This window comes from Phyllobates terribilis, unplaced genomic scaffold (genome assembly GCF_046119375.1).
Source record: "Phyllobates terribilis strain yellow unplaced genomic scaffold, ASM4611937v1 Scaffold_2__4_contigs__length_985480577, whole genome shotgun sequence".
In the NCBI taxonomy this organism is placed as follows: Eukaryota; Metazoa; Chordata; class Amphibia; order Anura; family Dendrobatidae; genus Phyllobates; species Phyllobates terribilis.
Genome location: NW_027362762.1, coordinates 928,842,424 through 928,914,512, shown reverse-complemented (window position 1 = coordinate 928,914,512; position 72,089 = coordinate 928,842,424).

Genomic DNA, 72,089 nt, shown 5'->3' with positions numbered 1-72,089 from the left:
AATTCTTTTTATAGATCAGGAAAATCTAAACATGGCGATACCAAATATGTGATTTTTTTTATTTTATTTTGGGTGAAAGGGGGGTGATTTAAACTTTTATATATATTTTTTATTTTATTTTTTTTTACTTTTTATTGGCTTCAATAGCCTCCATTGGAGACTAGAAGTTGCGATCATCTGATTGCCTGTGTGTAGAAGAATTGCTCACTCGCCGCCCAGCGATCGGCGCTCATAGCATCCCCGCAATGACAACTGAAGGGGTCTCCTGCCAGCCCATCGGCGACCTGTGGTCATGTGACATGGGCGCCCATGGGCGGGACTAGTGACATTTTTTCGCTGCGGCCATGTTCAAAGCCGCTGTCAGAGATTTAAAATGTTACTAGTCGCTGGTGGATCACGATTCCACCCGTGACTGTTCGAGGCACACGACAAGTGATCAGATCAGCTATTATGTGCCCAGAAAGGAGCGGGCTCAACGCCGGAGCCCGTGCCAAAGGGAGAGACATGCCATGCGCCTTACATGTATGGCGCAGGTCGTGAATGGATTAATGAGGAACCTATCAGTCAGTCCTGCCTACTAATTATTCTAATTTTAAAAATGAGAGGGGTGTACACAGAAATCATAAGTCCCCATAACTCTATGAAGAACTCCAGTGCAGTGTCACCTACGAAATTGGCATATTGGGTGCTGTGTATATATATATATATATAGATAGATAGATAGATAGATAATCTTTCTATTTATCAATATTGTCACACTGCTGGGTGTGGACCCATTGTGCCATGGACCGGGCTTACCCTGGAGGGGCGTAACTAAGCGGCTACCCGGTCTTCACTAGAGCCTATGAGGGTGAGGTTAGGCTTGAGCTGCATGTAGCCGCCAGGTACTACTCTAGGGCAGTCCCCGATACTGCAGCAGCTGACCCCAAGGGTCAGGAATGCAGGTTCGAACTCCGAGTAGAAGGCAGGACAGGACCAGGATCATTGGCAGAAAGGATATCGGTGCGGATTCTGATGGGACGGGTTTAGGATCAGGTTTCAGGTTTGGACAGAATGGCTTTTTCAGACAGGGCGGTTACAGGATCAAAGGACAGACTCTGGTCCAGGGTCGGAGTTGGGTTAAGTAACAGGGACCTAACAACGAACCATTGGGCTAAGACACACTAAACACTAAAGTTGCTTAGGCACCTCCCTACAAGGAAGGGTGCCTTAAATACCTAATGCCTTCCAGCCAGAGGCTAGGGGCATTTCCAGAGTGCGCGCTACCCCTCTAAGAAGCGGGGAGCGTAGCACGACATGCGTGAGCCCTGGAACCTAGAAGCCGCAGTGGGAGCAGGAGAAGCTGCTGAGCATGTTGGCATCCCTGTTGGGAGGAGGGAGAAGAACCATGCTGGGATGCCGTCGTTACAAATATTCTTTCCTAAAAGCAATACTTTGATATAAAATCTGAAGGAACATAACATGACATGCAAATCTACATGGAAGCTGTATACAAACAGTATGAGCTTTTAAATGAAGACATACAGATCTGTGTCTCCATGGATGCTGACTACAACCCTTGTGTAGTCTGACCCCACTATCATATGTTTGATGTGTAGGGGACAGATGTAAGGAAATACAACTTCAGGATCAGACTACACAGGGTTTGTTTGTAGTCTGTAACCATGGAGACACATAGGTCTACAAAGAAGCTGTTGTAGGGTTTGGTACTCACTCAGCTGCTTGAGGTAGGCACAGGAAACGGTTCGTTTAAAAATGTCCACGGCAGGTTTATTATAACTGCATAAATCTCACTTGAAAAGTAAACAAAAAAACACAGCCTTGTCCGGCACAGAGTAACAAAACAGCAAAATAAACAGTCCATGCAGTACTTCGGGTTCGTCCTCTCACAGTCAGTGTCCTTTAGCACAGACATGCTGGAGGTCTCCACACCTCCAGCCACAGACACTGAATGAGACACTTGGTCTCCATTTTATTTACCAAAAACCATGCCCCGGGGTGGGGATATGTGAGCAGCCATTCCCACCCATCTCTTATGACTGTTTGTAAAAACCGGCCCTGATACGCCCTATTAACCCTCTCAGCACTATCCGTGCTGAAGCATGCTTTCCTGGGTTTACATTATTGAAGGTACCAACCTCAATGATACATTCTCCCCTCAGGGACATGTCCGGCGGCCATCTTACACTGTACACACAATAAAAAAAGAGAGATCATTGAGGCTGTTTGAAAATATGCTTAAAAGGTTTGTCCACTTTTAGAAAACTTTTGCCTGCTAGTAAAATTTGTTGATAAAAAAGAAACCACACTTTGCTCACACTCCCTGGGTCCAGTGCTGTTTCTCCATCACTGCTCCGGTCTTTGGCTGCAGCAGTGATGTCACATCAATGGGTTTGCAGTCGATCACTGAGCTCAGCAGTTCGTGCATAGCCGCTGAGCTCAGTGATTGACTGCCACACTGTCAACGTGATGTCACTGGAGGCATAGCGCTGGACAAGTTGGAGGGCAAGTAAAGTACGTTTTGTTTTTTTACAACAAACTAAGTCAGTGGGCAAAAGTTTTCTGAAAGGGGCAACCCTTTTAAATTCTTATTTTAGACACATTGGAGCAAATAAGAAAAACATTATTGCAAACGTGTTGTATATCTGTTAAGGAGAACACCTCTGTGGCTCCTGTCACTCTACTACCTCTATGTATACACAAGTCTGGAGAAGAAAGAAGGGTATAAATCCATCACGTTCAGGTGAGATAAGTTTCCATTTTTATGTTTCCAGCTGCCTCTCCGGACATGCAGATACCTTCTGGGCACATTCCTACACATAAAAGGACGGATTCGTTTTCATTAGGTTGTATAATGAGCACAGAGATGGGAGATTGTCATGTAACAGAAGTCTCTCCCAGGTATTTAAACTCTACATGATTTATGGGAATTTGATAAGTACAAATTTATTGAGTTCTACACAAAAAACGAGTTTACCTCGGCCCTATGTGCTAAATAATTCAGATTTATCATGCTCTCAATAGCATATATTGGTGGCGATAAGAGAAGGGCTTGAATCACTTTAAGGCTACGTTCCCACGATGAGCATTTTGTGAGTTTTTGATACAGAATTTCTGCACTTGCTCGGTTATTGTGTTTTTTTTCCATTGAGTTTTTATCACGTTTTTGATTCTGTGGTTTGTCACTTCCTGGTATTTTGCTTTGACAAAACTTAATCGATCTAGTCATTTACGGATTTCATGTGTATTTTTAGTATGTTTCTACAGCGGAGATGCACTAAAAATCACATATGCGTTTTTTACGTGCAGAATTTCTGCATTCAATGTAATTTTATGTGGAAAACCCGCACATAAAACTCAGCGTAGACAAATTGATATGTTGTGGATTTCAAATACGCGCAGCAGGTGAGTTTACGCTGCGTAAAAAAAAAAGCACCGAGGGCGTGAAATTTCTATGAATCCCATCCACTTTGCTGGAACAACTTAATGTAGAAGGTTGTTCTCATTCTTGTTCTCTAGTAGTGCGCAGCTCCTCAGCCTCCAAGAGTGCGCAGCTCCTCAGCCTCCAAGAGTGCGCAGCTCCTCAGCCTCCAGGACTGTGCAGCTCCTCAGCCTCCAGCAGTGCGCAGCTCCTCAGCCTCCAGGACTGTGCAGCTCCTCAGCCTCCAAGAGTGCGCAGCTCCTCAGCCTCCAGGACTGTGCAGCTCCTCAGCCTCCAGGAGTGCGTAGCTCCTCAGCCTCCAGGACTGTGCAGCTCCTCAGCCTCCCGGAGTGCGCAGCTCCTCAGCCTCCAGGAGTGCGCAGCTCCTCAGCCTCCCGGAGTGCGCAGCTCCTCAGCCTCCCGGAGTGCGCAGCTCCTCAGCCTCCCGGAGTGCGCAGCTCCTCAGCCTCCCGGAGTGCGCAGCTCCTCAGCCTCCCGGAGTGCGCAGCTCCTCAGCCTCCCGGAGTGCGCAGCTCCTCAGCCTCCCGAAGTGCGCAGCTCCTCAGCCTCCCGGAGTGCGCAGCTCCTCAGCCTCCCGGCTTCCTGCTTGTTGGGGAGAGGGTAACAGTATGCTTGGCAATGATTGACAGGTTGGACAAGCGGCAAAGTTGCACTGCTAGTCTGAATTATGCACTTTCCGGTTTTGCCTCTGCAGCATTGGAAGATTGCGCTCCTTACCAAGGAAAACAGCCACCACTGATTGATTTCAGAGGTGGCCGGTAACCTAGGCTGTGAGCAGTAAACTATAGAATTGAAAATCCCTCTGTTCTTTAGAATGGAGAGGATTTTTAATATGGGGTAAATTGCAAAGTTCCTTAGTTTTACAAGCACTTTACAATTTTACACATTTATGATAATATGAAAAGCCTTTTTAAGAAACCTATATTGGATTCCTATTGACTTGCTCCCCGATATGATATCGTGGGCTGAAAAAAAGATTGGACATATTGAATTTCAGTGCCCGATCCTTTGGTTTTCAGGGGAGATTAGTCGTTGCCAGAGGTGTTTGGTCATGGCTTCCACTAAAATTACATGCATGCTAGGCCAAACCAAGCATGCATGTGTATGAGGAATGGGAAGATATAACTATTCAGCCAACAGCTATTCAGACAATAGATTTGCACACAGATTTTGATGCAGATTGTGTATTCACATATAGTTGGCCTCCGATTAATTTTAATAATCTGCCCTATAGTGCATATAAGGTATTTTTAACCACATATGGATTTGGACTCATCGCTTCTGGACATAGATAACGGAGCGGGATAGCCATACACAGATGCGCCCAATAACGGCTATTCTGCTTGCAGATCTGTAGCGTGCACAAGAAAAATCTAAGGCTCAGCTTCAGATTACTGCCACAAATTCAGTTAGAGTTTTGCAGTCGAAATATCCATTGTGTGAACATTGCCCATAGTCAACCCTCTCTTAAATCCACCATAACAAATGTAATGTCCACTGGAACTCTTTATAAGTGGCTCTCTGTTACGGGTCCGGGTGATGGAACCTCTGTGCAAGGAGGGACCAGAGGGGCATGACTAAGTGCCTACTCGGCCCGACCAGGGTCACACGACTCCGTGAACCAGGGAGGGACCGGGCAGGTGGACCAGGTGCCACTCTAGGACCGACCTTGTGTGAGAGCAAGTGACTCCCACGGGTCAGATGGCAAGAACTGACCGGTACATCGGATGAGCACGGCAGGAAGGCTGATGGGTGGCCCGGGTGGATAAGCAGGCTGGTTCGGCAGATAGCCAGACGGGTGCTCCAGGTAGGCAAGCAGACGGGCACAACAGGTAACAGACAGGTGCTCCAGGTAAACAGGCTGGCGGACACAACTGTAGACAGACTGGAGGATAGAACTGTTAGACAGGCTGGCGGGCTGGACTGATAGATAGACAGACTGGCAGGCAGGACTGACAGGCAGCGGGACCTGAGGGCTGGAGCAAGTGTTAGCACACGGAACAACAACCTTGCACAGGCACCTCCATATTGGAGGAGGTGCCTTATATAGGGGAAGTCCTTCGGCCATTGGCCGGGGACTCTATAGGACGGCGCGTGCGGCCCCTTTAAGAGGGAGGGAGAGCACTCCCTAAGCACAGTGCCCGGGAAGCTGCGTGCTGTGCGCGCCACAGCGGCAGGTGAGCGGGAGGTTGCCGGACCTGGACCGCGGCAGTGAGGTGACCGGCGTCTCTGCCCGGCAGGAGGCAGGATGCTACAGTACCCCCCCCCCTTTACGCCCCCTCTTCTTTAGGCCCACAGGAAATTTTTTTAAGGAGATGAGGGGCATGAATGTTCTCCCTGGGTTCCCAAGACCTCTCCTCAGGGCCAAACCCCTTCCAATCCACAAGAAAGTCCTCTTACCCTCTTGGTGGCCAAAATGATTTCTACCTTAAAGACTTCCTCAGCAGAGACAGGAGCTGGAGCGGTACCTGGATCGTCAGAGAAAGAATTAAGGACAACAGGTTTGAGGAGGGATACATGAAAGGAGTTGGGAATCCGTAAAGTGACCGGGAGTTTCAGCTTGTAAGCCACGGGATTGATTTGGTCCAGAACCTCCAACGGACCGATGAACCGCGGACCCAACTTATAGGAAGGTATCTGGAGATGAACATATTTGGAGGAAAGTCAGACCTTGTCTCCCGGATGGAATTGAGGCGGATCCAGATGTCTCTTATCAGCATGTCTCTTCATCCGCTCGGAGGACTGAAGAAGTGCAGATCTAGTGTCTTCCTAAATAGCTGAAAATTTGCTGACCAGAGACTCTGCGGCAGGATTGTCCACTGAAGAGGAGACGGGAAACTGAATCCGGGGGTGTTGACCATAGACCACAAAGAACGGGGATTTAGAAGAAGACTCGCTCTCATGGTGGTTATAGGAGAACTCGGCCCAGGGCAGGAGCTCAACCCAATCATTATGGTGAGCATTGACAAAGTGCCGAAAAAAGCTGGTAAGGACCTGGTTGATACGTTCCACTTGACCATTGTACTGAGGATGATAAGTAGAGGAGAAATCCAAGGAGACATCCAGCAGCTTTCACATAGCTCTCCAGAAGAGCAAAGTAAACTGAACCCCGCAATCAGACACAATGTGGAGGGGTAGGCCGTGAAGTCTAAAGATATGGTGGATGAAGTCCTTAGCCAGCACAGATGCAGAGGGATGAAGTGGGCCATTTTAGAAAAGCGGTCAGCGACCACCCAAATGACAGTACAACCGGCAGAAACAGGGAGATCCGTAATGAAGTCCATAACAATGTGTTGCCATGGAGCGGAAGGCACGGGAAGAGGAAGGAGACGGCCGGATGGAAGGTGCATGGGAACCTTGTTACGGGCACAGGAGGAACAAGCCGCGACGAAGTTTGCAACATCCTTGCGCAGGGAAGGCCACCAGTAATGTCAGGCGATGAGCAGAAAGGTCTTCCTCTGGCCAGCATGACCGGCTAATTTGGATGAATGGTCCCAGAGTAGAAACTTCTTCCGATCCGGAACCGCTACAAATGTCTTACCGGGTGGAAGATGAGACAGGTCAAACGGACCCACAATCATTACTTTGGAAGGGTCAATGATATGTAGAGGCTCCTCCTCTTGGTCGGAAGACAGGAAAGAGCGGGATAGAGCGGCAGCCTTAATGTTCTTGTCCGCTGGGCGGTAATGCAGAGTGAAGCAGAATCGGGCAGAGAATAGAGACCACCTGGCCTGGCACGGATTTAGTCTTTGGGCGTTCTGTAAATAAGCGAGGTTCTTATGGTCAGTGTAGATGACCACCGGGTGCAGAACCCCCTAAAGCAAATAGCGCCACTCCTCCAGCGCTAACTTGATGGCCAGCAGCTCAGGATCTCCTATGGAGTAGTTGCGCTCGGACAAAGAGAAGAGCTTGGAGAAGAAGCCGCAGGTTACCATTCTCCAGGACGAGGATTTCTGGGCGAGCACAGCTCCGGCTCCGGAGGAGGATGCATCAACCTCCAGGAAGAACTGCTTGTTGCAGTCCGGACGGTGTAGCACAGGAGCAGAGGAGAAGGCTAGTTTTAGGGAGACGAAGGCCTCCTCCGCTTCGGAAGTCCATTCCCTGGGATTTGCTCCTTTACGGGTGAGCGCGGAGATGGGAGCAGTCCGGGAGGAGAAATGAGGAATGAAGAGGCGGTAATTTGCGAAGCCCAGAAAACACTGAATCACCTTCAACCCCTCCGGTCGGGGCCACTTTAAGGCGGCAGAGACCTTTTCGGGATCCATCCGCAGACCAGTCTGGGAGATAATATAGCCCAGGAACGGTAGAGAGGTCTGCTCAAAGAGGCATTTCTCGAATTTAGCGTATAGGCGATTCTGCCGGAGGCTAAGCAGAACCTGACGAACATCCCTCCGGTGTGAGGGCAGATCCAGAGAGAAGACCAAGATATCGTCCAGGTACAACACCACGCAAGAATACAGAAGATCACGGAAGATGTCGTTAAACAGCTCCTGGAAGACGGCTAGAGCATTACAGAGACCAAAGGGCATTACGCGGTATTCGTAGTGACCGTCCCGGGTGTTGAATGCCGTCTTCCACTCGTCTCCCTGGCAGATCTGGACCAAATTGTACGCCCCACAAAGATCGAGCTTAGTGAAGATCTTCGTGCCTTTAAGGCGGTCGAACAGCTCTGAGATGAGAGGCAGGGGGTACTTATTTTTGATGGTAATCTGGTTAAGACCCCTGTAATCGATACAGGAACATAGAGAGCTGTCTTTCTTCTTGACGAAGAAGAATCCTGCTCTAGCCGGAGAGGTGGATTTCTGGATAAATTCCCTAGAAAGATTCTCCTCTATGTACTCGGACATGGCCCGGGTCTCAGCCAGCGACAAGGGGTAGATACTTCTGTGGGGAGGAGAAGCACCAGGTCGATGGGGCAATCATACGGCCTATGAGGTAGTAGTGTCTCTGCTTCCTTTTTGTCGAAGACGTCTGCATAGGACCAGTAGGGTGTCGGAAGACCAGGTAGATTAGCCGGAGTAGACGGGGGTCGAGCTGGACGAACCGGAACCAGACAGGACTCATGGCATTCCTGACCCCAACGGAGCACTTCACCAGATCTCCAATTCAGGACGGGCTCATGTCTTTGTAATCGGGGTAGACCAAGGCCAATTTTTACAATTCTGACCACTGTCACTTTATGAGGTAATTAATCTGGAACGCTTCAGCGGATCCCCCTGATTCTGAGATTGTTTTTTCGTGACATACTGTATTTCATGATAGTTGTCAAATTTCTTCAATATCACTTGGGTTTATATGTGAAAAAAAACAGAAATTTGGCGAAAATGTTGTAATTTTCAAACTTTGAATTTCCATACTCTTAAATCAGAGAGATATGTCACACAAAATAGTTAATAAATAACATTTCCCACATGTCTACTTTACATCAGCATAATTTTGGAATCAATTTTTTTTTTGTTAGGAAGTTATAGGGGTTAAACGTTGACCAGCGATTTCTCATTTTTCATCGACTTCAGTCGCAGCATTCCAGGGGTTAATGTACCGGGAGCGGTGCGGGACCACTCCCTGCACATAGCACCGGGTGTCAGCTGTGACAATCAGCTGACACCCGGCGGTGATCGCACCCGCACAGCTTGTGTGCGGGCGCAATCGCCAGGGCGTATTAATACGTACCTGGCTCTTAAAGCCAAGGGCGCAGGTATGTATTAGTATGCCCTGGGCTTTAAAGGGGTTAATATATAAATCAAAAATTGCTAAAGTCCAATGCATCTATTGTGGGCTACAATTAGTCAAGTGTATAAGGCCAGGTCGCACCACTAGTCTGAACTGTGCGGTCTCCAGTGCTGCTAGTAGTGGCAGCTTTGCCTCTCTGGCATCGGAGGAGCGCAGGGGCTCTGAAACTGTCCGGATCTAGTGCTTGCAGGCGGTATAGCAAACAATTTGCAAGCGTACACTCCCTGCCTAGGAGTTCAGCAACCTGGAAAACGAGCTCAACACTGTAGAATTATAAATCGTTCTGTTCTTGAGAGCGAAGATGATTATTTTAATAAGAGATAAATTGAAAAGCTGTTTTTTTTCACAAGTACTTTGCAATTTTAATCAGCCGCCATATGCCTATAAAGTTAAAATAAGGGGCATGCATGTAAAACCTAGTTTATATAACTTTGGTAGATGTATCCTCAGTTCAGTGTAAAACCCCCTGTTGACTCGTGCCATATTACAAACCCAGCTCTGCTGCATCCGTCAGCACAGGCCGATAAATTAGACCATTGTCCTGATGTAAATCAAAGACGATCTGAGCTGTCGGCCTCCATAAACGCGGCTGAGGAAGACCCTGCTCTATTGAGTTTATTAAGGTATGTGAATCAGGCTCCGGCTGTCTGATTAAATTAAGCGTGTCCGAGTAGGACGCAGGTGTAGAGAGGCTAATCTAATCTCCTCCTGCAGGACGCCTGTTATCCCCCCATATCTGTAAAATATACAATAATATCACGGTTTATTATAGACTCAGTGGATGAGGGTAATAACCGCATTTTTTTTTTATGGGGCACCGTGGACGTGTGACGATACATTAGACCGGTCGTACAGTGTCAGTGATGGAGTCTAATTAATACCGCAAGTGATTGATATGCGATAGATCATTTCGGTCGGGATCATTTCTCCCAGGCTGCTCATTACAGTAATGACATTAAACTGCTGATTATATTTCATCAGTGGCCGCCATTGTAGGTGACAACAGCTGCCGGTCGGCACATTCATCATATTGGGTTTTATCTTCACCATCCGTAGAAAAAAAATTAAATTATTATTGTAAACGTGAATCTGTAATGACATCCGAATTTTCTGAAAGTGATGGACGAGGCTTCCTTCTTTGTTTAGCTCTTTTAAGGCCGTGTTCATACGTAGCGGTTCACATGTTAAGCGCCATGGAATAAATGGCGCTATAATAATAGAAAAATAATAATATTGCGGTGTTTGGGGTTTTCTGTGGGCAGAAAATGTGCTGCCTTTAACTGTCCGAACAGTGCAAATGTGATTTCGCAAAAAGTCCTGCCCACTGTGCGCTAAAAGTGTTTTTTTGTGGTGCAATTTTTCTTAAATAAAACACGTTAAACAAAAAAAAACACAGTTACGTTTTAGGCCATGTTCAGTATTTTACATCAGTATTTATAAGCCAAAACCAGGAGTGGAACAATCAGAGGAAAAGTATAATAGAAACACGTCACCACTTCTGTATTTATCACCCACTCCTGGTTTTGGCTTACAAATACTGATGTAAAATACTGACCAGATGGAGCGTGTGAATGTGGCCTAGAAGTTCAGAATAAAAGTTTTTTTTTGTATAAAAAAATGCACTAAAAACGCTGCTTCAAATCTGCATCAAGACGCACCATATAAAGGGTAAAAATGCACAAATAAAGCACCAAAACTAATCAGAGAAGATTGATATTGTGATTTTTCTTTGGTGCAGACACCTGCAGAAAACGTGGATAGAAAGCATAAAAAAATGCAGAATTTTGCTATGTGTGAACATGGACTGTAACTGCATTTTGTACTGCTTGCATGGCCTCCTCCAGATATCGGGGGGTGTTTACAGACGAAGAAAATGGACCAGGTTTCATCAGACTTTTACTGATGGAAAAAAACAAAAAGTTTCTCCACCTTCTCCCACCTCCGTAAAAAACGGACACTGCCAGCGTTTTCCTGAAGCGTCTTTTGCTTGAAAAAAAAAAAACCCTGGGTACACTAGCGTCTGAAAGATGCCTTGTGCACATGTCTTTAGGGTGTGTTCACACTGTTTTTTTTCAGGAGTTTTTAGAGCAGAAACTATCCAAAAAAACAGGAGGCATTAAAAAACATGAGTTTTGATTGAAGAGTTTCTCCAAAAGAAAAAACTCAGTGTGGACACATTCTCATACTTCACATCGCAGTCAGACGACCGTATAAATCGGAGCCAGATCGGAATGCAGTGCACGGACTGGCCAGCGGCTCTCCGTACCCAAGCTTAATAGCTTCATGTATTTATATGCAGCTGTCACGCATGAGTGGGGAGAACTGCCGACCAATCTACGCACTGCGTTCCAATCTTGCTCCAATTTAGGCGGCCGTGTGACTGCGCCCTTAGCCAGAAATCATGGACAAATTGGAAACTTGTCAATAAATGATATAGTCGATACATGACATATGTCCAAAGCCAGAACTCCAGTGTGAATAAAACTTTTAAAAGACGAGTCTTTAAACATATAAAAGGTATGTGCATATGACATCCTGAGTGGTCAAGGTTTTATTAGGCGTAACTGCTTCAGGAAAAAACTGGCGATCTTTTTTTTGCAGCGGCTTTGTTGGCATTTTTTCCATCGCTTTTTGCATCTTTTTTTCTATAATTTAAACTATAACTAGCAGAACCCACTGGACAGCGCCGGCTCCAGGTTTTCATGGGCCTCGGCATGGCCGGCTCCAGGTTTTTGTGGGCCCCGGGCGAAAGAGTCTCGGTGGGCCCCTTTAATACATACAACGCTTCATGATGCACAGATACGGCAGAGAAATATATGTATATAGTACAATGCCGAAGATTTCACTTCTTACATTACATGACCGATATCTATTGTAAATTCCACAACAGCTCAGAAACCGGTGAATCGCTCCATACAGAATAATGGCCCCCATAAAATGCTCCATATAGGATACTAGCCCCCATATTACGCTCTGTACAGGATACTGGCCCCCATTATAATGCTCCATACAGAATACTGGCCCCCAAATAATGCTCCATGCAGGATACTGACCCCCATATTACGCTCTGTACAGAACACTGGCCCCCTTATAATGCTCCATACAGAATACTGACACCCAAATAATTCTCCATGCAGGATACTGGCCCCCATATTACGCTCAGTACAGGATACTGGCCCTCTTATAATGCTCCATACAGAATACTGGCCCCCAAATAATGCGCCATGCAGGATACTGACCCCCAAATAATTCTCCATGCAGGATACTGGCCGCCATATTACGCTCAGTACAGGATACTGGCCCCCTTATAATGCTCCATACAGAATACTGGCCCCAAAATAATGCCCCATGCAGGATACTGGCTCCCTTATTACGCTCTGTGCAGGATACTGGCCCCCTTATAATGCTCCATACAGAATACTGGTCCCAAAATAATGCTCCATGCAGGATACTGGGCCCCATATTATGCTCTGTACAGGATACTGGCCCCTTATAATGCTCCATACAGAACACTGGCCCCCAAATAATGCTCCATGCAGGATACTGACCCCCATATTACGCTCTGTACAAAATACTGGCCCCCTTATAATGCTCCATACAGAATACAGGCCCCCAAATAATTCTCCATGCAGGATACTGGCCCCCATATTACGCTCTGCACAGAATACTGGCCCCCTTATAATGCTCCATACAGAATACTGGCCCCAAAATAATGCCCCATGCAGGCTGTTTCCCCCACATAATGCCCCATGCAGGCTGTCACCTCTCCCCTCCCTTATAATGCCCCATGCAGGATGTCACCCCCTTATAATGCCCCATGCAGGATTTCACCCCCCTTATAATGTCCCATGCAGGATGTCACCCCCCCTTATAATGCCCCATGCAGGCTGTTCCCCCCCACATAATGCCCCATGTAGGATGTCACCCCCTCTTATAATGCCCATTGCAGGATGCCACCCCCCTTATAATGCCCCATGCAGGATGTCACCCCCTCCCCTTATAATGCCCCATGCAGGATGTCACCCCCTCTTATAATTCCCCATTCAGGATGTCTTCCCTCATTTAATGCCCCATGCAGGATGTCACCTCTCATATAATGCCCCTTGCAGGATGTCACCTCTCCCCCTATATAATGCCCCATGCAGGATGTCACCCCCTCTTATAATGCCCCATGCAGGATGTCACCCCCTCTTATAATGCCCGATGCAGGATGTCACCCCCTCTTATAATGCCCGATGCAGGATGTCACCCCCTCTTATAATGCCCCATGCAGGATGTCACCTCGCCCCCCCCCATATAATGCCCCAGGCAGGATGTCACCTCCCCCCCCATATAATGCCCCATGCAGGATGTCACCCCCTCTTATAATACCCCATGCAGGATGTCACATCCCCCCCCTTATAATGCCCCATGCAGGATGTCACATCCCCCCCCTTATAATGCCCCATGCAGGATGTTACACCCCCCTCCTTATAATGCCCCATGCAGGATGTTACACCCCCCCATATAATGCCCCATGCAGGATGTCACCTCTCCCCCCCATATAATGCCCCATGCAGGATGTCACCCTCTCTTATAATACCCCATGCAGGATGTCACCCCCCCTTATAATGCCCCATGCAGGAAGTCACCCCCCCCTTATAATGCCCCATGCAGGATGTCATCTCTCCCCCCCCTTATAATGCCCCATGCCTCCATATATTAAAAAACAAAAAAACAAATACTCACCTCACTTCTCACCTGCTGCCGCTGCTCCGGACTCCATCGTCGCCGGCGTCTTCCCGCTCTGCACTGTGACGGCTCAGGAGAGAGCGCGGTGTAAAGACGTCACCACGCCCTCTGACCTGAGACGTCACTGTGCAGCAGCCGCGGAAGAGACAGGACCTGCTGCGGAGGCACAGGGAGAGGTAAGTATTGTGCTGCCGGGGCCCTGAGCCAGCGGGGGGGAGCGGGCGCTGGCACTGCACCGCTCACGGGTCTCATAGCACGCAGGGGTCCCCGACTGTGAGTGGGCCCCTCCGCCTGCTCAGGGTCCCGGCACTTACCCCGGTACGCCGGGTGCTGACGCCGGCCCTGGGCCTCGGGCAAAAGAGTCTCAGTGGGCACCTTTAACACATACCACGATTCATGATGCACAGATGAAAAATATAGTTATAGTACAAGGCCAAAGATTTCACTTACTTCTTACATTACGTGAGTGATATCTATTATAAATTCTACAATAGCTCAGAAACCGGCGAATCCTCGCAGCGTACAGTGCAGACCGGACAGTATAGTCCTCCATACAGTATTATGGGTACCACATAGTCCTCCATAAAATATTATGGGCCCTATATAATGCTCCATACAGTATAATGCACCCATATAATGCTCCATACAGTATATTGGCCCCATATAATGCACCATACAGAATAATGAGCACCATATATTGCTCCATACAGCATAATGGACCCGATATAATGCTTAAAACATACAAAAAAAAAAAAAAAATAATAATCAAATACTCACCTCTCCTCGTTTCCCGCTCACCTCTACTCTGGTCTCCTTAGCGACTTCTGGCTCTCTGCACTGATCAGCGCAGAGGACACGCTGTAGTGACGTTATTGAGCCCTCTGCCCTAAGACATGACAGAAAGACAGAAGATGCTGAAAAGAATTGACCGGAGCAGCGGGGAACGAGGAGAAGTGAGTATTTGAGGGGGGAACCCTGGTGCCAGCGCTGGTACCGGGCTCCCCCGACTCACGGGCCCATAGCGTGCCGGTGTCCCAGACGGTGAGTGGGCCCCCCGTTCGTTCAGGGCCCCAGCACTTGCGCTTGACCTGTCGCTGGAGAATAAACATGCTGCTTCTTTTAACCGCTTCAAGGTTTCCAAACTTTGAAATGGTTATAAAAAGTAGCAAAAAAACTAAACATGTGCACAGCAGTGTCGTTTTGTTATTGCTGTGCATTACGTTTATTTTTTGTGGTGCTTTTTCATGCAGATTCCAGGCTAAATCCTCCTGGAAAAGACGTCTGGTGCACATATCCAAAGACAGAATTTCCAAGCACTGATAAATCTCACAAGAATGGTCTTGAAAGAAAGGGAACAATTTATGAACAGAACCTTCAGTTTTTTTGAGAAAAGAGGAACCTGTAAGCGTTAATTCACTTTTGCACAGCAGATGATCAGTAGTTCGGGTTTTAATTGTTCCTGTCACATTGGTCCAACTGTTTCATAAAAAAAGCAAGCATGAATCCTGTGTGGCCCCGACGGAAGAGCAATTACTCGTTAAATGAAAAATTCAAACTTGTTAATTGCTTCAGACTTCTCACCGACATAGTAAATGACCCCTCCCATCTGGAATCATATTAGCATGTGCCAGCACTGAAATAATGCAATTACCACTTACATATGTCACCACCGGAGAGCTGCAATGTGGATTTTATGGCTGATGAGGATATACACAGAACTGCATTATATACATGTAGTGGATGCAATTGCTTCCATCGGTTGTGAAGCTAATCCTCCCAGCGTGTCCTGTATAGGTGCTGGCTGTCTGGCTATGTTAGAAGTTGTAGTTTCACATCTATAGAGCCGCCTTACGGTATGTGCACAGTGCAAACGGCATCTTTTTCAAGCAGATCCTTTTGCAATCTGCCGAAAAAAAAAGTGCTAAAAAAACATAAAAGAGAATGAATATGTGTAATGTCAAAATTACTTGCTGTGCACATGTTTCTTCTTTTGTAAATCGTTTTAACCACTTCAGGCTTCCAAAGCCTTGAGTAAGTGACCTGACCGTTCTTCAGGCGGCTTCCACTGCAAAATTTAAAAATAAAAGCCGCTGGGGGCAAAAACTCCGCTAAAACAACTTATCAGATGGCAAAGAAGTTGCATCAGGAAAAACAGATGTTGTGTGCACATGTTCTTAGAAGAAAGGAATTTAAGGCTATGCGCCCACGATGCAGAAATGCTCCGGATTTTTTCCTGAGCGTTTCTGCATCTCCCTGGTAGAAAAAAACGCATGCGGATTGTACCTGCGGATTGTACCTGCGTTTTTTCTGCCAGGTAGAAGCGTAAGTGAAGCGTTCTTCACATGCATTTCCGCATGCGGGTTGACAAGCGCTTTTAGCATCACTTGGAAAGTGCTTGACAACTTGGTCACACTATATAAATCCATGCAAACGGCATGGATTTATATAGTGTGACCTTTAAAAAATGTTAAAAAATAAAAAAATAAATCTATACTTACCTTCTGATGGCCCCCGGAGTCTTGCTTCGCTCCGTCCTGGCTGCCGGCAGCTCGTGGTACACTACACTGAAGGACCTGCCGTCACATGACTATGACATCAGCGCAGGTCCTTCAGTCCACCGCGATCTGCCGGCAAGTGAAGACGAGTGCAGCGGGGGCCATCAGAAGGTAAATATAATATTTCTTTTTTATTTTATTCTTTTTTCACAGGTTCTATGGTACCCGGGTCCGGAGGAGAGTCTCCTGTCCTCCAAACCCGGGTACCATCCGCACATTGGAACGCATGGAATGCGCATCTACATATACAGTGATGCGGATTCGATGAGTTCCAATGCAAGTCAATGGCGGCGAAAACGCAGCGCTTCCGCAAAATAATTGGTAGTGCTGGGTTTCCTTCCGCAATGATAATCTGCAGAGGAAATTTCCGCAGCATGTGCACAGCACATGTGGATTATCAATGGGGAACATGGCAGACCTTCTACCATGCGTTTTTTAAGCGTTTCTGCAGCTGCTGCGGAAACGCTTAAAAAACGCATCGTGGGCACACAGCCTAAAAAACGGATTTAAAAATAACAACAAAAAACCAGATTCAGCCCCAAACAAAAACTCCTCCAAAGCATGTGGACGTGATTTTGTTAAAATCTGTCCATTGTGCTAATACTGTAAGGTGTCGTGGACATGACGGTATGAATGGTCCGAGTGTGATCCGACAAAACATCAGAGCACACTCGGACCAATGTTAGTCTATGTGGCCGTGCACATGTCTGATTTTTTTTTCCTTGGACAGAGCTGATCTGGGGAAAAAAATACCAGCATAGATGATTTGCATTTGATATTTGGATTGCACTCAGCCCTGCAAGTCCATGAGTCTGTGGAAAACATTGGACTGCACTTGGATGACATCTGAGTGCAGTTTGATTTTCACGGACTGACAGAATGGAAAAGATGGAGAAATTTTTTTCTCCATCTTCTCCTCATCTGAGAGAATCAGATCACACTATGAACAGAATGTGATTTGCATAATTGACCCGATTCTCTTGGATGAGAGAATATACGCTCGCTTTAGCTTAAGGCCTCTTTAAAACGTCCGTGTTTTAAGCACACATGTGAAAAAATGGTACTGTATCATCAGTGTTGTGCATCAGTGTGTCATACATGTGTCCATTTTTACCATCAGTGTTTTTCATGGATTGATAAAAAAAATAAATGAATTACAAAGCTTCTCCTATACCTTGCAATGTTAAACACGTACAGCATCCATGGGGATGATGCACGGTTGCCATCCGTGTGCTGTACGTGTTTTTCATATACTCATAGACTTTTATTGGTGTTTGTCATCCGTGCTGCGAGAAAAAAAACAGAAATGTCTGTGTATTTTTCACAGACACCCGGTCTGTGAAAAAGCACGGACATGTTAATTGCACTACAGATTATAATGGGTACGTGCTGTATCCGTAAACAAAACGGATGCAACACAGACATGTGAATGAGGCCTTACCAAGTTATTATTTACCAAATAAAAATAGGGCCAAAGATGGTGATTGGGTCACTTACTGGTCACTTTGTTTTGATAAAATCTGTGTTTTATCTGCTGCAGCTCTGCTAGTCTTCTCAGTGATGAGCTCAGTCTAAGCCCTTCCTTACTATTGATTGCAAGATTTCTATCTACACTGGGGGCTGTAGGGGCATTATACCATGTGTGGGCATTATATTGTGTGGTGGGCACTGGGGGAATTAGACTGTGTTTGTGGGGGAATGAAGTATCTGGCATCCTAATGTATGAGAGGGCACTGTGGGGACATCATACTGTATAAAGGAGTCACTACGGGGCTTCTTACTATGTGCGGTGGGCACTGTTGGGCTAATGAAAGGGCTACCATATTGTGTTGGAACACTAAGTGGCTTAACTAGGAGTAATATTTCACATATAAAGGACTGGTTGAGGATAGGGTATTGATTTATCGTAAAATAAAAATTGTAGCGGCACGTGTAGCATGTGTCCCTCCTATTTACTTTTCAAAGTTGGGAGCTATGTGTAAGGTACATTGTGTATAAGCCATCCACCAATGGCAGCAGCAAGGGGGCTCAGTGGTTAACACTGTCGCTTTCCAGCGCTGGGGTCCTGGGTTAAATTTGCACCAAGGACAACATCTGCAAGGAGTTTGTATGTTCTCCCCGTGTTTGTGTGGGTTTCCTCCGGGTTCTCCAGCTTCCTCCCACACTCCAAAGACATACTGATAGGGAATGTAGATTGTGAGCCCCAATGGGGACAGAGGATATGTATGTAGAGTGCTGTGGAATTAATGGTGCTGTATATGTAAAATATGTAAATAAAACTCCAAAAAGTATACCATATGGGATGGACCTTATCTCTCTTGACTCACCTGTCTCTGTGCCAGAAAGGATCCAGCCTAGTTCTAATTAAAAGGTGGGTGGGTAAGACTACATGCTCCATGGGGGCCACATCCCCCAATGCACAATGCAAAACATATATGGACAAGGTCAGCACTTCTATAGTGTTAAATTAATGCACAGGTATACTAACAAAATGCATCAGCACACTCCTTATATTACTATTATATGTAACACATGAGAACCATTCAGTGTTACGACCTCATGCAGTCAGTACTACCACAATACAGAGCTTTAACACCTCAGAGTTATATAGAACCATAATACAGAACCTATAATCCTCTATGGAGTCAGTATCACCTCCACAGGCCTCCAATTCCATACATGCCATATTACAAAAATAAGATATCTTGGGGTGAGTCCTAAAAAGGCATCACACATCGGTACATATGGTGCTTATAGCATTGGTCGGATCGACATTGTGCACCTCCAAATGCCAAACAGATCCCCAATCTGGATTCTTGTAAAAAAAAATCTAAGGAAATAAATAATATTTTTTCAATCAAAACCCATCTCCAGTGTGAGTCCCATTGGAACCATTACTAAAATGTAATTCAGGAACATAGAACACGAATGTTTGGTGTTACCGCCCGAACTGACACATACCAGTGCGTTATTATGTCATAGTCAGGGGAATACAGCTGTTTGGCTGGCGGAGGAGCGGAAGTTTTCCTTACGCTCCCATTGTTTCACTGGCAGTATGCCTGGACTCGCTCTCACCACACATCCACTGATAGAAACCATTCATACACAGAAACTTTTACTTTCACACTATATCAACTACTGCAGCATGTGATTGACTTTTCCTCCTTTTTTTATATCCAACCTTATACATTAAATCTGGTCATTTTTGTACTTTAGTAAATTAAAGGATTCTTCCTAAAATAATTGGTTATTCCTAGTGATGAGCGCAAGTGCTTGTTACTGTCACGCACAGTGTAGGAAAGACAAAGTGAAGGGGTGATGGGAAGGGAGCCCAGACACTAGGGAAAGGGGGAGTGGAGACCCCTAGGCTGATCTAAAATCACCCTGTCTCCCCTACCGTCCTTAGGTTTCCTGTCCGGCAATTGGTGAGGAACCAATATAAGTCCTGTATATCCCTAGAGCTAGGCCCTGGATAGGAAGGGAGGATGAGCTCTGGTCAGTCCCCACTATAAACTAAAAACAACAAGGGAGACAAACACAGGGGGAGAAACTTAGCTTGAGCAGACTTCAGAGAGATTACACCAAACGTCCACCAGAGCACCAGAGAGGAAGTAATCCGATTGCAATAGCTCCAAGCCGTCACAAGGGAACATGTGAATATCACCAGCGCCTCCCTGTAGCAAACTGAAAGTATTTAAACACCCAGGCCAGGGTGTCAATCAGAGCAGGAGGGAGGTAGTCGCTGGGTCCTAAAGTACAACAGATTTAAGAAGGAGTGTGTAGTGCCAAACAAAGTGACCTTCTGCAACTAGCTGCAGAACGACTGTCTGCTACATCTGACACACTCGTGACAGTTACTCAAGTTTGCCTAGGGTGCTTCGGTATGCACCGAGTATCGCGGGTGCTCAAGTGATCTAACATGCAAGACCGCCATCTTACCTATCAATCCTGGCTGCACACTTTGCTCCAGTACCTGCTGTGTCTCTTGTCTGATTGCTTAGGGCAGCGACGCGGCTACTGCCTGATTCTTATAGTTACTGTGTGCGCACTCCTAATGCCTCCCCAGCCTATTGCTGTGAGTCACTGGATACTTAAACCCCCTCCACCCAGTAGGGGGTGCCTGAGCAACACTTTCATTCAGCGTGTTCTGTGCAACTGAGTTGCCAGGTCCTGTCCTGTATCTTGTCTGTTCCGCCACCCTGGGGGCTGTATACCCAGGCCTGTTGCCTGTATCTGTGACTTCTAGTCTGTTTCCGCCACCCTGGGAGCTGAGTTCCCAGGCTCGTTCCTGTATCTTGTTCCTGTCTGAACAGTGTCCTAGCACGTTACCTGTTTGTCTCTATGTCCGAACCTTCCCTTTTCCCTCATTGTCTGAACCTGCCCCTAACTCCAACTCGTTGTCTCTGTACTTATGTTTGTGAGTTTTGTGTCCACTCGCTACTTCATTGTAAGTACCTTGTGTGTATCTGGTTCTGCTTGTCCCGTTTCCCTGCCTCCGTATCTACCTCCTGTGTTCTAACTATCTTCCTGTATTTTCCAGTCTGTTCCATGTGAACAGAGCCCTGTCCTGTCTGCCTGCACCTTCTGCTGTGTTCTGCTCTGCTTGTTCACTGCACCTGCGGGTTTTGTTCTGCTCTGCTCTGCTTGTTCACCGCACCTGCGGTTCCGCTCTGCTCTGCTTGTTCACCGCACCTGCGGTTCCGCTCTGCTCTGCTTGTTCACCGCACCTGCGGTTCCGCTCTGCTCTGCTTGCTCACCGCACCTGCGGTTCCGCTCTGCTCTGCTTGCTCACCGCACCTGTGGTTCCGCTCTGCTCTGCTTGTTCACCGCACCTGCGGTTCCGCTCTGCTCTGCTTGTTCACCGCACCTGTGGTTCTGCTCTGCTTGTCCACCGCACCTGCGGTTCCGCTCTGCTTGTCCACCGCACCTGCGGTTCCGCTCTGCTTGTTCACCGCACCTGCGGTTCCGCTCTGCTTGTTCCACCTGCGGTTCTGCTCTGCTTGTTCACCGCACCTGCGGATTTGCTCCGCTCTGCTCTGCTTGTTCACCACATCTGTGGTTTTGCTCCGCTCTGCTTGTTCCACCTGCGGTTCTGCTCTGCTCTGCTTGTTCACCGCACCTGCGGATTTGCTCCGCTCTGCTTGTTCACCGCACCTGCGGTTTCGCTCTGCTCTGCTTGTTCACCGCACCTGCGGTTCCGCTCTGCTCTGCTTGTTCACCACATCTGTGGTTTTGCTCCGCTCTGCTTGTTCACCGCACCTGCGGATTTGCTCCGCTCTGCTTGTTCCACCTGCGGTTCTGCTCTGCTCTGCTTGTTCACCGCACCTGCGGATTTGCTCCGCTCTGCTTGTTCACCGCACCTGCGGTTTCGCTCTGCTCTGCTTGTTCACCGCACCTGCGGTTCCGCTCTGCTCTGCTTGTTCACCACATCTGTGGTTTTGCTCCGCTCTGCTTGTTCACCGCACCTGCGGTTTCGCTCCGCTCTGCTTGTTCACCGCACCTGCGGTTTCGCTCTGCTCTGCTTGTTCACCGCACCTGCGGTTCCGCTCTGCTCTGCTTGTTCACCACATCTGTGGTTTTGCTCCGGTCTGCTTGTTCACCGCACCTGCGGTTTCGCTCCGCTCTGCTTGTTCACCGCACCTGCGGTTTCGCTCTGCTCTGTTTGTTCACCGCATCGGCGGATTCGCTCTGCTCTGCTTGTTCACCGCACAGTCGTTTCGCTCTGCTTGTTCACTGCATTGGCGGTTTCGCTCTGCTCTGCTTGTTCACCGCATCTGCGATTTCGCTCTGCTGTCCACCACACCTGCGGCTCCGTTCCTGTGTCCCAGTCTGTACTGGTCCCTATCCTGCCTGCGTTCCTACCTGCCGTCTGCATGCCAGCCGTGCCTGCCAGTGCCCACCTGTCTGCATATCAGCCGTGCCTGCCAATACCCACCTGTCTTCATACCAGCCGTGCCTGCCAGTACCCACCTGTCTGTATGCCAGCCTAACCTGCCTGTTCCTGCATTCCCCGGTGTGGGTCAACAGCTGTGACCGGGGTCTGACCTGGAGTAGCACCTGGTCCCTCTGCTCGGTTCCTCCCTGGTTCACGGAGTCAACTGAGCCGCCGTGTGACCTTGGTCGGACCGAGTTGATACTTAGTTACGCCCCTCCAGGCACTCCTCGGTTCATGGTCCAGTGGGATCACTAACCACGCTCACGCCAGTTAGTCCGGGCATGAGCGTAACAAGTGAGATGTCCGAGTCCCCGTGGCCGCATGTTTCGTGGCTGTTAGACAGCCACATGCGGGGATTGCCCGTATTTATCAGGTTTAGTGGCTGTCTAATAGCCGCGAAAAATGTGACCGTGGGGACTTGAACATGTCATTTGAGCAGCCATGATACCTGAGCACCCTCGGCAAACTCGAGTAATGAGCACTTACTATTCCCGATCTACTGGATAAGGAATCATTTGCCGATGGAACCCCCCAGTGATCCCCAGATTGGGTCTCTGGAATCCCAAGATCATAGCTCGATGAATGGAGTGGATGTTGCATGCTCGACCTTTTTTAGGACTGCTGGAAATAGCCGGAGCCTGTACTTGGTTTTCTGCAGTCTCATAGCCAATAAATGGAGCAAACAATGAGCATGCATACCTCTACTCTATTGAAGATGCGGCTCTAGAGCCCCCTTTTCAGGGTTCTAGGCTCCCATTGATAGGAACCCTAGCAATCAGCAAGTTAACCCCCTATTTGTTCTTTTGGTAATAGGACTAAAAAAAATAGCTCAATATTGGATGTAACGAGGGCTAGACCGAAGGACCGGAGTATCTTTAGATGGGCTCAGGTTCTGACACAGTGGTTCCACAGAAAGTAACCCCATTCGGAGGTGATCAGAGTCAATCACTGGTCACTATTGTCTTTTTCTGATACTTACATATAACTCCTTAGATCTTATTGATAGGCGTGTGTCATAGAAAATATTAAAATCCCCCCCTCCTCCCCTCTCACACAGAGTTCAAGTAAGGAAATTAAGAGTTGGCAGTCTGAGTCCCCTAGAAATTAGACTGGTACAATGGAAATAAAGGAGTAGGAAATTAGTTATAGAAGACTAGTGACAATCCTACTTAAAATGCGGACAGCTCCCTTTGGAAATGAAAGACCCCTGCAGTACCAATGAGGATTTCTTTCTTGCATAGACAAAGAGTTATGGATTGGACAGGTAATTGAGACAGGAGAAGTCTTTTCAGAGGGTTGGACAACAATAGGGTACATGTGTTTACACATAACTAGCAAAGGGGAAGCCTCCTTGGCCTCAGGAAATAAATTTTAAATTCAAGTGACATTGTGATCTCTTGCTACAGAAATGTTATACATTGGCCAAAGATGTATGCCTCTGAAAAAAAATAATGAATATTAGAGTTTGTATTAATCCGATATTGATGGGACATACAGTACAGACCAAAAGTTTGGACACACCTTCTCATTTAAAGATTTTTCTGTATTTTCATGACTATGAAAATTGTACATTCACACTGAAGGCATCAAAACTATGAATTAACACATGTGGAATTATATACTTAACAAAAACGTGTGAAACAACTGAAAATATGTCTTATATTCTAGGTTCTTCAAAGTAGCCACCTTTTGCTTTGATGACTGCTTTGCACACTCTTGGCATTCTCTTGATGAGCTTCAAGAGGTAGTCATCAAAAATGGTTTTCACTTCACAGGTGTGCCCTGTCAAGTTTAATAAGTGGGATTTCTTGCCTTATAAATGGGGTTGGGACCATCAGTTGTGTTATGCAGAAGTCTGGTGGATACACAGCTGATAGTCCTACTGAATAGACTGTTAGAATTTGTATTATGGCAAGAAAAAAGCAGCTAAGTAAAGAAAACCGAGTGGCCATCATTACTTTAAGAAATGAAGGTGAGTCAGTCTGAAAAATTGGGCAAACTTTGAAAGTGTCCCCAAGTGCAGTTGCAAAAACCATCAAGCGCTACAAAGAAACTGGCTCACATGAGGACCGCCCCAGGAAAGGAAGACCAAGAGTCACCTCTGCTTCTGAGGATAAGTTTATCCGAGTCGCCAGCCTCAGAAATCGCAGGTTAACAGCAGCTCAGATTAGAGACCAGGTCAATGCCACACAGAGTTCTAGCAGCAGACACATCTCTTCAACAACTGTTAAGAGGAGACTTTGTGCAGCAGGCCTTCATGGTAAAATAGCTGCTAGGAAACCACTGCTAAGGGCAGGCAACAAGTAGAAGAGACTTGTTTGGGCTAAAGAACACAAGGAATGGACATTAGACCAGTGGAAATCTGTGCTTTGGTCTGATGAGTCCAAATTTGAGATCTTTGGTTCCAACCACCGTGTCTTTGTGCGACGCAGAAAAGGTGAACGGATGGACTCTACATACCTGGCTTCCACCGTGAAGCATGGAGGAGGAGGTGTGATGGCGTGGGGGTGCTTTGCTGGTGACACTGTTGGGGATTTATTCAAAATTGAAGGCATACTGAACCAGCATGGCTACCACAGCATCTTGCAGCGGCATGCTATTCCATCCGGTTTGCGTTTAGTTGGACCATCATTTATTTTTCAACAGGACAATGACCCCAAACACACCTCCAGGCTGTGTAAGGGCTATTTGACCAAGAAGGAGAGTGATGGGGTGCTACGCCAGATGACCTGGCCTCCACAGTCACCAGACCTGAACCCAATCGAGATGGTTTGGGGTGAGCTGGACCGCAGAGTGAAGGCAAAAGGGCCAACAAGTGCTAAGCATCTCTGGGAACTCCTTCAAGATTGTTGGAAGACCATTTCTGGTGACTACCTCTTGAAGCTCATCAAGAGAATGCCAAGAGTGTGCAAAGCAGTCATCAAAGCAAAAGGTGGCTACTTTGAAGAACCTAGAATATAAGACATATTTTCAGTTGTTTCACACTTTTTTGTTAAATATATAATTCCACGTGTTAATTCATAGTTTTGATGCCTTCAGTGTGAATGTACAATTTTCATAGTCATGAAAATACAGAAAAATCTTTAAATGAGAAGGTGTGTCCAAACTTTTGGTCTGTACTGTACATCTTCAGCTTCAGGGTAAATAGGGGAAGAATATGCATATTTCATCATAACTGTGACACCTGCCTATAAGCCCCAAATCAATAGTGCCCAGATAACTGACAACAGCCATGTCATGTTTGGTCTCTGGGGAAAGGTAAAATCCAGATGAAAAATATGGCGGCATTCTCGTACTTCTGAGATCATATGGAGTGAAGTTATCACATAAATTGGGAATTACATAAAATTCTGAAGTGCTCTCCTTCGGCTTTGACTCATCTCTGTGAGCGGTGTAGTAAGTTTCTTTTGTTAGTCTTTTTTATTTTATGTAACTGTATATGCTGTATTGTTTTGTCTTCTTTGTAAAATATTTTGTATATTTTTTTATAACCACTGCCTATCGTTCTGGATTAAATATAAAATGTAATAGTTCTGTTCCTTTTGTTCTGCAAACTGCGCCTCAAAGCCTTACGCTAGCTACCAGGCATCCAGTCGGCCTGAATATAAAAAACAACTAGTGGGGGGAGCTAATATTCTTTCTTGGGTTATTGTGGAATTTGCAGTGACCGTATGGGAGGTACATACATATATTCCATGCGTTGGAATCGGAAGAGTATGTACCATACACTTACTGTTAGTTTCCCAATAACTGGATTATTAGTGGAAACAGCCTGCGGCGTCCTCTGTTAATCGTCAGCCAATCGAGTATTTGTCCGGACTATAGGGGGCAGCAGAGAGCAGTTCGCTCCAAAGATAACAGCGGGTGGGTTAAGTGACGAACCCCCCTGGCTGCGAATTCTTGACAGCATGCACATGTTCTGTATAAATGAAGGATGGATCCTCATAATCATGTCCTTGTTGGAGGGCCCCTGTATGAGATTTATCGTCGGTGTCATTGCTGCATTCCTCTTTCCGTCCCTGCACATTACATGTGGTTGTAATCGACATCATGACCTTAGACGACCTTGGAGCAGTGTGTGCTCGTATGTAATCTGACCTCATACACCTGCACCAGGACATATAGGATAACAACAAATGACCTGACGCCACACCAGATTAGGTAACAACTGTGGAATTTCTGGAGATCATTTATTATGTTCTTCAAACATTGTAACTGTCTTCTGAGTCTCCCTGCGTATATCTTACTGATTTGTGACATTGTGACAAATATAATAAATAATTCCAATAGAATCTTTTTCTTCACTTATTCTTTTCACTACAGGAAGGCAGATGAATTTTAAGACCCTCATCGATTAGCCTGCAAGCAGACTGGGTTTAAAAAATCATCTAGTATATTAAAAGCCCATTATTTTCAATGGATAGTATATGTAATTTTGTCTTGTGGCGGTGATTCAGGAAATAAAAAAAAAAACTTGCTCCTGAGTTGCCCCAAAATTTCAGATGATTGCTGAAGGTAGCAGGAGCGGGATATAATGTGATCCGCTTATAGCTGGAGTTGTCCAAAGTGAAAAATCCACAGGTAAAAAGCGCACTTGTGTTTTTACTGCGTTTACGCAGCAGAAATGCATCAGAAATGCATGTAATCCGCACATGACTGTATCAATAACATTTTGTCAAAGCCAAATAACAGGAAGCATCAAAAACAAAGCATCTTTGTTTAAAGAGGTTGTCCACTAATTTTACATTGATGACCAATCCTTAGGATAGGTCATCAATGTCTGATGGGCCGGGGTCCGACTTCCGGCACCTCCGCCGATCGGCTGTTATCGGTGTCTGCGGCCACAGGCCGGAAGTACTCACGTGCCGAGCTGCTCCGTCGGGGCAATTGACTTGCATTATTGGCGAATTTGATCCATAACATAGATCAAAGCAGAAAAAGTTTCTATGTCTCTTGTTTTTTTCTTCTTATTGGCCCACAAAAAAAAAAACATGAGAAAAATGTACATTCATTGTAATAGGTGTGTGATCTACCCCCCCAAAAAAATAATGGTGGATAGCGTACACACCAAGAAACCTGATGTATGAAACCGGAGTAAACCCAATAGAGTGATAGACGCAGTCAATGGAGAAGAGCGTCGCTGTTATTGTGGGGGAAAAAAAGCCAGATGAATTTACTCCTAATCACATACAGAAATGATAAATTTGAGGTTGGTTAATAAAGTAGTTGTTCGCCCCGGGGAGTGTGGTCTGACCTCCACTTCTCTCACTGGAGATTCGGGCTGCTGTTCTTCCATTGCAGCTCTGTCTGTCCAGATTGGCTCCGGTCTATAACCACAAGCTCTCCGGGGAGTCAGTGCTTGAAAAGATCATTTTAAATGCATCACATCTTGAATGATTCTAAATAAAAATCAACTAAAATTAAGTGACTAAAGCGGAAGCTAGAGAAACAGACTCATCAGATGAAGCAAAACATGAACTGAGACAAAGTATATGGCCGTGTCCCCTCTGAGCTGAGCGATCCGAAGAGGAAAGTTTTAAAACGGCCTAATAATGAGGTTAACATGCAGAATTAAGGCTTGTATAGCACAAGGGATCAGATAAATGCATCTTCAAGTCCCCTTAAAGGGACTAACAAATACAGTAAAAAGTGAGAAAAAATGATTTTCAAAATATGAAAAAAATAAATAAATATAAAAGTTCAAATCACTCCCCCCTTTTGCCCCATTGAAAATAAAACAATTAAAAAAAATACACATACTTGGTATCGCGAGTTCAGAAAAGTCAGATCTATCAAAATATAAAATAAGTTAATCCAATCTGTAAATGGTGTAACGAGAAAAGAAATCAAAACAACAGAACTAATTTTTTTTGGCCGCCGCAACAAAACATTGTATCTACCCCCAAAAAGGTATCAATAAAACGTCAGCTCAGGCCGCAAAACAAAAAAGCCATCACCCAGCCCCTTATCATTGAAAATTGAAAGCGATACAGGTCTCAGAAAATGGCAACAAAAGCAACATTATGTATATATTTTTGCAATTTCAACACACTTGGAATTTTTTTCCAGCTTTCCAGTGCATAACATGATAAAATGAATGTTGTCATTCAAAAGTAAAAGTTTTCCTGCAAAAAAAAACCAAAACCAATCATATGGCTATGTGGATGGAAAAAATATAGAAGTTATGATTCTTGGGAGAAGGGGAGGAAAAAATTAAAAACGGAAAATGGCTCGGTCATGAAAAGGTTAAACAAAAAATTCAGAAGTTGCAACCCAAAATGAATTTGGACTTTTGTGCAATGCAATATTCTAAAGGACTCCAAGATCGATTCAGAATATGAATTATTCATTAATTTTATATATTAAACTCAGTAAACATCTCACTTTGCCATCACTTTATTAATTTACTTTATTATACTTCTATTTAGCTTTGTGCACGCTGACCCCTAGTGGTTGAATATGATAACTGCAATATGTGCAAAACGAAGTATCATGAAATTCAGAATAATTGGAGGCAAATTACTGGGACTTTTTTTATTTATAGGTGACATATTATAAACTGTCATTTCATTTCATAAGCATATGTTTTGCATTTAATACAAAAACATAATGAATTCGATAAAGAGCAACCCTTAGGCCACGTGCACACGGTCAGTGTTTTCCATCAGTATTTGTAGGTCAAAATCAGTCAGAGGAAAAGTATAATAGAAACTCATCACCACTTCTGTATTTTTCACCCACTCCTGGTTTTGGCTTACAAATACTGATGGAAAATACTGACCGAATACTGAGCATGTGAATGTGGCTTTATAAGGGCCATCTAGTTTACAAAACCTATTTTAATACAACCTATTAGTTAATTTTGGTTTACATAAAGGATCTCATGTTCAGCCAAAGTGGTTACAAAAAGCGTATCACTTTTGCTCTGCAGGACTAATGATAAAGAAAAATTTCGAACTTTGTAAAAAATAAAAAGTTTTTTTTTTGTGCCGCCAGTGTCTATTTGTAATTGTTTCATTTTTCCATCAATAGCGCTATGTGAGGGCTTGTTTCTCTTCTGCAAGCTGAGCTAGATAGATATGACTTTTACAGATGCGATGATTCTAAATATGTTTACTTTATTTTTTTCTCTACTTTTTAAATGGAAAAAGGGGGAGGAGATGATTTAGAGTTTTTTACTTTTTTTTAGATTTTTTTTTTTTTAAATCTTTTTGTTTATTTTTTAATCTTAAGAGACTTGAAGTTACGATATACTTTATGGGTTTGGAGATGAAACCTGACCATTTCATTTTCTGTAACAACTAAAAATAAAAAAAACAAACTAAAAAACCCAGACCCTTAACCTCTAACAGATCAGGCGATTTTTCATTTTTGCTTTTTTTTTCCCCTTCTTCTATAACTTTTTTTTGTTTTTCCATAAACATACACATATGAGGGCTTTGTTTTTTTTTGCAAGATGAGTTGCAGTTTTGAATGACATCACTCACTTTACCATATAATGTACTGGAAAATAGGGAAAATTTCAGGTGGAATGAAATGGTTAAAAAAAAAAAATGTAATTTCTCCATTTTTTTTTTTCTGGTTTTTTTCTTTTCGTCACTTATTGTATGGTAAAAATGACCTGGACGGTTGATTCTCCAAGTCTGTAAAATTACAATGATAACAAACTTGCATTGTTTTTTTTTTTTATTTAAATGGAAAAAAAATGTATACCTTTTTTTTTTTATATTATTGTTTGTGTCATAACATCAGTTCAAGCCGAATATCAGTGATGATTTCACAGAAACAGTAAAAAATTAAATTTTTGTGCACATAAAATATGGAATATTATTTCATAATAAAAGGATAGGACAGACCAGAATTTTGTTCTACATCAGAATTTGCATTTTATAATTGATTCATTGTGATTTCTAGAGTTGGGGAATGAGGCTGTCAAGCACGGACTGTGCTCAATGATAAGGTGGCATATGAAAAGAATTGAAATAATAGATGAATTACAACAATGGAAAACCTCAATTTATCGCTTGGTTTACAGGTGAAATCTGTTACGCCAGTAATGTTAAAGAATTAAATTTAAAAAATATTAAAAATGTTACATTTTGAACTTGCACCAAGTAACTTATCAGACCATCTTCAAAAAAATAAGTTTTGCTCACTAGGAGGTGCCGAATTTTGACTTGTTTTTTTTTTATGTTTACACAAATGTGTTGCACCCAAATGTTTGAACTTCTAAGCAGCTTAGTTTGGGTGGGACTTCATGCGTTTTTGATGCATTTCCGCTGCAGAAATGCACTAAAAACTCATCTGCGTTGTTTTACCTGCAGATGTTCCACATGTAATGCACGTCTTTGGGAAAAATCTGCACATAAAACTCGTATTCCGCAAGAGAAAGTGACATGTTGCGGATTTGAAACACACATTGCAGGTCAGTTTACTCTGAGTAAAAAAAAAAAAAACACAGTGGGCACGAGATTTCTATATATCTCATTCACTTTGATGGAGCTGTAAGACGCTGCATTTCTGACGCAGCGAAAATACAGTGTCAAAAACTCATCATGTGGATTTACAGTCTCTCACTTTGCCTCAAAAATCCCGGCTTTCCTGCCTATTTGGATAGATGACGGCTGAGCTCAGCGTGCCCCTGTCAAATGAGGACAAGCATAAATCTTGCATGTTAGCACAAGCTCTATCTACTTCATGTAGATCCAAAAGCAGACCACAAACCGCATAGAGCTGACTGTACGTCTGGCAGAGATCTGGGACTGAAGCCCAGCTAAGTAGCTGTGCAATCACCTGTGTGACAGGGAACACCTGAAGGGAGCCCAGAATCTCCCAGTCTCAGATTGGTTGGCCGAGCCGTCAATCAAAACACCGACAGTTCAGCACGCCCCTGCATTAGACTGGACGACTGAGCTGTCAAAGTACTGACAGCTTCAGCACGCCCCAGCACCAGATCGGACAACTGAGCTGTCAGTAACTGTATCTCAGACAGATTGAGGGGTGGAATCGTGACAGACGTGCAGCGCATGGCAGTGACAACATGTGCTGCTCGTGCCAGCACCTGAAAGTCAGCTGCCAGCTCCTGCGCCGGTTACAGAAGAGAACGCTGTGCGGCGTTGCATTGGAGGAAAGTGAAAATAATCGTTTGTTTCTTTTTAGGAGAAGAATGGAAAGGGCCCAGGATGGGGGACGTTAAACCAGAATTGGGGATATTATACCAGGACGGGGGCATTATACCAGGATGGGAGACATTATACCAGGATAGGGGGGGCATTATACCAGGAAGGGGGGCATTATACCAGAATGGGGGGCATTATACCAGAATGTGGGACATTATACCAGGATGAGGAACAATATACCTGAACAGGGACAATATACCAGAATTTGGGATATTATATCAGGACTGGGGGAATTTTACCAGAATGGGGGATGTTATACCAGAATTGGGGACATTATACCAGGATGGGGGACATTATACCAGGATGGGGGGGCGTTATACCAGGATGGGGAACAATATACCAGAATAGGGACAATATACCAGAATGTGGGACATGATACCAGAATTGGGAATATTATACCAGGATAGGGGGACATTATCCCAGGACAGGGGACATTTTTCCACAAGGGGGAACGTTATAACAGGATGGGGGGCGTTATACCAGGATGGGGAACAATATACCAGAATAGGGACAATATACCAAAATGGGGGACATTATATCAGAATTGGGGATATATCAGGACAGGAAGACATTATCCCAGGACGGGGGGGAGTTTTTCCACAATGGGGGACATTATACCAGGATGGGGGACATTATACCAGGATGGGGAACAATATACCAGAATAGGGACAATATACCAAAATGGGGGACATTATATCAGAATTGGGGATATATCAGGACAGGAAGACATTATCCCAGGACGGGGGGAGTTTTTCCACAATGGGGGACATTATACCAGGATGGGGGACATTATACCAGGAGGGGGACATTGTGTCAGGATGGGGGAAAATGTTATAGCATGGGGTCCAGGATAATGGGCATTATTACTGAAAGGGGTCGGGATGGGGGAGATTATTACAAGAAGGAGACCGGACAAGGGACATTATTACATGGGGCGAGCACGTATAACTTTGTAGCGTTATTAGAGGCGCTCCTGCATGGTGTCCCCTTTTCCCTCCAAGCAGGGATGTTGGCTTACTCACCGCCTGTCATGCAAGGTGTGGGAAAGACTAAGTGCAACAGGAAGGGAAGAGGGGGAGGAAGCCCAAACACTAGGGAAAGGGGGAGTGGAGACCCCTAGGCAGATCTAATATCACCCTGCATACCCTACCGTCCCTATATTGGTTCCACACCATTCGCCAAGCAGGACCCTAAACCCTGTATATCCCTAGAGCTTGGCCCTAGATAGGGAGGGGGAGGGGTGAGCACTGGTCAGGCCCCACTACAAGCTAAAAACAACAAGGTAGACAAACAAAGGGCATTAACTTGGCGTTACTCCTCTGGTGTCTGCTCAAGCTAACTGTCCTCCAAGGGCACCACAGAAGAAGTGTAGCATCGGCGTCTCTGCCCCGTACTAGGCAGAGACGCCGTCCCTCTCACCTCCCCGCTCCTGGCGCGGCGTCCTCCAGCGCTTCTCTCCCCGCTGCTTCCGGCACGCGCTCCTTCCCCGGCAGTGTGCTTAGGGCGCGCGCGCGCGTGCTCCCCCTCTCTTAAAGGGACCGCGCGCGCCGTCCTAAGGAGTCCCCGGCCAATTGCCGGAGGACCTCCCATATTTAAGGCACCTCTTCCAAAATAGAGGTGCCCGAGCAATGTTGTTGCAAAGCCTTCACTCTGCTTCAGCCCTCAGGTCCCGTTACCAGTTACCTGCCAGTCACCTGCCAGATTCCTGCTTGTTACCTGCCAGTCACCTGCCAGATTCCTGCTTGATACCTGCCTGATATCCGCTACCCGCTTGCAAGCCTGCGGTCCGACGGTCTGCCCTCCGACTCCTGTCAGTCTGTCTATGGACCAGCCTGCCCGCTCACCTGGGAGCGCTCACCTGTTACCTGCCTGCTAGCCTACCTGGAGGCTCTGCCGTCACTTGCCGTGACCACCTGCCTGTCCAGAGACTCTTGCCCGCTCACCTGGGAGCGCTCACCTGTTACCTGCCTGCTAGCCTACCTGGAGGCTCTGCCGTCACTTGCCGTGACCACCTGCCTGTCCAGAGACTCTTGCCCGCTCACCTGGGAGCGTCCATCCGTTACCTGCCTGCTAGCCTACCTGGAGGCTCTGCCGTCACTTGCCATGACCACTTGCCTGTCCAGAGACTCTTGCCCGCTCACCTGGGAGCATCCATCCGCTACCTGTCTGCTAGTCTACCTGGAGGTTCTGCCGTCACTTGCCGTGACCACCTGCCTGTCCAGAGACTCTCGCCCGCTCACCTGGGAGCGCTCACCAGCCACCAGCCCGCTGCCCTTCTACCCAGAGACTGTCCCTGTCACTTGCCGTGACTACCTGCCCCTCTACCCAGAGACTGTCCCTGTCACTTGCCGTGACTACCTGCCCGTCTTCCCTGGGAGCCACCCGCTTCCTTACAAGGACTGCCCCCTTGTATAGTTGCTCAGAGGTTCCACCTCCCAGACCCGTTACAAGAAGCCAGCCAACAGCTAGTGCTCCAAGCATGAACAAAAGAACATAGAAGTGTCACCAGCGATTGCCTGAAGCAAACTGAGGGTTTTTAACTCCCATGCAAGGGTGTGTCAATCAGCAGCAGGAGGTAGGTCGCCATCGGGTCTTAAAGGAAGAAGGATTAAGAAGGTGTCTGCAATGCCAAGCGCAGTGACCTTCTACAGCTAGATCCAGAGCGACAGTCTATTTCACCCGACATACCCGTGACAGTACCCCCACCCCCTTCTACGAGTGGCCTCCGGACAATAAGGGCCATGTTTCTAAGGATAAGAGGTGTGAAATGCACGAACCAACCTGGGGGCATTCACCTCTGATGCTGAAGCTCACATCCTTTCCTCTGGACCATAACCCTTCCATTGCACCAAGTACTGTAGGGAACGACGCTGGAGATGAAAATCTACAATCCTCGAAATCTGAAACTCCAAATTACCATCAACCATGATTGGGGGCAGCGGTAGGGGAGAGGACTCAAGAGGTTCTACATATTTCTTGAGCAGAGACCTGTGAAAGACATTGTGGACCTTAAGGGCCTGAGATAGCTCAGAACAGAAAATGCTGCTGAGTTAATGACGGTGGTTATTTTATAGGGACCAATAAATCTAGGTCCCAGCTTCCAGGAAGGAACCTTCAACTTGATATTCCTGGTAGACAACCACACAAAGTCATTCACTTTCAGGTCCGGCCCTGGCGAGCGTTTCCTGTCAGCCATACGTTTGTACCTGTCTCCCATGATCTTCAAATTGCTCAGAACTCCCCCGCCCCGCCACACAGAGGAGAGCAGCAAAGCAAAGCGTACCTCCTCAGGAACTCCAGAAGCCCCTCCCACACTAAAAGTACCAAATTGTGGATGGAAACCGTATGCACCAAATAACGGTGACCTGCCGGTTGATTCTTGGTGATGATTATTAATAGCAAATTCTGCCAGTGGTAAGATGCTCAATCCTCCTGGTTTTCGAAGGCAAAACACCTGAGGTACTGTAAGTCTCCAGATTCTAGTTAATGCGTTCGTTCTGCCTATTCGACTGATGATGGAAGGCAGAGGAAAAGGACAATTGCACCCCCAGTCGAGAACAGAAAGCTTTCCAGAACTTGGAAACAAACTGGGCCCTCCCATCTGACACCACATCGGAGGGAACCCCGTGAAGCTTCACAATCTCATTTATAAACAGCTGAGAAAGAGTTTTGGCATTCGAAAGTGCCGGTAATGCGACAAAGTGAACCAGTTTACTGAACCTATCTCCAACCACCAAAACCACAGTTTTGCCTGCAGATACCAGTAGGTCTGTAATAAAATCCATGGACAAGCGTGTCCATGGCCTGCTAGGAATAAGTGGTGGAAGAAGAGTGTATGCGATAATTTAGAACTCGCGCAAATACTACAAGCAGACACATGTTCAATCACATCCCGATGCAACCCTCGCCACCAAAAACGATGAGAAAGGAGGTCCACAGTTACCTTACCAGCTGGATGACCAGCAAGCACAGAATTGTGATGTTCCCTAATTACTTTGCGGCGGAGATTAGATGGTACAAATAACCTTCCTGAAGAGCAGGACGCAGGGGCGTCCCCAAGCCTCCAACACCTCACCCTCCAGTTCAGGGTACAATGCCGAAAGGACTATCCCCTCCTGCAAAATCGGTGCAGGGTTCTCATGGTCACCACCACCAGGGAAGCTCTGGGACAAAGCATCAGCCTTGACGTTTTTGACCCCTGGACGGAAAGTAACAACAAAATTGAACCTAGTAAAAAACAGGGACCATCTAGCTTGCCTAGGGTTGAGACTTTTAGCCGATTGAAGATATGACAGGCTCTTATAGTCTGTCATAACAGTAATAGGATGGACAGCCCCTTCCAACAAATGTCTCCATTCTTTGAACACTAATTTAATTGCCAAAAGTTCCCTATTACCCACGTTATAATTTCTCTCAGCCGAAGATAATTTCTTAGAAAAGAAAGCGCATGGATGCCATTTACCAAGGGACGGACCCTGAGACAACACAGCCCCAGCCCCCACCTCCGACGCATCAACTTCCACAATAAAGGATTGGAGAAAATTGGGTTGACGGAGTATAGGTGCAGTGGCAACACAGCTCTCTAGGGAGGAAAAAGCCTGCAGGGTGGCATCCGACCATTTAGAAACATCAGACCCCTTCCTTGTCATGTCAGTGAGGGGTTTCAGAATTACCGAATCGTGTTGGATAAATTTCCGGTAAAAATTAGTAAAGCCCAGAAAACGCTGTAGAGCCTTCAGGTTCTCGGGACAGTCCCAATCAAGGACAGCACAGATCTTCTCCGGCTCTATCTGAAAACCCAAAGATGACAAAAGTGCACCTCCTGGATGGCGAAAACACACTTTTCTAGTTTGGCATATAGTTTGTTATCCCTTAATATTTGAAGCACCTGTTTAACATGCCCCCGATGTGTCTCAAAATCAGGTGAGTAAACTAAAATATCATCCAGATAGACCACCACAAACCTGCCCACCAAATGATAGAAAATATCATTAATGAAATATTGGAATAAAGCAGGTGCATTGGTCAAACCGAAAGGCATAACCAGACTCTTGAAATGCCCTTCAGGGGTATTGAACACTGTTTTCCATTAATCCCCCTCTCTGACTCTAACCAGATTGTAGGCTCCCCTTAAATCCAACTTGGAGAACACCTTAGCTCCCACAACCTGGCTGAACAAATCTGGAATCAGAGGAAGAGGGTATGGATCTCAGATGGTAATTTGATTTAATTCCAGACTTTCCGCAATGAAATCCTTCATGGCTTGTCTCTCAGGGCCAGAAAGATTATACAGTCTAGACTTTGGTAGTTTAGCTGCGGGGTCAGGTTAATAGGACAGTCATATGCACGATGAGGAGGCAAATCCTGACACCCCCTCTCGGAAAAAAACATTGTCAAAACCAGACAAAAATGTAGGTAAGGTCTCTGTAGAGACTGTAGAAAGGGAAATGTTTAAACAGTTCTCATGGCAGTAATCTCCCCACTCAATGATCTCTCTGGATTGCCAATCCACCAATGGATTATGTTTCATCGACCAGGGTAGAGCCAAGTACAATTGGAGTGGAAAGACAGTCCAGGACATAGCAAGGGATTAATTTTACAATGAACTGACCCCACCCTCAGTCTTACAATATGTACAATCTGAGTTAGAGTTTTCTGTGCAAGTGGCGCTGAGTCGATGGCGAAGATGGGAATGGGCTTAGCTAAAGTACAGCAAGCAAGACCATGAGTTCTCACAAACTCAGCATCAAACAGAGAAATTTTCTCAGTCTTGATCTATAGCACCACCTCTGCTGTCAGGACAAACCGAGAACTGCAGGTTGATGATAAACGCATTCCTTGATTATCCAACTCCAGACTACCAAGGGTTAATCGGGTTTACTTTTGCTTAGGAATCAAGGGGCAGGCCCCAATAAAATGTCCCTTTCTCACAAAAAAATACAGACCCTTTTTGCGGATCTCAGGGGAAATGTACGATGCAGAGGCACGCCCCTAACCCCTAACTGTATGGGTTCTTCCACCTGCCCCAGTACTGGTTCACCCCCAGACCGCTCCCCCGGCAAAGGGGCATTACCCCGAAAAGAGGGCTCTGGAGAAGGTGGTCTCACCCACCTATCCCGGAGGCCTCTATCAACACTTTTGGTCAAAGACATGGCAGCCTCCAAGGACTCTTGGGTTTCATACACTGCCAAAGCATCTTTCAACCTTTCAGTAAGGCACTGACAAAATTGGCTTCTGAGAGCCAGGTCATTCCATTTTGTATCCGTTGCCCATTTGCAGAATTCGGAGCTATATGTCACTACTGACTGATTCCCCTGCTGAAGGCGACTCAGGCTGGACTCCAAGGCAAGGAGATTAGGTAAGGGTCATCATAAATGAGGGTTAGAGCCCTGAAAAATCCCTCCACAGACTGGAGACAATCCGAACCCTGCGGCAAAGCGAAAGCCCAGGATTGAGGATCTTCTTGCAGTAGTGAGATCACAATCCCCACTCGCTGCTCCTCACCTCAAGAGGAGTAAGGACGAAGTTTAAAATACAGTTTGCAAGCTTCCTTGAACACAAAAAACTTGTCCCTACCTCTTGAAAACCTGTCTGGGAAGGCAACCTTGGGTTCAAGCTGGACCGGCCTACCTGCAGAGACCCCAACATTAAGGACCTGCAGCCTCTGTTGCTGAACCTCATAGTGGAGGTCAGTCACCTCCAGAGACAGCCTGCGCAGCTGCTCTGCCAGCTCTGCAACACAGTCCATGAACCAAGGGAGAAAGAAAAAACAAACCACACCTGAAAAAAACACACAAATAAAACCACTTGTCGTTTTTTTTTTCTAATTATGCATGGCCGGTGATGTCACGCAATGTGTGGGAAAGACTAAGTGCAACATGAAGGGAAGAGGGGGAGGAAGTCCAAAGGAAAAGGCAGATCTAATATCACCTTGCCTACCCTACCACCCCTATATTGGTTCCACACCAATCGCCCAGCAGGATCCTAAACCCTGTATATCCCTAGAGCTTGGCCCTAGATAGGGAGGGGTGAGAACTGCAGGCCCCACTACAAACTAAAGACAACAAGGTAGACAAACAAAGGGGATTAGCTTAGTTTGAGCAGACACCAGAGGAGTAATGCCAACTGTCCTCCAAGGGCACCAGAGAAGAAGCCAACCAACAGCTAGTGCTCCAAGCATGCACAAAAGAACATAGAAGTATCACCAGCGAGTGCCTGAAGCAAACTGAGTGTTTTTAACTCCCATGCAAGGGTGTGTCAATCAGCAGGAGGGAGGTCGCCACTGGGTCTAAAAAGAAGAAGGTGTCTGCAATGCCAAGAGCAGTGACATTCTACAGCTAGATCCAGATCTACTGTCTATTACACCTGACACACCCGTGACACCGACCTGTTCCTCGGTGTGCTCCCCGGTGTGCTTCATTCCCTCTGCTGTGTACACCACACTGTGTGCTGATGGGTACTCCCCTGCTCTTACAGGGGCAGCGTGCCCATTTGGTAAATGCCTCCAGCTAAAAGCAAAAAGTTTTTTAGTTAAAGCGCTCACCTGCAAGGTGTCTCCCAGCCAGTAGCTGGGACCCATCTTGTATAAAAGGAACCCTCCCCATTAGGGAGGTGTCTGAGCAACCGTATAGTTACTGTTAGGTGGTTTGGTTTGTGCAACTGTATGTTGCCAGGTTCCCTATCCCTATTGCTTTAAAGCTTTCCCATATCCTGTGTCCCTTTAGTCCAGTATAGTTTGTTCGTGTTCCTGTGACTGCTTCGGTGGAGTCCATATTCTGAAACTGCATCGGCGGTACCTGTCTGCTATCCTGAGAATTGTAAACCTGAACCTGTCCCAGTGGCCGACCTGTCTGCACAGTCTGAACCTGTGCCAGTGGCCGTCCTCTCTGCACAGTCTGAACCTGTACCAGTGGCCGTCCTCTCTGCACAGTCTGAACCTGTACCAGTGGCCGTCCTCTCTGCACAGTCTGAACCTGTCCCAGTGGCCGTCCCTGTCTAGGAATTTGAATTAAGTTGACCCTTGGGGTCAGATACTACTGCCGGATACCGCCCTGGAATGGCAACTGGCAGCTACCTGCCGCACAAGCATGACCTCCCCACTAGAGGCTCCAGTGAACACCAAGGTAGCTGCTTAGTTACGCCCCTCCAGAGTAAGTCCGGACCATGGCTCAGTGAGTTCACGAACCACGTGTGCCGCCTTCTGGCTTAACAGTTTGCTCAAGCCATGGATCCCGCTGATCCGAAGATTTCCTCAGGCCGCAAACCTATACGAAGAAATCTCCCGTCAGCGTGATCTGCAAGAAAAAAATTTGTCATATTTAAGGACTGTGAATACCAAGTTGGATGCTTTGACCAGATCAAGTTGCTCCAGATCAAGTTGCCGCAGCCACGGGCAACTCTACCCTGCCGGCGACCTATGCTTCAGGAGTTAAAGTTCGCTTATCGTCTCCACCACGATTCAGCGGAGATCCTAAGCAGTGCAGTGGATTCCTGAACCAGTGCACACTGCACTATGAACTTTTGGCCCATAAGTTCTCGACTTATCAGGTTAAGGTGGGATTCCTGATGTCCCACCCAGCTGGAGAAGCTCTAGCATGGATGAACCCTTTGTGAGAGAGAGGGGATCCTGTGAACATGGCCCTACAGGCCTTCCTGGTGGCCTTCCGGAGGGTCTTCAACAAACCTGGTCATGATTCCTCGTCTGCATCTTCCCTGCTCAGACTGCATTCGGGAGAATTGTTCGTCAGCCAGTATACTAGCACCTTGTCTGCCGAACTTGGATGCAACAACGAAGCTTTGGATGCCGCCTTCTGGGAAGGATTATCCGGAAGGATCAAGGACGAGTTGGCTGGACACGACATCCCAGCCTCTCTGGACGAATTAATCTCCCTGGCGATCTGAATCGACCTCAGGTTTCAAGAGCAGATCAAAAAGGTGACACGTGAAAGGAAACTAGCTTGTCTGGCTCTGTCTTTCCAAAGCCTGCTCCTTCCTCAGCCTCCAGAAACCGCCGTCCTCACAGAACCCATGCAGGTCGATTAGGTGAGGCTGGCTGAGCGTAAGCCAGAGAGTGGTCGTGCCAAAGGAGTGTGCTTTGGCTGCGGTAGCGCAGAGCACTTTATTCATGATTGTCCTAATAGGTCTAAACTCCTAAACCCAGGGCCTGTGGGTGCAGCTTCCCAAGGTGAGAGAGGAGACTCTTCATCACTGACTTTGAACCTTTCAGTGTCCTGTGGAGAAATCCGGTCGAATGAAACAGCCTTTCTTGACTCTGGTTCGGTGGGAAATTTCTTACATAAAGCCGTGGTGGATCGGTATCATATTCCCGTTCTACACCTCCAGAATCCACTGAGAGTGGAAGGGAAGGACCTCCCTGAAGTTGTTCAAGTTGTCACTGAACAAGTTGAGCTCCAGATTGTTGCACTCCATTCGGAGAAGATTGCTTTCTTTGTGCTGACTGATGTTTTTCACCTCCTTCTCTTATGTCTTCCATAGCAGAGAGCTCATGAGCCTGTGCAAGATTAGAAGTCCGGTTAGGTGCTTCAAAGAGGAAAGTCGTGTCATAAGAAGTGTCTTGTTCCTGTGCTTCCAGGTGGGTTGCCAGTCTTGCCATCCTCTATGGCAGGCGATGATTCCAATGGACAGTTTCCTAAAGACCTTCCTCCTGAAGGACGCATCCTGGGTGAGACCAATGTGAAGATCGACCTCTGAAGGTATCTTCTAGTTCCAGGTGGTTGCAGGATGACAACGTCAAGGCGGAGGCATGCTCCGAGTCTCTACTGTCTACCAACCAAGAGGAGGAGTTCCAGTACATCTTCGTGTCTTACAAGGGGACAGCTATTCCTGCTGGACTAAGAGAAACTCTGCAAATTAAGGTCCCAGTTTCCAAATCCGCTCCATTCTGCTCTGATGATGTTCAGCCAGTGAAAGGCAGTCTGGTCAAGTAGAAGGTGGGAGATGAGACTTTCTTCCCAGTGGCTCGGAGAGAATGTGGTCCTGATGAAAGGTCATGGGAGTTCAGGAGGAAGAATCTGGCTCCATCTTCTCTGCAAGGAGTCCTCACAAGCTTGAAGAAGAGGGGGCATAAAGAAGGGGTACTCTAGTGATATTACCGGCGCCCCTGCATGGTGTCCCCTTCTCCCTCCATGCAGTGATGCCGGCTTACTCACCGCCTGGCCCTCGGCGTGCTCCCCGGTGAGCTTCCTTCTCTTTACTGTGCACGCCGCTCCTAGTGCGCGTGCGCTCCCTTGCTCTCAAAGTGGCAGCACGTGCATTTGGTAAATCTTAGAGCTAACTGCTGTGAGGCATTTACTTAAAGCGCTCACCTGCAAGGTGTCTCCCAGCCAATAGCTGGGAAGCATCTTGTATAAAAGAAACCCTTCCCATTAGGCAGGTGCCGAGCAACCCCTATAGTTACTGTTAGGTGGTTTGGTGTATGCAACTGTATGTTGCCAGGTCCCCGGTCCCTAGTCCTTTAAAGCTTTTCCCCTATCCTGTGTCCCGTTAGTCCAGAATAGTTTGTCCGTGTGTCACGCAAGGTGTGGAAAACACAAAGGGAAGAGGGAAAGGGAGCCAAGACTCTAGAGAAAGGGGGGAGTGGAGACATCCTAGTCTGGTCTAGTGTCACCCTGTCTCAATTATCGACCCTATATTGGCTCTTAACCAATCGCCGCACACGCTCCTCGCCCTGTCTTTCCCTGTTGTTAGACTCAGGCTAGGGAATGGAGTTGATGAGCACTAGTCGATCTCCACTGAACTCTAAAGACAAAAAGGAAGGACAAACAGGGGAAATCGCATAGCTTTTAGACGACTCCAGACAAATGCGCACACGTTGTCAAACCCCAGAGAGGAGGAAGTACTGCTCTTGCTAAAGTCTCACAAGGAGTAATGAAAATCACCGGTACCTCCCTCTGTACACAGAACTCATTTATACATCCAGACCAGGGAATTAATTTGCCAGAGGAAGGTAGCCACTAGGTCCTAGATACAGCCTCTAAGAAGATGTCTGTAATGCCAAACGTAGAGATCTCCTGCAACAAATAGCAGGGCGACTGTCTGTCACTTCTGACACACCCATGACACCGTGTTCCTGTGACTATTTCGGCAGTGTCCATATCCTGAAACCGCATCGGCGGTACCTGTCTGCTATCCCGAGACTTGTGAGTCTGAAACTGTCCCAGTGGCCATCCTGTCTGCACAGCCTGAACCTGTCCCAGTGGCCATCCTGCCTGCATGGTCTGAACCTGTCCCAGCGGCCATTCTGTCTGCACAGTCTGAACTTGTCCCTGTGGCCGTTCTGTCCTTACCATCTAAATCTGTCCCAAGTGGCCATCCTGCCTTGTCTAGGAATCTGAATTAACGTAGATGACTCTTGGGGTCAGCTGCTACAGCTGGACGCCGCCCTGGAGTGGCACCTGGCAGCTACCTGCCGCACAAGCCTGACCTCACCACTAGAGACTCCAGCGAACACCAAGATAGCTGCTAAGTTATGCCCCTTCAGGGTAATTCCGGTCCAAGGCACAGTGGGTCCAGAAACCCCGTGCGCCACCTTCAGACGTATTTTAGTCAGTCTTTATTTGATCTAGAACGCTACAAGGGTCCATGCATCTGACCAACATGCAGGTGGGGGCTCAAGTCTAAATTTTGCACCGGGGCCCATTGGACTATACTTGCGCCATTGCCCGCCCACATCACTGGCCACTTTCTGTGTACACCTAGGCATAGGCAGAAAGCTGCTAATCTGTCACTCCCACAAGTGGAACACGTGGTTCATGAGGGTCGGGCTTACCTAGCAAGAGGCATAGTGTCATGCAAGGTGTGTGAAAGACTAAGTGCAACACAAAGGGAAGGGGGAAAGGGAGCCCAGACTCTAGGGAAAGGGGGGAGTGGAGACCTACTAGGCTGATCTGATATCACTCTGTCTCCACTAACGTCCCTATATTGGTTCCACACCAATCGCCACACGAGAACCTAAACTCTGTATTTCCCTAGTGCTTGACCCTGGATAGGGAAGGGGATGAACACTAGTCGATCCCCACTAACGACTAAAGACAACAAGGGAGACAAACACGGGGGAAAGTAGCTTAGCTTTAGCCAACTTCAGAGAGATAACTCCAAGCGTCATCCTAGCACCACAGAGGAAGATAGCAGTCTGAGAGCGCCAAGCATTCACAAGGAAACATGTGAGTATCATAGGCACCTTCCTGCTACAAAGTGAAACTATTTAAACACCCAGGCCAGGGTGTCAATTAGCAGAAAGGAGGTATCCGCTGGGTCCTAGAGTGAAACAGCTAAGAAGGTGTCTGTAATGCCAAACGAAGAGATCTTCTGCAACCAACTGCAGGGCGACTGTCTGTCACATCTGACACATCCATTACAGGATCCCCCCCTGTACGAGTGGCCTCCGGGCACTCAGGACCAGGTTTCTCAGGATAAGAGGTGTGAAATGAACGAACCAACCTAGGCGCGTTCACCTCTGATGCTGAAACCCACATCCTCTCCTCTTGAGGAGTAAGAGAGGATGTTGAGAAGGCCGAACTTTTTAATTCCTATTTTGCATCTGTTTTCTCTCAGAAAGAAAATGTAACATCAACTGATCTTCACTGTCCTTTCAAAGGAATAGAAGAATCCAAGTTATCTGTAAACAGAAAGATTGTGAGGGAATATTTAGCTAACATAAATGAGTTCAAGTCTCCAGGTCCAGATGAATTACACCCCAGAGTACTGAAGGAGATCGTAGAAGAAATTTTAGAACCACTCTCCATAATCTTTGAAAATTCTTGGAGAACAGGAGAAGTCCCAGAAGACTGGAGAAGAGCAAATGTTGTTCCTATCTTCAAAAAGGGGAAGAAGGTGGACCCAGGGAACTATAGGCCGGTGAGTCTGACTTCTATACCAGGAAAGATCTTTGAACAAATTATTAAACAACATGTATGTAAGTACATGGATAAGAATGAAGTGATTAACCAGAGTCAGCATGGGTTTGTAACTAACAAGTCATGTCAGACTAACTTAATTTCCTTCTATGACAGAATCACTGACTGGGTGGATCAGGGAAATGCTGTAGATATAGTATATCTTGACTTCAGCAAAGCATTTGACAAAGTATCTCACACCATCCTTATTGAAAAAATGACCAAGTATGCAATGGACAAGGCAACTGTTAGGTGGATTCATAACTGGCTTAGTGATCGGACTCAAAGGGTGGTTGTAAATGGCTTCACATCCAGCTGGATGAATGTCTCAAGTGGGGTACCACAAGGCTCCGTCCTGGGACCTGTATTGTTCAACATCTTTATCAATGATTTAGATGAAGGAATTGAGGGTAAACTGATTAAATTTGCTGATGACACAAAGCTAGGAGGGATAGCTAATACTAGAAAAGAGAGAGAGAGGATTCAAAAAGACCTAAATAAACTGGAGCAGTGGGCAGCAAACAACAGAATGGTTTTTAACAGGGAAAAATGCAAAGTACTACATCTGGGCAATAAAAATGAAAAAAGCATATACAGAATGGGAGGAATAGAGCTAAGCAACAGTACATGTGAAAAAGACTTAGGTATACTAATAGATCATAGACTGAACATGAGTCAACAGTGTGATGCAGCAGCAAAAAAGGCAAATACAATTCTGGGATGTATTAACAGAAGCATACAGTCTAGATCACGTGAAGTCATTATCGGTCTTTACTCCTCTTTGGTCAGACCTCATCTGGAATACTGTGTACAGTTTTGGGCACCACATTTTAAAAAAGACATAGACAAACTGGAGCAAGTTCAGAGAACAGCGACCAGAATGGTGACTGGTCTGCAAACTATGTCCTATGAGGAACGGTTGCAGGATTTGGGAATGTTTAGCTTGCAAAAAAGAAGACTGAGAGGAGACTTAATAGCTGTCTACAAATATGTCAAGGGCTGTCACATTGTAGAAGGATCATCTTTATTCTCATTTGCACAAGGAAAGACTAGAAGCAATGGGATGAAACTAAATGGGAGGAGACACAGATTACATATTAGAAAAAACTTTTTGACAGTTAGGGTGATTAATGAGTGGAACAGGCTGCCACGAGAGGTGGTGAGTTCCCCTTCAATGGACGTCTTCAAACAGAGGCTGGACAGACATCTGTCTGAGATGATTTAGTGAATCCTGCTTTGAGCAGGGGGTTGGACCAGATGACCCAGGAGGTCCATTCCAACTCTACCATTCTATGATTCTATGATTCTATGACCATAACCCTTCCAGTGCACCAAGTATTGTAGAGAAGACGTTGGAGACGAGAATCTACAATCCTCGAAATCTGAAACTTCAGATTACCATCAACCATTACTGGGGGTGGCGGTAGAGGTGAGGGCTCAAGAGGTTCCACATACTTCTTGAGTAAGGACCTGTGGAAAACATTGTGGACCTTAAGGGCCTGAGGAAGCTCAAGACGAAACACTGCTGGGTTAATGACGGCAGTTATTTTATATGGACCAATAAACCTAGGTCCCAACTTCCAAGAAGGAACTTTCAATCTTATATTCCTGGTAGACAACCACACAAAGTCGTTCACATTTAGGTCCGGACCTGGCAAGTGTTTTCTGTCAGCCATACATTTATACCTGTCTCCCATGATCTTTAAATTACTCAGAACCCCCTGCCACACCGAGGAGAGCGACAAAGCAAACCGTTCCTCCTCAGGAACTCCCGAAGCCCCTCCCCCACTAAAGGTACCAAACTGTGGATGCTAACCGCATGCACAAAAGAATGGTGACCTGCCAGTGGATTCTTGACGATAATTATTAATGGCAAATTCTGCCAGTGGTAAGTAGGATGCCCAATCCTCCTGATTTTCGGAGACGAAACACCTGAGGTAGGTCTCCAAATTCTGATTGACACGCTTGGTCTGTTCATTCGACTGAGAGTGGAAGGCACAGGGAAAGGACAGCTGCATCCCCAGTCGAGAACAAAATGCCTTACAGAACTTGGAAACAAACTGGTTCCCCCCGATTTGACACCACCTCGGAGGGAACCCCTTGAAGCTTTACGATCTCATTTATGAACACCTGAGCAAGTGTTTTGGCATTTGGAAGTGCAGGTAATGCAACAAAGTGAACTATTTTACTGAACCTATCTACAACCACCATTTTACCTGCAGAAACCGGTAGGTCAGTAATAAAATCCATGGACAAGTGTGTCCATGGCCTACTAGGTAGCGGAAGAAGAGTACCAGACGGACGGTATGCAAAACCTTAGAATGCGCGCAAATACTACAAGCAGATACTGTTATGTTCTGCTACCAAAGCTAAGGAAAGAGAGGAGATCTGTCCCTACTATAAGACTCAGCTGAATCCCTACGATGTAACAGGGAACCTGATCCTGCGATCAGACCTGCTAAAGTCCTAATCTAGTCTGTACGGAGACCTATAGATTTGGGGAGGGAATCCCTACAAGTACTAAGGACTGGGAGGAATATGGGACACCTCCTAACAGAAATAGTAGCAGACAGACGAACAAACAAAATAGATAGAACATAGAGGTCCGTAGACCAAGCAAACTAACAGAGTTAGATACAGAGCACAGGCTAGCTAGAAAGTAGATATACAATGAAGTCCAGCAAAGCCAGAAGGGCGGAGCAGGATTAAATAGGCCAACAAGGTCATGTGACCAGCAAAGGAAAAAAAACCTAACAGCAAGGTTCTAACAGTACCCCCCCTTCTAAGAGGATCCTCCGGATCCCCTAGGACCAGGCTTATCAGGAAATCTCCTGTGAAACGCTCTGATAAGTCTGGACGCGGAAACATCATCTGACCTCACCCAAGAGTTATCCTCGGGTCCGAAACCTTTCCAGGCCACAAGATACTGCAAACTACCTCTATACCGTCTAGAGTCAAGGATGCGAGAAATTTCATATTCCCCGTCCTCCACCACCGGAGGAACAGAGGCAGAGGCGTCACCATCCGACACAACAGCTTTTTTTAACAGAGAGACATGAAAGACCGGATTAATTCTCCAGGAGGTAGGAACCTCCAACCTAACAGCAGATTGGTTGACAACCTGAAGCACCTTAAAGGGCCCTACAAACTTGGGACCCAATTTCTTAGAAGGAATCCTCAACCGCAGATTCCTAGAGGACAACCAAACCATGTCACCAACAGCGAACAAAACCTCCTGTCGTTTCCTATCAAAGTAGTCTTTAGATTTTCTGTTGGCCTCCTGAAGATTACCACGCACATCCGTCCAAACTCTTTCCAAATCACCGGAAAAATTCTCCTCCTCAGGCACGGCAGATCCCAACTTGGAGAACGACCCAAACGACGGATGTCTCCCAGAACAACAAAAAAAAGGCGAACAACCAGCAGAAGAAGATGTATGATTGTTCAGAGCAAATTCGGCAAGTGGCAGAAACTCAGACCACCCCTCTTGATTGTCTGCCACAAAACAACGCAAGAACTGCTCAACATCCTGGTTTTTCCTTTCTGTCTGGCCATTAGATTCAGGATGATATCCGGACGAAAACGACAAATGAATTCCCAACCTGTCACAAAAGGCACGCCAAAAACGAGCCACGAACTGAGGACCCCTATCAGAAACAATGTCAGTAGGAACGCCATGAAGTCTGACAATTTCCTTGACAAAGGCCTTAGCGAGAGTTTTAGCGCAGGGCAGTTTGACGAAGGGAACCAAGTGACACATCTTGCTAAAACGGTCCACGACCACCCAGATGACAGTAAAACCCTCAGAGGGGGGAAGGTCAGTTATAAAGTCCATAGCCAAATGTGTCCAAGGAGCACTGGGGACCTCCAAAGGACAAAGCAACCCCGCAGCAGGAGTATGTGAGGACTTAGATCTAGCACATATAGTACATTGGCGCACCCACTTAATGACTTCCTTCTGCCATCCAGGCCACCAAAAACTGCGACCCACCAGTCTCTTGGTCTCAGAGATTCCGGGATGACCTGCCAACCGAGATTCGTGACACTCAACAAACAAATCTCTCCTAAAGGTCCCAGGCACAAACAACCTCCCATGAGGAGTGTTAGATGGGGCATTCTCCTGAGCTTTAAGAATCTCATCTTCCAAAACGGAGTCTAAAGCAGCTATCACAACACCTTCTTGTAAAATGTTTTCCTCTTTCTCAGCACCGACTATGGGAGAAAAACTGCGAGACAAGGCATCCGCCTTAACATTCTTAGTACCAGGGATGTAAGTAACGGAGAAATTAAACCGCGAGAAAAACAGTGCCCACCTAGCCTGACGGGCATTCAGGCGCTTGGCAGCGTCAAGATATATCAGATTTTTATGATCCGTAAGAACCTGAACGGGAAATTCCGCACCTTCCAAGAAGTGGCGCCAGTGTTCAAATGCGAGTTTAATAGCCAATAATTCCCGATTACCAATATCGTAATTCAATTCAGTCTCCGAAAATTTTTTTGAAAAAAATGCACAGGGATGTAATCCATCCCCGTTATCCTGAGACAATACTGCGCCAACCCCCACAGAGGAAGCATCAACCTCAACCAAAAACGGCCTAGTAACATCAGGCTGCATAAGGATGGGAGCAGAGGTGAACCTCTCCTTGAGATACACAAAAGCTTCAATGGCCTCAGAAGACCACTGAACCGCATCAGCACCTTTCCTGGTGAGATCAGTCAGAGGTTTGACAATACTAGAAAAATTTTTTATGAATTTTCTATAGTAATTGGCGAAACCCAAAAACCTCTGTATCGATTTCAAACCAATAGGCCTAGGCCATTCCTGCACAGCCTGAACCTTAACCGGATCCATCTCAAAACCTTTGCTGGAGATAATGTAGCCCAAAAAACTAATTCTCTGTACAGCGAACTCACATTTCTCCAGCTTAGCAAAAAGCGAATTGTCCATTAATAACTGTAATACCTCACGCACGCTCCGCCAATGAGACTCCAGATCTGGCGAATAAATCAAAATGTCATCCAAATACACAACCACATTTTTACCGATCAAAGGTCTAAGGATGTCATTAATCAGATTCTGAAAAAATGCAGGAGCATTAGTAAGACCAAAAGGCATAACCAGATTCTCAAAATGACCCACAGGAGTGTTAAAAGCAGTCTTCCATTCATCACCCTCCTTCATGCGCAACAGATTGTATGCCCCCTTAAGGTCAATTTTAGAGAACCACTTGGCCCCCAATAACTGGTTAAACAGATCAGGAATCAATGGCAGTGGGTAAGGATTGCGTACCGTAATTTTGTTAATCTCACGAAAATCCAGACAAGGACGTAAACCGCCGTCCTTTTTTTTTACAAAAAAAAATCCAACCGCCACAGGAGACTTAGAGGGCCTAATGTGACCGGCGGCCAAACTTGTCTGTATGTATTCCTCCAAAGCCTTCCTCTCAGGAATAGTAAGGTTAAATAAACGACTTTTAGGAAGAGTCGCTCCAGGGACAAATTCAATAGAACAATCATAGTCTCTATGGGGAGGCAAAACCTGCGATTCTTTCTCAGAAAAAACTCTCCAAAAATCCTGAATAGGAACAGGCAATTCTCCCCTATCCAAAGCTGCAATACGCCCGTTACAACACTTGTCATAACATTTATGGCTCCAGGATTTAATTTCACTGGTAGACCAATCCAGTACAGGATTGTGAAATTTTAACCAGGGCAAACCCAATATTACTGGAGAAGGCAAGTTATTCAACACTACCAAATCCAATTTCTCATGGTGAACACCATTAATAGTGAGAGGAAATTCACAGACCTTGAGAGTAATATTCTTCAAAGGGGAGCCATCCACAGAAACCACAGCAATGGGGGATGATAAAGGTTCAGGTTTTAAATTGAGTTTTTCCACGAATCCCCCATCAATAACATTCAGTGTAGACCCGCAATCAACAAACACCCGAAATTCCATTAATTTTTCCTGAGCAATCGTGGAAGCAGCTAAAAATACACCCTTGGAATTTAAACAGGCAATACGGGCGTGACTGACCATTTTTTTTTTCTTTCTTCATACGAAGCTCACAGCCTTTAATCAAATGACCAGATTTCCCGCAATAGAAACACAAGCCTTCTGAAAAACGACGGTGTTTTTCTTGAGAGCGAGGTGCCACCGATCCAATCTCCATCGGTTCACCACTGTTAGTACACACATTATCATAACCAGAAACTGACATAGCAGAGGATTTGCTCTCATTAACCCTAGCACGCAGTCTTCTATCCACCCGTATAGCTAATTGCATAGCCTGTTGCAAATCCTCAGGTGTAGGATAAGCAATTAGCAGGTCTTTAACCTTTTCACTGAGCCCAGCAAGAAATAGACTTTTCAGAGCAGAATCGTTCCACCCTGTTTGAGTGGACCAACGACGAAAATGTGTACAATATTTTTCCATATTACCTGATCCTTGTTTTAAACGTCTCAACTCAGTCTCAGCTGATGCCACACGGTCAGGATCATCATATAATAGTCCTAAAGCAGAAAAAAAACTATCCACTGATCTGAAGCATGTATCACTAGGTTGCAAAGAAAAGGCCCACTCCTGAGGCTCTTTGCGCAAAAGTGACATTATGAACCCTACGCGCTGGGATTCATCCCCAGAGGACTTGGGTCTCAAACGAAAATACAATAAGCAAGCATTTTTAAATGAAAAAAATTCTCGATGTTCACCAAAAAATAAATCCGGCAAACATACCTTAGGCTCCAAGAAATATGCTCCAGGACAGTTACTCACGTGCTGACGGAGCTCGGCCACTTCCAGAGAGAGTCCCTGCAGGTGTTTAGCCAAATCCTGAACCGACACCATGATGGAACAAAAAAAAAAAAAAATCTTTCCTTAGAGAATTTACAGGCTGGACTTACTGTTATGTTCTGCTACCAAAGCTAAGGAAAGAGAGGAGATCTGTCCCTACTATAAGACTCAGCTGAATCCCTACGATGTAACAGGGAACCTGATCCTGCGATCAGACCTGCTAAAGTCCTAATCTAGTCTGTACGGAGACCTATAGATTTGGGGAGGGAATCCCTACAAGTACTAAGGACTGGGAGGAATATGGGACACCTCCTAACAGAAATAGTAGCAGACAGACGAACAAACAAAATAGATAGAACATAGAGGTCCGTAGACCAAGCAAACTAACAGAGTTAGATACAGAGCACAGGCTAGCTAGAAAGTAGATATACAATGAAGTCCAGCAAAGCCAGAAGGGCGGAGCAGGATTAAATAGGCCAACAAGGTCATGTGACCAGCAAAGGAAAAAAAACCTAACAGCAAGGTTCTAACAGATACATGTACAATCACATCCCAATGCAACCCCGGCCACCAAAAACGACGAGAGAGGAGGTCCGCGGTTGACTTACCACCTGGATGACCACCAAGCACAGAATTATGATGTTCCTTAATTACTTTGCGGTGCAGATTAGATGGTACAAATAACCTTCCTTGAGGGCAAGAGGCAGGGGCGTCCCCCTGAGCCTCCAACACCTCATCCTCCAGTTCAGGATATAATGCCAAAATGACTTCCCCCTTCTGTAATATCGGGGCAGGGTTCTCGTGGTCACCGCCACCAGGGAAGCTCCAGGAAAAAGCATCAGCCTTGACATTTTTGACCCCTGGACGAAAAGTGACAACAAAAATGAACCTAGTAAAAAACAGGGACCATCTGGCTTGCCTAGGGTTGAGATGTTTAGCTGACTGGAGATATGGCAGGTTCTTATGGTCAGTAATAACAGTAATAGGATGTACAGCCCCCTCCAACCAATGTCGCCATTCTTCGAACACCAATTTAATTGCCAAAAGTTCCCTATTAGCCACGTCATCATTTATCTCAGTCGAAGAAAATATTTTAGAAAAGAAGGCACATGGATGCCATTTACCAGGGGATGGACCCTGAGACAACACAGTCCCAACCCCCACATCCGACACATCAACTTCCACAATAAAGGGTTGGGAAACATCGGGTTGACTGAGTATAGGTGCAGTGGCAAAATAATTATTTAAGGAAGAAAAAGCGTGGAGGGAGGCATCCGACCATTTGGAAAACTCAGACCCCTTCTTAGTCATGTCAGTAAGGGTTTCACAATTACTGAGTAATTTTGGATGAATTTTCGGTACAAATTAGTAAAGCCCAGAAAACATTGTAGAGCCTTCAGGTTCTCGGGACGGTCCCTATCAAGGACTGCTCGGATCTTCTCCGGATCCATCCGAAAACCTGAAGATCACAACAAGTACCCCAAAAACTGCACCTCCTGAACGGCGAAAACACATTTTTCTAGTTTAGCATAAAGTTTGTTATCTCTTAATATCTGGAGCACCTGTTTAACATGCCCCCGATGTGTCTCAAAATCAGGTGAGAAAATCAAAACATCGTCCAGATAAACCACCCCAAACCTCCCCACCAAATGATGGATAATATAATTTATGAAATGCTGGAATACCGCAGGTGCATTGGTCAAACCGAAAGGAATAACCAGACTGTCTAAATGCCCTTCAGGGGTATTGAACGCTATTTTCCATTCGTCCCCTTCTCTGATTCTAACCAGATTGTAGGCTCCCCTTAAATCCAACTTGAAGAATACCTTAGCTCCTACAACCAGGCTGAACAAATCAAGAATCAGATGGAGAAGGTATGGATCTCGGATGGTAATTTTATTTAATTCCCGGAAATCTAAACAGGGACGTAGACTGTCATTGTTTTTCTTCACAAAGAACAACCCTGCAGCTGCAGGTGAAGATAAAGGCCTAATGTGTCCCCTCTCCAGACTTTCCGCAATGAAACTGTTCATGGCTTGCCTCTCAGGGCCAGAAAGATTATACAGTCTAGACTTTGGTAGTTTAGCTCCTCAGGTTAATAGGACAGTCATATGCACAATGAGGAGGTAAATCCTGACACCCCCTCTCAGAAAAAACGTCTTCAAAACCAGACAGAAAACAGGTAATATTTCCGTAGGGACTGTAGCAAGGGAAATATCTAAACAGTTCTCATGGCAGTAATCTCCCCATTCAATAATGTCACCGGTTTGCCAATCTATCAACGGATTATGTTTCACCAGCCAGGGAAGACCCAAAACAATTGGGGTGGGAAGACTGTCCTGGACATAGCAAGGGATTATATCACAATGAACCGACCTCACCCTCAGTTTTACATTATGTACAATCTGAGTAAATGCTTTCTGTGCAAGTGGCACCGAGGCGAAGATGCAAATAGGCTTAGCTAAAGTACAGCAAGCAAGACCATGAGTTTTTACAAACTCAGCATCGATCATGCTGAATCCGGCTCCACTGTCAACAAACAGAAATTTTCTCAGTTTTGCTCTCTAGCACCACCTCTGCTGTCAGGACAAAGTGGGAATTGAAGGTAGGTGACAAATGCACCCCTTGCTTATCCAACTCCAGACTACCAAGAGTTAATTGAGTCTCCTTGTGTTTAGGAATTAAAGGACAGGTCCCAATAAAATGTCCCTTTTTCCTAGAAAAAAAACATACGCCTTTTTCTTGCGAATCTCCTGGGAAATGTATGATGTAAAGACACCCCCTAACTGCATGGGTTCCTCCACCTTCCCCAGTACTTGTTCACCGCCAGACCACTCCCCCAGCAGAGGTACATAACCCCGAGAAGAAGGCCCCTGGAGAAGGTGGTCTCACCCGTCTATCCCGAAGGCATCTATCCCGAAGGCATCTATCAAGACGTATGGCCAATGACATGGCAGCCTCCAAGGACTGAGGGGTTTTGTATACTGACAAGGCATCTTTCAACCTTTCAGAAAGACCCTCACAAAATTGGCTTCTAAGGGCTGAGTCATTCAATTTAGAATCCGTTGTTCATCTACGGAATTCAGAACTGTACGTCTCCACTGACCAATTCCCCTGCTGAAGGCGACGGAGCATAGACTCAGCCAAGTCGACTCGGTCAGGGTCATCATAGATGAGGGCCAGAGCCCAGAAAAAAAACGGACAGACTGGAGATAAACAGAATCCTGCGGTAAAGAAAATGCCCAGGACTGAGGATCACCCTGCAGAGAGATCACAATTCCTACTCGTTGCTCCTCACTTCTGGAGGAGTAAGTACGGAGTTTAAAAATGAGTTTGTAGGCCTCCTTGGATACAAAAGACTTGGCCCTACCTCCTGAAAACCTGCCCAGGAGGGTAACTTTGTGTTCAGGCTGGACAGGCCTACCTGCAGAGACCCCAACATTAGCGACCTGTAGCCACTGATGCTGTTGCTGTACCTCACAGCGGAGGTCATTCACCTCCAGAGACAGACTGCACAGCCACTCTGCGAGTTCTGCAACTGAACCCATACTAAGGAGAAATGAAAAAAAAAACACGCCCGAAGAAAAAAAACAGACAACAACACAATTAAACCCAAGTGTCAGTTTTTTTTCTTTTCTTTTTTTTTCCTAAATATGCACGGCCGGTGATAATGTCATGCAAGGTGAGTGAAAGACTAAGTGAAACAGAAAGGGAAGGGGGAAAGGGAGCCCAGACTCTAGGGAAAGGGGGGGAGTGGAGACCTCCTAGGCTGATCTGATATCACCCTGTCTCCACTAACATCCCTATATTGGTTCCACACCAATCGCCGCACGTGAACCTAAACCCTGTATTTCCCTAGCGCTTGGCCCTGAATAGGGAAGGGGAGATGAACAATAGTCGATCCCCATTAACGACTAAAGACAACAAGGGAGACAAACACGGGGGGAAGTAGCCTAGCTTTAGCCGACTTCAGAGAGATAACTCCAAGCGTCCTCCTAGCACTACAGAGGAAGATAGCAGTCTGAGAGCTCCAAGCATTCACAAGGAAACATGTGAGAATCACCGGCACCTTCCTGCTACAAAGTGAAACTATTTAAACACCGAGTCCAGGGTGTCAATTAGCAGGAAGGAGGTATCCGCTGGGTCCTAGAGTGAAACAGCTAAGAAGTTGTCTGTAATGCCAAACGAAGAGATCTTCTGCAACCAACCTGGCGTTCACTGGAGCTTCAGATGATGGGGTCAGACTTGAACAGAGGTTCGGGTTCAGGACTGGCCACCCAAAGACAAAGGACTATGGGTTCCGGACTGACCACGCAAGGACCAGGGACTACGGGTTCAGGACTGGCCACGCAAGGACCAGGGACTACGGGTTAGGGGCACTGGCCACGCAATGACCCGGGGACCAAACAACTCACTAGTTGCATCACTAACACACTAATGAAACATTTTGCTTAGGCATCTCCTTATTGGGGAGAGTGCCTTTTATACAAGATGCCTCCCAGCTATTACCTGGGGGCATCTTAGCAGGTGTGACCTAAGAGAAAACCAGACCACACATGGAAGGAGAAATTCTCTGTATACAATGCTCCAATCATGAGCTCTACTTGTTCGAAAATAACTCAACTGTTTTTGAGTAGGGCTCGTCCTTCACCTGACAACACCCTCACAGGATTCTGGAGTTGTCGGATGGTAATCTGACACAGACTGTCCATGGCTTGCAGCAAGAACTTTCCCGCCAGACTGAAGTCTCCAGTTAACACGGATACAGTCACAGTCATAGGTGAAGAGGGAGTACTCTTGCCAAGAGTAGCCTTTTCTACTGGCCCAAGGCTTTGGAGTTTTTCAGACTTCACAGGACAAAGGCAGCCGGAATATTCCACACTACTGCAGCAATACTGCAATCCCTTCTCACGGCAGAGTTCCGGCTGCTGCTCAGCCAGCCAAACACTGTCGACTTTCATGGATTCCAAATGGGTAGCTGCTAGTGATGAGCGAGCACGCTCGGGTACTTTCAGAGTATTTTCGGCATGCTCGTATATTAAGTTCGATTCCCTGAATCTGCATGATTTCTGACTGTTAGTCAGCCGCAACACATGTGAGAATTCCCCAACAGGCAATCTCTGTATGTGTTGAGGCTGACTAACAGCCATAAATCATGCAGACGCAGAGACTCGAACATAATATCCCAGCACAACGAAGATACTCGGAAAGCACCCGAGCGTGCTTGGCGAAAGGGTTAAACGAGCACACTCGTTCATCACTAGTAGCTGCCTCTACAGTCTGGGGAACAGGTGGTCTCTGGAAGGACAGAGCCAGACGTTAAGGTCATCTCTCTGGTCTGCTCCTGGAAGCTGAAAAGGGAAGTTGTCACAGAAGATTCTAGATTCAGCTCATCGAAGACCTGTCGGAAGGCCAACAGGAAGGCTTGTAGGTCCAAGGTGACAGAATTGCTACATATGTACAAGATCAGAACCACCATCAGCACATGAATGCAGTGCCAGAACCAATATCAGTGCATGAATGCTGCTCCAGAACCACTATCAGTACATGAATGCATTGCCAGAACCACCATCCATAAATGACTGCAGCGCCAGAACCACCGTCAGTACATGAATGCAGCGGCAGAACCACCATTAGCACATGAATGAATCACCAAGCTTGGTACAGCGATCAATTGCAATGTCAGCTCAGACTCATGTACAATTGTATCACATGAACCTACAACTCCTAGTATGTATTTAACAATGGTAAGAAGATACTGGGAGTTGTTGTTAACAGTCATCATCAGACTGTGGAATATACAGGATCCACAGCACTGATGAAATGTAGACAGTACTACAATTAAACAATTACATCCAGGTACCTTATATTTAACATTTTCTATGATTTAAGTCATTCCCATTGCTTTTTGTTTCCATGTAGCACAGAAGATATGATGAGATTTCATGCTCAGAGCTCCTCTCTGCAGACTTCCCTCTTCTCCATCTTCAGCAGCGATTCCCTGCTGACCTCATCACGCTGCTACACGTTGGGTTCGGGACTCATGAGCGCTGCTTCAGTCCCGGTGCCACTGTGTTTAAATGTACTGAGCTATTCAGGTAAAAGGAGACCTGATTGTTGTTGTACAGCACCTCACCTTTAAGGCAGATAGCCCTCAGCATGGCCGGCGTCAGCACCCAGTGCACCGGGAATATGCCGGGGCCCTGGACAAAGGGGGGGCCTGCGCCGCTCCCTCAGCAGCTGTGCATGGCCGTCGGTGCTGCTTGACTGCCATCTCTTAAACAGACATGCTAGTAATGATGCGGCCGGGCCGACAAGCAAAATAAAAGGTGCAGTGCCTTCCCGGCCACGAAAGTACCAGCAGACACAGCCGCACAGAGCACTGTACGCAGCCAAGTCTGTTCAAGTGACGGCAATCAAGCAGCGTGACCTGCACAGCCACATGCCATTGGAGCTTGACTGGAGACAAACCAGGGGAGGTGAGTGAGGCTTGTTGCCGGCTTCCCCATTTTCAAAATATTTCTAAAGTGTCTGTATGCCTGTGTGATGTAACATGTGCATGTATGATGTGTATGACTGTGTATATATTTATGTCTGTTTATATGTGTTTTTGTGAATTTGTCATCAAATATGTATGTATGCCTGTATGTGTATGTTTGTCTATGTGTGCATATCTGCATACCGTGTGTATGTGAGCTTGTCTGCATGTGTGCACATGTCTGGTCTGTATACTGTGTATGCATATCTGCGTTCTGCATGTGTGTGCATGTCTGCGTGTGTGCGCATGTTTGCGTACCGTGTATATACGATCAGTCATGAATAGGAATGGATGACATTATACCTGCAAAATTCTACTGTTAAGTTGTAATTAATGTCTATGTTCTGCTGCTGTGATACTGTAATTTCCCTCGGGATCAATAAAGTGTGTCGTATCGCATCATCTGCATACTGTATGTATATGCATGTCTGCGTACTGTATGTGTGTGTGTGTCATAGAAAATATGTGACAAAGAAAATATTAGCAGCAGCAGCCCCACCTCTCCCCTCCCTTTTCCCCTCTCTCAGTTGCAGTAGGAGAAAAGAGTTGACACTCCTAGATGTAGGATTGCACAATAGACAAAGAGATCCTTTTGATGCCCAGATGACTGAAAGAAGATCATAGAATCATAGAATGGTAGAGTTGGAAGGGACCTCCTGGGTCATCTGGTCCAACCCCCTGCTCAAAGCAGGATTCACTAGATCATCTCAGACAGATGTCTGTCCAGCCTCTGTTTGAAGACGTCCATTGAAGGGGAACTCACCACCTCTCGTGGCAGCCTGTTCCACTCATTAATCACCCTAACTGTCAAAAAGTTTTTTCTAATATCTAATCTGTGTCTCCTCCCATTTAGTTTCATCCCATTGCTTCTAGTCTTTCCTTGTGCAAATGAGAATAAAGATGATCCTTCTACAATGTGACAGCCCTTGACATATTTGTAGACAGCTATTAAGTCTCCTCTCAGTCTTCTTTTTTGCAAGCTAAACATTCCCAAATCCTGCAACCGTTCCTCATAGGACATGGTTTGCAGACCAGTCACCATTCTGGTCGCTCTTCTCTGAACTTGCTCCAGTTTGTCTATGTCTTTTTTAAAATGTGGTGCCCAAAACTGTACACAGTATTCCAGATGAGGTCTGACCAAAGAGGAGTAAAGACCAATAATGACTTCACGTGATCTAGACTGTATGCTTCTGTTAATACATCCCAGAATTGTATTTGCCTTTTTTGCTGCTGCATCACACTGTTGACTCATGTTCAGTCTATGATCTATTAGTATACCTAAGTCTTTTTCACATGTACTGTTGCTTAGCTCTATTCCTCCCATTCTGTATATGCTTTTTTCATTTTTATTGCCCAGATGTAGTACTTTGCATTTTTCCCTGTTAAAAACCATTCTGTTGGTTGCTGCCCACTGCTCCAGTTTATTTAGGTCTTTTTGAATCCTCTCTCTCTCTTCTCTAGTATTAGCTATCCCTCCTAGCTTTGTGTCATCAGCAAATTTAATCAGTTTACCCTCAATTCCTTCATCTAAATCATTGATAAAGATGTTGAACAATACAGGTCCCAGGACGGAGCCCTGTGGTACCCCACTTGAGACATTCATCCAGCTGGATGTGAAGCCATTTACAACCACCCTTTGAGTCCGATCACTAAGCCAGTTATGAATCCACCTAACAGTTGCCTGGTCCATTGCATACTTGGTCATTTTTTCAATAAGGATGGTGTGAGATACTTTGTCAAATGCTTTGCTGAAGTCAAGATATACTATATCTACAGCATTTCCCTGATCCACCCAGTCAGTGATTCTGTCATAGAAGGAAATTAAGTTAGTCTGACATGACTTGTTAGTTACAAACCCATGCTGACTCTGGTTAATCACTTCATTCTTATCCATGTACTTACATACATGTTGTTTAATAATTTGTTCAAAGATCTTTCCTGGTATAGAAGTCAGACTTACCGGCCTATAGTTCCCTGGGTCCACCTTCTTCCCCTTTTTGAAGATAGGAACAACATTTGCTCTTCTCCAGTCTTCTGGGACTTCTCCTGTTCTCCAAGAATTTTCAAAGATTATGGAGAGTGGTTCTAAAATTTCTTCTACGATCTCCTTCAGTACTCTGGGGTGTAATTCATCTGGACCTGGAGACTTGAACTCATTTATGTTAGCTAAATATTCCCTCACAATCTTTCTGTTTACAGATAACTTGGATTCCTCTATTCCTTTAAAAGGACAGTGAAGATCAGTTGATGTTACATTTTCTTTCTGAGAGAAAACAGATGCAAAATAGGAATTAAAAAGTTCGGCCTTCTCAACATCCTCTCTTACCATTTCTCCATTTTCATCCTGTAAAAATCCTATAGCATCTTTGACTTTTCTTTTACTTTTGACATACCCCCAAAATCCTTTTTTATTGCTTTTGACATCTCTTGCAAGCCTTAATTCATTGTCAGCTTTAGCTAACCTGATACGTGCCCTGCAGGATCTGCAGACTGCATTATAATCTTCTTTAGATATGCCTCCCTCTTTCCATTTAATAAACATTTCTTTCTTTCTTTTTAGCATGTGTTTAAGTTCTGTGTTCATCCATCCTGGTTTCCTTAAATGCTTCCCATTCTTCCTACTTTTCGGGATTGTTAACGATTGTGCTTTGAGAATCTCATTTTTAAAAATTTCCCATCCTTCCTGGACATTTTTGTCCTTAAGGACATCCAGCCATTGGATCCCTCCTATTCTCTTTCTGAGTCTCTTAAAATCTGCCTTTCTAAAATCTAACCTTGAAGTTTGAGTCTTCACATGTCTTCCTCCTCTAGTTATCCAAAATTCTATAATAGCATGATCGCTGCCTCCTAGGATCCCAGCCACCTTTACCTCCTCAACCATTTCCTCCCTGTTTATAAGGATTAGATCCAAAGTAGCAGATCCCCTTGTTTTCTCCTCTACCTTTTGGAAGATAAAGTTGTCAGCAAGAGAGGATAAGAATTTGCTTGACCTGTTAGTTTTACTTGAGAGAGATTCCCAACAAATGTCTGGATAGTTGAAATCTCCCATGACCACTACGTCATATTTTTTGGAGAACTTGGTCATTTGATACATAAAGAGTTCATCCACATCTTCAGCTTGCCCAGGTGGCCTGTAGTAAATGCCTACAATGGTGTCCTTTCCGTTGTTCTCTCCTTGTATTCTTACCCAAACAGTTTCCACAGAACTCCCAGTCTCTGAAGCTTCAATCTCTGTGCAGATATACGCTTTTCTAACATACAATGCAACACCTCCTCCTCGTTTATCAAGTCTGTTTCTTGCAAATAAGTTGTATCCTTTTAGCCTTTTATTCCAATCATGTGTATCGTCCCACCAAGTTTCAGTGATTCCAATGACATCATATTCCTTTTCCTGCATTAGTAGTTCCAATTCTCCTTGTTTGTTGCCCATGCTTTGTGCATTTGTATAAAAACATTTTAGTTTGTGATTGGTTTCTCTTCCTCCCATATTTTTATTATTTTGATTTTTTTGTCTTTGTTCTTCTTTTCCACTTCCAGTAGCAGAGATCTCAATAGTATTTGTCAGCTGTATGGCTTTTTCTGGCCTTTTGCTTCCCTTCCCACATTGTTCTAGTTTCTTCTGATGAGTGTAGCAAGGCGACTTCCAAATACATGTTTTCCAGTCTTCGTAAGGTGCACCCCATCTCTAGCAAGTAGTCCATCGTATAGGTAATTCATTCCGTGATCCAGAAATCCAAATCCTTGTTGACGGCACCATCGACGTAGCCAGTTGTTCACCTGTAGAATCTTATTCCACCTCATTGTTCCATGGCCATCCACTGGGAGGATGGATGAGAAGACCACCTGCGCTCCCAATTCTTTCACTTTCTTGCCTAAGTCTTCAAAGTCACTGCAGATGGTTTCCAGGTCCTTTCCTGCGGTGTCATTTGTCCCCACATGTATTAGCAGGAATGGGTAGTGATCTGTAGGTCTGAAGAGTCTTGATATCCTGTCAGACACATCTTTAATTTTTGCTCCTGGAAGACAGCACATTTCTCTTGAGGTTATATCTGGTCTGCAGATAGCGGCCTCTGTTCCTCTTAACAGGGAATCCCCCATGACCACCACTCTCCTTTTTTTCTTCACAACATTCTTCTTTCTCCATCCAGGAGGATTCTGAGGGCTTACAAGGTTATTCATTGCTGGCAAAGTCTTATTTTGCTGTATTTCTTCATGGTTCTCCTGCGTGAGAGCCTGGTACTGGTTCCTGAGCAGTATGGGTGCTGACTGCCTCTCAATCCTCCTGCTTCTGTGGATCACATGCTTCCATTCCTCTGTTTCGTCAGGTGCAGTTCGAATTTCTTCTCTTTCTGAATCATGAAGAGATAATTCTGCTTTGTCTAAGAACTCTCCACCTTCCTTAATGATTTTCAAGGTAGTTAACCTCTCTTCTAGATTTCGCAACTTTTCCTCCAACAGGGACACAAGCTTGCATTTCTGGCATGTGAAGTTTGGCTTTTCCACTGGCAAGTCTGTGAACATGTAGCAGGATATGCAGCTCACCAAATGGCTCCTGGACTCTTCCATGTTCTTATTGTTAATGTTCTGAAAACAGTGAAAAAAGCTTAAAAAAAAAGCTTCAAAATGCGCGCGCCGGCCGGCGCGCGGTTTACCGATGTCTTTGAGCTCGCGGAGACTCTTCACTTACCCCAAAATGCAGTGGGAATATGCAAATTATCTCCTCAGGACTCCTCCCCTGGTTTACCGATGTCCTCTTTTCAGCTCCAACAGCCAAAATCCAGTGTTCTTTGAGCTCGCGGAGACTCTTCACTTACCCCAAAATGCAGTGGGAATATGCAAATTATCTCCTCAGGACTCCTCCCCTGGTTTACCGATGTCCTCTTTTCAGCTCCAACAGCCAAAATCCAGTGTTCTTTGAGCTCGCGGAGACTCTTCACTTACCCCAAAATGCAGTGGGAATATGCAAATTATCTCCTCAGGACTCCTCCCCTGGTTTACCGATGTCCTCTTTTCAGCTCCAACAGCCAAAATCCAGTGTTCTTTGAGCTCGCGGAGACTCTTCACTTACCTCAAAATGCAGTGGGAATATGCAAATTATCTCCTCAGGACTCCTCCCCTGGTTTACCGATGTCCTCTTTTCAGCTCCAACAGCCAAAATCCAGTGTTCTTTGAGCTCGCGGAGACTCTTCACTTACCCCAAAATGCAGTGGGAATATGCAAATTATCTCCTCAGGACTCCTCCCCTGGTTTACCGATGTCCTCTTTTCAGCTCCAACAGCCAAAATCCAGTGTTCTTTGAGCTCGCGGAGACTCTTCACTTACCCCAAAATGCAGTGGGAAAATGCAAATTATCTCCTCAGGACTCCTCCCCTGGTTTACCGATGTCCTCTTTTCAGCTCCAACAGCCAAAATCCAGTGTTCTTTGAGCTCGCGGACACGCTTCACTTACCCCAAAATGCAGTGGGAATATGCAAATTATCTCCTCAGGACTCCTCCCCTGGTTTACAGATGTCCTCTTTTCAGCTCCAACAGCCAAAATCCAGTGTTCTTTGAGCTCGCGGAGACTCTTCACTTACCCCAAAATGCAGTGGGAATATGCAAATTATCTCCTCAGGACTCCTCCCCTGGTTTACCGATGTCCTCTTTTCAGCTCCAACAGCCAAAATCCAGTGTTCTTTGAGCTCGCGGACACTCTTCACTTACCCCAAAATGCAGTGGGAATATGCAAATTATCTCCTCAGGACTCCTCCCCTGGTTTATCACAAAAGATGCCTTTTGTGATAAAGGCAAAGAGATTTAAAATAGACAGAACTATTTTTAAAGAGCTGGACAACAAAAGGGTACATTTGTTTATACAAAAACAGAGCAGTGGAAGAAACCTGCCTATGAGCCACAAATCCACAGTAACCAGATAACTGACAACAGTTATGCCATGTTTACTATCTATGGAAAGGTAAAATCCCAATGGAAAATATGGCTGCAATCTCGAACTTCTGTGACTATCAGGAGTGAAATTATCAAAGAAGTTGGATTTCATGAAATCCTGAAGGGGTGAGGACAGCCCCCAACCTTCTCCACGTGAGGTCATCATGGAGGGGTATGTGGGTGGGACTCAGGGGCTGATAAAAGAACAAGCCAAATTATGATCTGAGCTCCTGTAGAGATACATGTCGTGTATGTGACTCGCCCCCTGGGCCGTGTGTGCACGTGTGTAGGTTACCCGGAGCCGGTTCTCTGGGGGTTGTAGTCTCCGTGGCGGTGACCGCGGTCCCGTGGCTCAGGGTGGTCAAACCAGTGGCAGTATTTTATAGGTTTTAGGTTAATTGTCTGACTGCGCCACCCGTGGATTGAGGTCAGGGAGTACCACCGCTGCGAGGCAGACCGCTGAGGCTGGTGTTGTGTGCGCAGCATAGAATGGGATAACTCCCCACGGGAGGAGTATAGCCTCAGGGCAGTGAGTGTGGATGATGGGAGTGATGGTGCACGAGCGCAGCAGGAACGACTCAGAGTCTTTGCAGTGCAGTTCAGGGTCTTTACTGATGATAATAAGGCAGACCCTCCCGGGAGTACTGGCTAGCATAAGAGGCCTGGTCAGTCTGTGAGCAAATAGGAGTTCCCCTGGCCAGGTGGAGTTGTAGGCCTCCCCGTCTGTCTGCACTCTTCCTGGCTACCTTGCTGTAAGCGAGTGGAAGTAGGCTGCTGGTATGGATCCTTCTGGCCCCTGGGCCGGCTGCTCTTCTGACACTCCCTGTTCTTCTGTAGGCCCTTGAGGGGCTGGCTGGAGAAAGGTGAGGACGGGTACCACGACTGCGTTGTTGATTTGAGTCCAGGACCAGGGAAAGTCTCCGAGTATGGTACTGATAATTTCTTCCCTTTCCTCCGCGGGTTGAGGGTTCTCTTGATCTTTGTCTGGGCTTTGCAGCTGCTCGGGACACTTTTTCAGGTGGTCTCTGGAGACAATGGCTGTGGTCTCTCCTCCATCCTTACTGATTACACAGACTTTTGGATTATCATGACTTGAAGGCAGTACTGTGTACGGGTCCTCCCACTGGTCGTCCAACTTGTGGAGCCGCCTCTTTCTCTTCAAGACCTGCTCTCCAGGTACCAGGGGAACAGCGGGAGCATGCTGGTTATAAGCCTTCTCTTGCCTTTCTCTTGCTTGAGACAGACTTCGCTCGACGCTCTCCTGTACTTTCCGATACTGCTGCTGCCGTTCTGTATCCCAGTCTGCCTCTGGCAAGGTGTCCTCAGGTGTCAGGACTCCCATATCCAGGTCAATAGGCAGCTTACCAGGTCTTGCTCTCATTAGGTAAGCCGGGGTACAGTTGGTGGAACCTACGGGGATGTGATTATACAAGTCCACCAGATCAGGCAGTTTTTCAGGCCACCGACTGCATTCTTCCAGGGGCAACGTTTTTAGCAAGTCTATCACCACCTGGTTCATTTTCTCACATAGTCCGTTGGTCTGAGGGTGATAGGGCGTTGTTCTTATCTTCCTGCAGCCATACAAATTGCAGAACTCTTGGAAGACCTCCGCTTCGAAGGCTGGCCCTTGGTCCGTCAGCACTTGCTCCGGATACCTGTGTGGATGGCAGAAGTGCTGCTGGAAGGCTCTAGCTGCTGTTTGAGCCGTTAAGTCCTTGACAGGGACCACCACCAGGAACCGGGAGTAGTGATCTACGATGGTGAGGGCGCAGACGTACCCAGATTTGCTTGGAGCCAGTTTCACATGGTCCAGGGCTACCAGTTCCAGTGGCTGCCTGGTGATGATGGGCTGCAGGGGAGTCTTCTGGCTGGCACGGTCTCTTCTCCTTAGGCTGCACGGGCCACAGTCTCTGCACCACCTCTCGATGGCTCCTCTCATGCCTACCCAGTAGAACCGTCCACACAACAAGAACTCCAGCTTCTTCCATCCGAAGTGTCCTGCTCCGTCGTGGTATGCCTCCAGAACCATAGCCGCGTCTCGTCTTGGGACCACTACCTGCCAGGTCAGCTCATGTGTTCTAGAGTTGACCATTCTCCGGCACAGCTTCTCCTTGTAAAGAAACAGTTTACTTTTCTCCTTCCACAGTTGCTTGGTCTCCTCCGGAGCGTCTGGGTCAAGACGGGCATCAGCCTGTGTCAGCATTTCCTTCACCAGACGGACTGCGGGATCACTGTCTTGTGTCTCCGCCCAGCTGTAGTGGGGTAAGGGATTGAACGTAGCAGAGCGCCTGTCCCTTACACGGTGGGAATACAGGGTAATCCCATGACGGTGGAACGCACGGAGTTCGACTTCTTCCAGTTCTTCTGGATCTTCCCCTACGTCCAGTAAGTTTGGCATTCTGGACAGGGCATCCGCGTTGGCATTTGAGCGTCCTGCCCGGTATTTGATTGTGAACTCATAGTTGGACAGGCGGGCCATCCATCTCTGCTCCAGGGCACCAAGTCTTGCAGTTTCCAGGTGTGTCAACGGGTTGTTATCCGTGTACACGGTGAACTTGGAAGAGGCAAGGTAATGCTTGAAATGTTCGGTCACTGCCACACCACTGCCAGGAAATCTAGCTTGAATGAGCTATATTTCTCAGGGTTTCTCTCTGTGGGCCGTAGTTTTCGGCTGGCATAAGCGATTACCCGTTCTTTCCCCTGCTGGATCTGGGACAGTACGGCTCCTAGCCCGATGTTGCTCACGTCCGTGTGGAGGATAAAGGGCTGGCCGTAGTCAGGGTACGCCAGGATTTCATCCCCCGTGAGGGCCATCTTCAGCTGGCGGAAGGACTACTCTTCCAGCTTTTCCCACCTGAAGGGCGGCTTCTGGTTTTTGGCCTTCCTGGATTCACCTATCAGGAGGTCCTGCATAGGAGCTGCCATTTTGGTGAAACCGGGAATGAATCTTCAGTAGTAGCCTACCAACCCGAGAAACTGCCGCACTTCCTTTATGCTGGAGGGTCTTGGCCAGTCTTTAATCACGGTGATCTTATCGGGGTCGGGAGCCACTCCGTCAGCACTCACCACGTGTCCCAGGCACTGCAACTTTGGTTTCAGCAGGTGACACTTGGAGGGTTTCACCTTTAGGCCGTAGCTTGCCAGGGCGTCAAACACTTCTGCCAGGTGTTTCAGATGGTCCTCGTAGGTTTTAGAATAACTGATGACATCGTCCAGGTATAACAGGACCGTCTCGAAATTCCGGTGTCCCAGACAGCATTCCATCAACCGCTGGAAGGTTCCTGGTGCGTTGCAGAGCCCGAACGGCATACAGTTGAATTCGCTGAGACCCATCGGGGTGGTGAATGCAGTCTTCTCCTTGTCTGCCTCTGCTACAGGAACCTGCCAGTACCCGCTAGTAAGATCCAAAGTGGAGAAGAAGTTAGCAGATTTTAATGCAGTTAAAGATTCTTCTATTCTAGGTAACAGGTACGCATCTTTGTGTGTGATACGGTTGACCTTTCTGTAGTCTACACACATTCTCATTGTGTTGTCCTTCTTTTTCACTAGAACTAGTGGAGCTGCCCAGGGGCTACAGCTGTCCCTGATTACCCCAGCCTCCTTCATGTCCCGCAACATCCCCTTTGCATGCTGATAGTGTGCAGGGGGTACATGTCGGTATCTTTCCTTTATGGGTGGATGGTCTCCTGTGGGGATGTGATGTTCTACCCCCTTTACTCGCCCGAAGTCTAGCGGGTGTTTACTAAAGACTCTTTCGTACTCCTGAACCACCCGGTAGACTCCCTGCTTTTGGTGTGAGGGAGTGGAGTCAGTACCCAAATGCAGTTGCTGACACCAGTCCTCCATTTGTTTCTTAGAGCCGTTACCTTCCTCTGGTTGAGATGGTGGCAAGGGTTCCACGGCCCTTACAGAATTTTGGTTTATGGTGAACAATTTGGCTAGCGTGGCATACCGGGGCAGGTATACTTCTCTCTCCCCGATATTTATGATGCGGACAGGTACCCTCCCATGGCGTACATCGACCACCCCCCGTGCTGTCAAAATGGTGGGCCTACTGTCTGAGTAAACAGGTTCCACCATTGCTTGGTAGTCTCTACCTCTTAGACCAATAGCTGCCCGGCACCAGATCATCATCTCACTTTTCGGGGGCATGGCAATAGGGAAAGGGTCACACATTCTCACGCTACCAATCTCACCACCAGATAGTTACACTTGTTGCCGTTTCATCAGTGCCCGGATCTCTTTTTGGAGAACACGCTGCTGGCTGGAACTGGCGTTCTTGGCAACCTGCTGTAAAATGAGAATTATCTCTGGAAGACAATTTTCGATCACGTTAGTTCCCAAGGTTATTTTAGGGTGACTCTCATGACGGTCAATGTCCACAATAATCAGTCCTTGTGCCGCTAGTTCGACTTTACCGATCTTAATGGTCACCTCTTTGAATTACACCTGCGGCACGGGCTGACCATTGCTGGCGATGATACTCAGGTCGTCATCTGGGTAGCGGGTTATGTCCCAGTCATTCCAGTACCGCTTAAAGAGCACATAAGGGATGGTAGTTACCTGTGACCAGGTGTCTAGTAGGGCACTCATTGGAATGCCATCCAGTACCACAGGCAAGACTGGACGTCCCCCTACATATTTATCTCGCCAGTTTGAGGGGCCTGATGATCTTATGCCTGGGGGTTGGCCCTCTGCCCCAGGTTGTGCCCGTTTAAATGACAGTACCTTGCCATATGTCCAGGTTGATTGCAGTGGCGGCAGATGGGTTGTCCGTCCTCGTTGTATCTGTCGCTGGGTCTTCCTCTGGACGATGGGATCCTCCTCTGTCGGCGCCACGGGACATCCTCCGGTCCGGATGCCAGCTGGATCTTTCCTGGAGGAGAGACCTGTAAAGACTGCACAGTTCTGGTTAGCGCGGCTACGCTTTTAGTCAGCTCTTGGACCTGATAGTGCAGGTCTGTAGCCGAGTTGTTGTCCAAAGCCTGCGCACCAGCTCCTACAGACTCTGTAGACAAGGGCGCCGCCTCCTGATAATAGGTAATAGCAGGGCACAGGTGGGTTACAGCGCTACCCGGTGCCGGTTCTCGGAGCACCCGGATGGCCCTGTCTTTGAACTTTGCAAAGTCTAAACCAGGGTTCTGCAAGGCCATTGCACGTAACTGGGATCGGTGGGCGTTGGACAGCAGACCCTCAATGAATTGCTCAGTTAACAGTTCACCAGCATTCCGCACACTGTCAGGGTCTGCCTGTTTAATGGCCCGCAGGGCCTCTTGCAAACTCTGGGGGTTGTAGTCTCCGTGGCGGTGACCTGGTCCCGTGGCTCAGGGTGGTCAAACCAGTGGCAGTATTTTATAGGTTTTAGGTTAATTGTCCGACTACGCCACCCGTGGATTGCGGTCAGGGTGTACCGCCGCTGCGAGGCAGACCGCTGAGGCTGGTGTTGTATGCGCAGCAGAGAATGGGATGACTCCCCACGGTAGAAGTATAGCCTCAGAGCAGTGAGAGTGGATGATGGGAGTGATGGTGCACGAGCGCAGCAGGAACGACTAAGCAGAGCTCACCCTGGCAGAAGAATCTAAGAACCGGACACCGGAGTCCGAGGCTGCAAGGATCTTTAAATCCAGCAGCAGAAACCCGCCGGCAGGGGATTTCAGGTCCTCTGGCCATAGAAGCCCGGAGGCTCAGTCACGAGCAAGGGACCAGCACCGCCATCGAGGAGCGGGGGCTATCAGAAAGCCCCAAGTCACCAGCCATACGGGTGAGCACCACACGGTACACTCAGGGACGTGGGCTACTTCCACTCGCTTACAGCAAGTTAGCCAGGAAGAGTGCAGATAGACGGGGAGGCCTACAACTCCACCTGGCCAGGGGAACTCCAGTTTGCTCACAAACTGACCAGGCCCCATATGCTAGCCAGTACTCCCGAGAGGGTCTGTCTTATCATCATCAGTAAAGACTAGTGTTGAGCCACCCCCGTAGTGTTCGAGTTCGGTTCGGTTCGTCGAACACCCGTGTGTTCGCCGAATTGTTCGTCGAACTGTTCGTCGAACACCTTCGAACACCGTTAAAACCAATGGCAGGCAAACAAAAACACATAGAAAACACCTTCAAAGGTGTCCAAAAGCTGACAAACTGCTCAGAAGACACAACTAACACATGGAAAAGTGACAAGTACATATAGTCATGCGAAAAGAAAAGAGGTGGAGGAGTAAAAGGAGGGGGAGACACAGATATAGGCATGTCATGCCCTTCTAAAATCCAAAAAGTGAGAAGCCGACACGTTCAGTCCGCTCCTGCCCGTGCCACCTCCGTGTCGCCGGGTTTGTGCCAGAGCCGCGGTGAACCCTGACGGCCAGCCCCCCTCTCCCAATACTGGTGCCTGTCCGCTGGTGGGTCGAGCGAGCCCCCCTGTGGTGGAGGCAGCTCTAAGCTTTTTAATTTAAATTGTCTCTCTAATTTGAATGAATACACTTTAAATCCATTTACAAGGATCTATTGGAGGGCAAGTCTCATGCCAGCAGCCGCGTAATTCCAGCTCCAGTAGCGTCCACTAAAGCTGCTGCAGTTAAAAAGCTTTTATAAGGATCGAGCTCGGCTGTCCACCGCAAGGCATCCTACTGCCAGTCCCAGCCCCTATGCCTTGGGGTGCCTCCTGTTGCTCTTCACTGAGTATCCCGTGGTCCCGAAGCATTTCCTTTGAAAAAATTAAGTGTCCAAACTACAGGTGGTGTAGCTTGCTTAACAGCCGGGATAATCCGCTGACTAGCAGACACTGCTACTAGGCACAAAGTATTTCCTGGGCTAGATGCAGTTAAAAATTTGTAATTAGATACTCTCGTTGGATGCTGAGAAAGCATTCCATAGAGTCTCCTGGCACGCCATATATGATTCTCTTAAAAAGCTTGGGGTATGGGTCTAGGGGACCCTTTTATAGCCAAAATCACGGCCCTGTATCACAATACGTCACCTAGGCTGAAGATAAATGGAACTGTAGCACCCTGAGGGCTCGGTTGCTACAGAGGTATTGCACCTCACCCAGAGGTGTGATATCTCACTCTCAGGTAAGGATGGAGTGTGGATCAGGACCCGACACCTGCATGCATTACACCACATTGCCGTGGGGCAGGGCGACCAATATGCCTCTGAGATGGGCACGACAGTCCCTGTCCCTGGCTGGAGTGGGGGGAGGGAACACTGAGGAAGGGGAACCCTGTAGTGCAGGAGCAGGGAGGAAGCAGTTCCTGGGTGCATTGAGAAGGGAGTATAAAAGGTGGGCACCATCTTAGTTCAGTGCAGAGAAGTCTGAACAGAAGTGGCAGGGAGCAGGGGCTCTGCATGAGCTCTGCTCCGGAGGCGGGCCTAGTAACAGAGGCCCAGGCCTGGAAGAGGGAGAAGGAAGGAAGAGGAGCGGAGAAGGCTCCAGGAACGAGGAATGAAGGGATCCCAGGGGTGCGGACGGGCGAGTCGCCACTGCACGCCCGAATCCACCTGCGTGGAGGGGTCAGGCCAAAGGGGGAGACCGGTCCCCGAAACTAGTGGAGGCAGGAAACGACCCTCAGCTAGAAACCGGAGGCTGTGACATTTTATGTGGCGCAGCCGCTCGCTACACCCGCTAGGAAGGCACCACATAGGGTCAGGGAAACTGGCGCCAAGTTTACCAAGAGGAGGCCCGAGGCAGCCGGACAGAAGGGTTGGTAAGAAAGGCCAGACAAAGGACACACAAAGGGGGTCCTGTGAAGCGCTCCAAAGTTATCTGGGAGTTGTCTGAGCCCCTTACCTGGTGAGCACAGTACGACGTGGGCAGCCGTTACCTGCAGACGTGGTCTGGATAATAAGAACTGTGAGTAAAGGCCCTGGACTGCATCACTGACTCCGTGTCGTTACTGCTGCTGCCCTGCACCATCACCCCCATCCTCCGCATACACTGCCCTGAGGCTATACTCCTCCCGTGGGGAGTTATGCTACGCTCTGCTGCACCCACAACACCAGCCTCAGCGGTCTGCCCTGCAGCGGCGGTTCACTCTGACCGCAATCCACGGGTGGCGTAGTCGGACATTTAAACATCAAAACCACATAAATAGTTCCGCCACTGGTTTGACCACCCTGAGCCACGGAACCGGGTCGCCGCCACGAAGACTACAACCACCAGCATCCACCAAAAAGGGTCCGGCTCCGGGTGTCCCAAGGCCCAGGGGGTGCATCAGAACATTTTCATCACCTTTCACAATCACCAATGGGACAAGGCAGGGATGTCCTCTGTCCCCTCTCTTATACATCCTAGTGACGGAGCACCTGCTCTCATCAATTCGCCATAACCCCAATATTAGGTGGATTGAG